A 72,089-nucleotide genomic window follows, 5' to 3' on the forward strand; every position below is an offset into this window, starting at 1 on the left:
AACCTGCTGTCCACGCAAGACATCCAAATTGTTCTATTGACGAACTAGTGTGATGTTTAGTATTCTAATGATCTAACACAACTACAGGTTGAAGGACAACATGTCATTTTTTCCCCCTTCATTGGCGTGACAATCAGACAAAGAAAACTTAGGTCTCCTTCATTACATGGGTGTCTCCTGTCTGGTCTGGATTGTCCCCTCCTACTGAGGGTGTCATGCTGAAATTTTGGATGATGTTGTAAGTGAGGAATCTCAAAATATGTTCTCCACATTGAATTGTTGGAAAAGAGTCCAGATCTTTGAAGATCTGGACTCTAGAATGGGAGCCGTACAACACTCTTGGAGGACTTTCTGGAGCTTGGCCAGATAGATGACCTACAAACTAGAACTAAATTGTCCATCCTGAGGAGGCAAGATCTCCCAAACTTGATCTTCTGTAATGGGCTTCACAATGATGTTTTGTTAATTGGGAAAAAGAGACACTTGGTTGGACTGTGGTTGCATTTCTACCAAGTCCCCAATCTTACCTTTTGGGTCAAGACAAAAAGCAATATGACTATCATTAAGTGTTGTACCTTACGATTCTTGATGAACGTATCTTTCCTTTTATGTACACTGAGAGCGTATGCACCAAAGACAAATTCCTTGTGTGTCCTATCACATTTGGCCAATAAAGAATTCTATTTTATTCTATTCCACCACAAGGTCACATTTTTCATAAAGAAATCCAAAGATCAGTCCAGTGGATATCTCAGGGGGTTCCATATTCAGCAAGGCTGTCTCATTTATGTATAAAGCGAATGAATCAGCCTACCATCTAAAGAGTAAGGATGGATGGCCATCACAAGATAGCTCTCCCTACATATTGGTGGGATGGGAAGGTCTTAACTTTGAGTGACCTCAGAAATCTAAGCAGGTGTGAACTTGGTTTGAGTTTAGCAGTGTCCCTCACAAGGAGTGAAGGTCCTACATTTCCTCCCATCAGACCTTAGAGTGGATGTTTCTCCTGAGCAGGGGTTAGCTAAAGTCTGTGTAGACTTTCTGTGACCTACAAGAATACGATGATGCAGTCTTGGCGGGTGAAGAATTAGGAGACAGAATACAGAACAACAGAACTCGAAGGGACCTTGGAGGTCTTCTAGTCCAACTCCCTGCCTAGGCAGGAAACCTTACACCACTTCAGACAAATGGTTATCCAATATCTTCTTAAAGACGGGACTGGAATACTTATTTTGTCCAGTTTTGGTCACCACATTACAAAAAGAGACAAAAGAGATGTTGAGATGTTGATGTTGAGACTTTGGGAAAAAAATGCAGAGAAGAGCAACGAAGACGATTAAAGTCCTGGAGACAAAAAAAAAAAAATAATGATTGCAGGAATTGGGATTTGGCCAGTCTAGAGAAAAGAAGGAATGTGTGTGTGTGTGTGTGTGTGTGTGTGTGTGTGTGTGTGTGTGTGTGGAGGGCGGGACATGATAGCAGTCTTCCAGTATTTGAGGGGCTGCCCCAAAGAAGAAGGGGCCAACCTATTCTCCAAGGCCCCAGAAGTTATAACAAGAAGCAATGGATGGAAACTAATCAAGGAGAGAACCTACCTTGAATTAAGGAGAATAATAGTGAGAACAATTGGCCTTCGGAAGTTGTAGGTGCTCCATCACTGGAAGTTTTTAAGAAAAGTCTGGACGGCCACTTGTCCGAAATGCTATAGGGTCTCCTGTTTGAGCAGGGGGCTGGACTAGAAGACCTCCAAGGTCCCTTCCAACTCTCTTTCTGATTCAGAGCTTTGTGTATTGCAGCACGCAACTCAGGGCCTTTCCTGTTGTTGGTTCTCTCGCTTACGCAGCATGGCCTGAGCCCAGAATTCTATCATGTCATCTTTAACTCAAGGATCATGTAAAACACAGATAAGAATTCTGAAGAAAGGGAGTAGGCTTTCAGGACAGAAAAATATCAAAGGCAAAAGGCGGCGGTTGTGATTAGCCCTGGGGAAAATAACCTATAATTGCTACTCGCTGATCAAGCAGTTACACCCGGATTACTCCATTCCGGCTTCCTTCTCCAATCAGCCAGATTTCAACTCTGCGTTGAAAGTTACGAAGCCGTCACCAGACAAACAATTGTAAGCGAAGGACTGCTCGTAGACCCCAACCTGGCTGAGTTGGAACCACAGAAAAGATTTTGTAGATTGCCCCATGGGAGAAAACCTCATCCGACATTAAATTTCGGGCATAAAACGGTTGCAACGGGGAGAGGTTTGAAACCTGGGCAAATGGGGAGAGGTTTGAAACCTGGGCTGTTGGTTTGAGCTACAAGCTTGGCAATTTGGTTGCAAATATGTCGTCACCATTCGAGGAGACATTGTCAGTGTGCTTTGAATTGTGCTTGAGCACGGACGGCATCTCCTCGAACGGTGATGACACGTTTGCAACCAAGTTGCTAAGCTCGGAGCTCAAACCGACAGCTCGACAGCCAACCCGCGCTACTAATATTCAAATATATTTCAGTCTGAAACCTAAACTAGAAAAAGTTGATTGATTCTCTCTCTCTGTCAATCCTCAGATTGAATTGGAATAGAGTAACCCAGGAAATAGACCATTATTCTTGTAGGATGCCCGGAGTCACCGAGAGTGAGTTTCGTGGTTAAAAACATCTTCATCAATCAATCCATCAATAAATGTCAACAGCTGGAGAAAAACAGATCAAAGGTATCTCCTTTTTGATGTGTAAGGACATTAAAACCCCGAGGGTTTGTTTAGCTAGGCCTGGACCAGCTGAGCATCCGTTGCCCAATGCTTAGGGACAAGAAGCATCTTGCCTCCAGTTGCCTACGAAAAACCTACTTCACTGTCCAAATAATATTACAGAAACCAGAATGAAAGCAGATTGCCAACCTGAAGGCTGCCGCTGGGATTTGGGATTGCCAACTTCAGCGGGAATGAAAGCTCGAGATCTCGAGAGGCACGCGGTGGATTTGAGAGCCAGCCAATCTCCCTATTTCTTTGGCATTTTCGAGTGCTGAGATTTGCAGCACCTGCAAGACCAAAAAATAAAATCATGAGAAAATCCAAGAAGTCCATTTTTTTTTTTTTTTGCGGAGCAGGAAGCGGAAAAATGGCAAAGACGCCGGTGGGACCTCGGGAGAAAGTTTCTTAAAAATGAGAAATTTAGGCAGCAGGACCAATGCCAAAGGGCCTTTGAGCCAGGGGTGGGCTTCAAAAATTCAAAAAATTTTTAGCAAGGGGTTCTCTGCCTGTTGCTGGGTGGGCATGGCCTAATTGCCTTCCTGCACCATGGCTGGGGGAGGGCTCCTCGAGCCTCCAGGAGGGTGAAAACGGCCTCCCCAGGTTCTGGAGGCCCTCTGGAGGCTGGAAACAGGCCCATTTCCGGCCTTCCTGAACTTTCAGTAGGTCTGTTTTTTGCCCTCCCCAAGCCTCCACATGCCCCCTGCACTTATCTGCATCCAAAATGGGGCACGTGGGAACTCCTGGGTGGGGTAGGATGGGGTGGGTGGGGCCAGCCAGGAATGGGATTTGGGGGTTCTCTGAACTCCACAAAATCTTAGCTAGAAGTTCTCCTGAACTCCTGCGAACCCCCAGCAGTCCACCCCTGCTTTGAACCGAACTGGGATTGTACACATGAGGACTAGAAACCCATTTCAAATTAAAGCAGCAGTTTTTTTTCATCCAACTTGGTGTTATTTCCCTAGTATATGTATCGTTCTTGTTATTATTCAGTGTTTTTAGTCCAGTGTTTATTGCAAAATGTGGGAAATCGTAGCGTAATTACAGGGAAGGCACATACAATGCACACGCGTGCACACTGACACACGGCATGCTTAAAAGGGCAGATCCCCAGAAGTATAACTCCAGCAAAAAAAAAGATTTATTCTCAATTCGTTCAGTAAATCCTAATTCTTTTCATCTGTATCTCAAATGCTCAGGGCAAGCATTTTCTCCAAAACCTTAAATATCCTAAGGACTAGGCACTTTAGTTTAAAAGTATCTCCTTGTCTGCTGCTGCCCACTAGTGGTGTTTGCCAAGTATCACACATCTGCGACACACCCTTAAAATAATCGGAAATAAATCTGGAAATACGAAGAGAATCCACCAGAGGTCAGGCTGATGCTTCACTATAATATCCCAGATGTTATACTTAGATGATAGGTTAGATGGATAGGTGTAAAATATATAGGAAAAAAATAGGTATTACTAAGAGCATTTAAACAGAGATTTCTAGTTTTTATTGATTGTATTGATTTTGGATGGAAAGAGCTTGAACCCCACGGTGAATTTGCATTTTAGAGCATGATAAGGACAAGAATTTTAAGAATTCTGCCTGCTTTTTTCTTCTTCCCTCCCTGCGCCTTGCTTTTCTTCTCAGAGTTAAAAAACACACCGAAAGTCAGGATTAAGTGTACAATTTATGAGTCACAAAAAATGGGCACCTGAGCACATGCAGAGTGAGGTTTCTTTGCAAGAGGGGAAGGGGAGATTTGATCAGTGCAAACATTTTGCAAACCAGGTTGGGAAGATTTCAGGATTGGGAAGAGGCTGGCTCAAAAGCATTTTTCCCCCTCTAAATAAAATGCTAAAGACTGTGTTTTATTTAATTCTGCCCAAGCTGTATCGATTCGACCCCCAATTTAGAATAGAATAGAATAGAATAGAATAGAATAGAATAGAATAGAACAGAACAGAACAGAACAGAACAGAATAGAATAGAATAGAATAGAATAGAATAGAATAGAATAGAATAGAATAGAATAGAATAGAATATGGAATGGAAGTAGAGTAGAGTAGAGTAGAGTAGGGTAGGGTAGGGTAGAGTAGAGTAGAGTAGAGTAGAGTAGGGTAGGGTAGAGTAGAGTAGAGTAGAGTAGAAGAGAAGAGAAGAGAAGAGAAGAGAAGAGAAGAGAAGAGAAGAGAAGAGAAGAGAATATGAAATGGAAGTAGAGTAGAGTAGAGTAGGGTAGGATAGGGTAGGGTAGGGTAGGGTAGAGTAGGGTAGGGTAGGGTAAAGTAGAGTAGAGTAGAATAGAATAGAATAGAATAGAATAGAATAGAATAGAATAGAATAGAATAGAATAGAATAGAATAGAATAGAATTCTTTATTGGCCAAGTGTGATAGGACACACAAGGAATTTGTCTTGGGTACATACGCTCTCAGTGTACATAAAAGAAAAGATACGTTCGTCAGGAATCATAAGGTACAACACTTAATGATAATCATAGGGAAGAAATAAGCAATCAGGAAACAATATCAATATAAATCGTAAGGATACCAGCAACAAAATTACAGTCATACAGTCATAAATGGAAGGAGATGGGTGGTGGGAACGATGAGAAGATTAATAGTAGTGCAGACTTAGTAAATAGTTTGACAGTGTTGTGGGAATTAGTTGTTTAGCAGAGTGATGGCACTCGGGAAAAAAACTGTTCTTGTGTCTAGTTGTTCTGGTGTGCAGTGCTTTATAGCGTCGTTTTGAGGGTAGGAGTTGAAACAGTTTATGTCCAGGATGTGAGGGGTCTGTAGATAATTTCCCAGCCCTCTTTTTGACTTGTACAGGATACAGGTCATCCATGGAAGGCAGGTTGGTAGCCATTGTTTTTTCTGCATTCTAATGATCCGTTGAAGTCTGTGTCTTTCTTGTTGGGTTGCAGAGCCAAACCAGACAGTTATGGAGGTGCAGATGACAGACTCAATAATTTCTCTGTAGAACTGGATCAGCAGCTCCTTGGGCAGTTTGAACTTTCTGAGTTGGCGCAGAAAGAAAATTGAGATGAACAAATTGCAAGTGGTACCATTTGGACATGAGTCCTGTCCTTAAGGTCCATCCAAAACTTGAAGGACAACATTTTTTTGGCCAAGGGCTGTAGTTAGCCTTAAAACGGTGCCCTCTGAAAGGGACCTGGGTCCAGTACCAAAGCCTCAACTTAATTTCATTTATCGAATTAATCCTAAATGCAAATGATGGATCCCCTCTATATTTCATCATCTTCCTATTCCATCACATGGAAAAATTGAGGGTGGAGAATCCAGAGGTTACATTCTATTCTGCACGGACCCATCTCCTCCATCAGTTTCTTGGTGACCCTCCAATGGGACAGGACTTTGGGGAGAAACCTACATAAGATCACCTTGTCTGTATGAAGAGGCAGTCAACCTATTCTCCAAAGCAACTAAAGGCAGAAGAAGAAGCAATGGATGGAAACTATTGTATTTTTCGGAGTATAAGACACACCTTTTTCCCCCAAAAAAGAGATTGAAAATCTGGGTGCGTTTTATACTCCGAATGTAGCCCTGCCCAGCTTCTCAAACGGAGGTTTCAGAGGCTGAAAAAAGCATCAGAAATGAAGCTTCAGGAAAGAAGCCCCCAAAAAGAGCTTCAGAAAAAAAGCCCCCCAAACAGAGCTTCAGAAAAAAAATCCCCAGAGCTTCAGAAAAAAAGCCACCAAACAGAGCTTCAGAAAAAAAGCCACCAAACAGAGCTTCGGAAAAAAGGCCACCAAACAGAGTTTGAGAAAAGAAGCCCCCAAACAGAGCTTCAGAAAAAAAAAACCCAAACAGAGCTTCAGAAATAAAACCTCCAAACAGAGCTTCAGAAAAAAAGCCTCCAAACAGAGCTTCGGAAAAAAAGCCACCAAACAGAGCTTGAGAAAAGAAGCCCCCAAACAGAGCTTCAGAAAAAAAGCCACCAAACAGAGCTTGAGAAAAAAAGCCACCAAACAGAGCTTCAGAAAAGAAGCCACCAAACAGAGCTTCGGAAAAAAAGCCACCAAACAGAGCTTCAGAGGCTTTTTTTCTGAAGCTCTGTTTCGGAGGCTTTCAGAGGCAGAAAAAAAAATGTTTTTTTTTCTGAAACAGAGTTTCAGAAGTTTCAGAGGCAGAAAAAAAAGGGGGGAGGGAATCAAGGCACAGAGCTCACAACCAAGGAACCTGTTGCTAAAATTCACCTCTGGGAACAGCTGATTGGGGGTATTCCAGGAGGCCGATCCACCAGCCAATCAGCTTTTTTCTTATTTTCCTCCCCAAAAACTAAGGTGCGCCTTATACTCCGATGCATCTTATACTCCGAAAAATACGATAACTAAGGAGAGAACCAACCTAGAACTAAGGAGAAATTTCCTGACAGTGAGAACAACTAACCAGTGGAACGGATTCCTTCCAGAAGTTGTAGGTACCTCAACACTGGAGGTTTTTAAGAAGAGCCATTTGTCTGAAAAGTTACAGGGCTTTCTGCTTGAGCAGGGATTAGACTAGAAGACCTCTGGAGTTCCTTCCAAGTCTGTTATTCTGTTACTTTCACTCTGGAGTGAGAATCAGTGGTGGGATTCAGCCGGTTCTGTCCGGTTCGGGCGAATCGTTAGTGGTGATTGCGGGAGACTCCGCCCACCCACCCGGATGTAATGTGTGAGTAAAGAGCAGGCGCGGAAGGTTGTGTGCATCCGCAGAGGAGCTCACATTTGCGAACCGGAAGGGAAGGGAATCCCACCTCTGGCGAGAACCTGATAGTAAACTTGGATCACATCACAAAACGCAAAGAAGACCAAAACTGTCATGCAAAGCAAGCTTTATTTTATGCCCCGTCATAAAATTCATTCAGGAGCAGAAATAACAAATAAGCATCAAGACGGATTTTTGCGGACCGGGTTGTGCCATCAAAGGAGAGATGATACATTTTTCACACGCGCCCTTAGAGGTGGGTCAGCAAAGTCCTTGAAGGATGGACATCGGGAGAAGAACGTCATAGAAAATAGAAAAAACAACAACAACAAAAAAGGCAGATGACGAGGTAGCTTTCAAGAAGAGCCAAGACGTCGTACGTACGTCGTTCGGGAGGTTCTGAAGACTTGGCCGTTTGGAAAACCACCTTTGGAGAGCTTCTCGTGTCACGCAGCAAATCTTCATCGATTCTTCAGGGGTTAGCAGGGCCAGCAGAAGCTGCCACGCCTGGACCCGTATTGATACCTAGGATACCCATAACACGGGTCGTAGCAGATGGATTGACGACGGCCGTAGAGCCCACCACCATATTTACATCCGTAGTCGTAACCTCCGGAACCGTAGCCCCCGTAGCACACAGGTGGGCAGTATTTGCTGCCGTAACGGTAACCATAACCGCAGTCGTAACCTATAGGCTGGTAGCAGATACCTCCATAGGCTGGCCTTTGATAACCACCGTATCCGTAACCACAAGTGGGGAAGTAACGGACACCCCGGCCGTAACTACCATAGCAGCTTCCGCTACTCCAGCGAGTTCTAAGCTTGGACCCGCTGAGGCTGCTTCCAGATGAGAAACGCCTGGGACGGCATGGATCATAACAGGACTGGTTTGGATAGCAGGACATCTTGCTTCAAAGAAGATGGGTAGGTCTGAAACGAGACAATGAAGACAATGAAAGGACATCACGTTCAGCTCAGAAGAACCTTTGTTGACTTGAGGAAGGATCTCAGAAAGAAGAAACATGTCCTCATTCATTCCTCTAAGACAGGGGTCCTCAAACTATGGCCCGTGGGCCGGATACGGCCCACCAAAGCCATTAATCCGGCCCACACGGGACCATGAGGCTGCTACACCCACATCACCCCACCTACCCGCCGGCCCCCACCTACCTTCTGGAGGCTGAGGAGGCCAAAAACGGGATGCACGGAGGCCCCAGGAGGCCAAAAACGGGCCCTGTTTTTGGCCTCCCCGGCCTCCAGAGAGAGAGAGAGAGAGAGAGGGAGGGAAAGAGAGGGAGAGACACACACACACAAACAGAAGCCCCTCACACACACCCCAAGGCAGCCACATCCCTTCACTAACCTGATTTCCACCCCCAGGAGCATAACAAATTAAAGTTTAATTTGTGTGTATTGTTTAATGGACTGCTAAATTGGCAGTCCAAGCACCTAGCCACACCCATCCAGCAGGTCCGCCCCCCCCCAAAAAAATCTGAGGGACCATGAATTGGCCCCCTGTTTTAAAAGTTTGAGGACCCCTGCTCTAAGATAACATTCCTACTTTCCCGAAAGAGTGGACTCCAACTCCCCAAATTCCTCAGCCCCCATCAGATGATTTAGAAGGGGTCCGATCCAATACCCTGGTTGAAATTCAGACCTTCCATCTTCAGAAGGCAACCCAATTTCTCAAGAGGGACAACCCTAGGTTGTTCGTTTTGAGATGTTCCACCAAGAGACCCAAGAGGAGATATTTTAAAGAAGGACAGTTGAGAATTGAGGCGATTCTCTAAGCCAAGAAGAGCGTAAGAGGACAGGTGAAGTCTCAGTAAAGAAGACTCCTTACAAGAACTTACTTGGATATCCGTCAGAAGATTGGAAAGCCCAAGTGAAGCTGATGAAGCTCTCCTGTCTGTCCTCTCCTTTTATACTTCTCTGATCACGAGGCAGCTCTAGCACGCTAGATTTTTCTAATCTCAATTAATTATAAATCTTGATATGTTAAGCAGGCAACGTCCTAATTGCTTTAATTGTTTGTTTTTTTTCTCCTTCTTTGAAGGCATTAGATTATCAAAGGCATCTTGCTGTAAAGTCAGCATGATGCTAGCTAACACCCTCAACTGCCTTTCACATGATTGAGTTTATGACTGGACTTAATTTCACAGCTGTTTGGAAGTTCCATCCCACACCAAACTCGGTGGACCTAACGCTGGAAGAGAATATGGAATAATAGAGTTGGAAGGGATCTTGGAGGTCTTCTAGTCCTCAAGCAGGAGACACCTAGTCCATTCCAGTCAAATGGCTGTCCAGTCTCTTCTCCATCTCCTCCAGTGATGGAGCACTCACAACTTCTGGAGGCGACTTCTGTTCCCCTGGTTGAAGATCAACTGAAGTCCAACATATTGTTGAAGGTCCATCTAGTCCAATATTTCTTATGGCGGCCACCAAGAGGCCATCACTATGGGATTGAATACAATCTCTCTGGTGGCTCTCCAGAGTTTTAATTTCGCTGATATGGTGGCCTTGTTGACATAACATGCTTTATTTGAGTTTGGAATCGTGCATTGCATGACCTGTGGCTCATAAACCATGGTTTGTACCACACTTTCTATGAAAACACTTCGTTGTGCTTCGGTCAATAAATTGTTATAATTATTAAATTAGATTATTAGAAGGGAATGAACTAACCTGATTTTATCCAAACCATCATTTCAGTTGGGGTTGCTAAAGGGAATCCCCATGGATTATATGACCAACTCATTTAGCTCCATCTGATTGGACAAGAAAGCCATCTCGAGATCCAACGCACAACTTTGTGAGCTCACTCCAAGGTATGAAGGATTGGGGGAATTATTTTGCAAACCTATTAACAGCAATGAATGGATAGGATACCTATAATTTATTTTTAACTCATTTCTCATTAACATTAATTTCAGCTAAATCCCGTAATAGTGCCCTTTTGACTCATTCATTTTTTTTTTTTTTACTTAATCTGGTAATAATTTGGCATCCAGACAGGACAGCAGGTTGCTCAGTTTTAAAGAGAATTTACACACTAGCATTGCTTCACCTGCAACTGAATTTAAAATGAATCACAAATCCTATGAAGTCACAATGTAAAGTCAGAACGATGAAGCAAATGTGTTATTCCCCATTTAGGGTGGAGGATTGGATCTTTTTCCCTTTATGACATCAAGTTATTCCTACCAGGTCTTTGGTTTCCGCCCAATTTTTAATCGTCCCCCTGTTTAATTTTTTTTTTAAAAAAAAAAAATTAAGGTCTAAAAATTAATTTAGCTAATCCAGGAGAGGGACAACTAACTCAATTCAATGTAGGAAATTATTATAATTATTATTACACTTTATTGTCAAGGCACAACATATGTACAGTGAGATTGTTCATAGAGGCATATCAATCATCCAGGCCAAAGCTGTCTAAAGGTTGAATTATGGCAACTGGACCAAACTTTGGGCCAGGGTTATGACCGATGCCCTAATTAAATCATGAGCCTCAAGCCAAGCTTCAAAAGAAATCCAGTTATTTATCAGGACCTTCATGTTGGCACGTTCCAAGTGAAGCCAACTTTCAACCGATGGAACAGAAGTTGTGGGAGCTTCATCACTTGAGACTTTCAAGAGAAGATTGGACTGTCAGAAATGGTGTAGGGTTTCCTGCTTAGAAGGGGGGTTGGACTAAATGACCTATAAGGCCCCTTCCAACCCTGTTAATATGTGCATCCATAGTCATAATTACTGGGTTGACCCATAACCTTAAACCATATCGGACTACATTTGAAAAGGTAGCAAGTTCTCCCTTTGTAGAAGTCTTCAAGAAGCAGTTGGTAGGCTCCTATCCCAGGCAGCCTTTCTCCAAATCTCTTATGTTTTGCAGGTGTGCACAAATACTTCCCAATCCACCTCCCTGTTCTAAGGACTACAACATCATAAATCAGTCCGGAGACCAATTAATGTTACATTCTGCTGTTCTCGTTCAGTTTATTGCGTCTGTTCTTTCCACTTTGTTATATTGTGATTCAGATTCATTTTCCTTCTCTACACTTGCCTCTCCCTTCTGAGACCATTATAAATATAATTAGCGTGGTCTGTTTCCACTTGCAAACAAAATACTGCCTTTGCAATAAAACCAGTTTCTCCCAATATATTTGGGATCAAATCTGCTTCTGTTTCTTCTTTGAATCAGGTAGGTAGTTCCAAGATGCTCTCCTCAAGTCAGTCCTGGAAGCCATCTTTTACTTTGGATCTTCTGGGCTGCCACATTTAGTGCTGTGGCCATAATAACATTCTTTTCTCTGAGAGTCAAGGACATCCTGCCCTGCACCTGGAGTAGTGTAACTGGGAGGCATCTCCAGTTGGGACAGTGCATTGATTGGTCCATGTGATGGACATATGGGTGCAGGGGAAGGGATTTGGACTTCCTTGGGTGAGGAAAACCTTGAAACTTTCAGATTCGGGTTTTCCCAGATGTGCCAATATTATGTCTTTAATAAAATGGAACTTTGAGAAACTTCTAGCCTCTGAGTCTTCTTTCGTTGGGGGTGTTACTTGGAACCCCGACATTAACCCGAATTAACCCGACATTAAATTCCATCAGCTTGGAGACTTGCCAACAGTTAATGTCTATACCACCAAAAAATCTGTGCTAAGAAGGGGGAAAAAAGCATTTGATAGAGTAGAAATTAGATAAAGCGGAGATTATGGCTTAGCTTTTTGGCCAGCAAACTTGGACAGTTGAGGTTTGTTCAAGAAACAGCAGTTTGGCTAACCGTGCTTTAATCCATGGTGTGAACCTAGCTAGGTATTTGAATTTTGATAGGCCTGGTCCAGAAGTGATTTTTCCTTTTCGCCGCTCTCACGCTTGCAATCTGTGTAGCTTCCTTCCAACGAATTTCAGTATCCAATATGGATTTCTTTTCCAAGGCAGATGCTTAGAAGCGTCTTCTAACATGCTGAAAAGTGAAGACAAAGCAATTGAGAGGTTGTATCCAAGGAAGGGATAACAAAGGATGTTGGTTAAACACATCAATCCAAGCAAAGAAAGGAGATCATTGCTTCGGTCAACCTTTGCTCAGGATGGAGTGAATAAAACCTAATAATGAAAGAACATCATCCTTTGTCTGTTAGGATAAATCTGTATTATTTATCCTAACTGACAGGATAAACAATACAGACGTCCCCTACCCCCAATTTTTTTCCTGCATTGAGTTTGTTTGTTTTCTCGCTGTGAAGGAGGAAGTTTGGCACAAGGTGGATGGATGGATGGATGGATGAAAAGAGGGAGGGAGGGTGGGAGAAAGGAAGGAAGGAAGATTGCAATAGGAGATGATATCAGTAAGTCGGGGTTGAACTGTGGAGTGCTGTCTGAGCTTGGTTGGAGGGAGTGTGGGGTTTGCTCTCTGTTTATCTACAGTAGCTTATTCTGCTAGGGTTGATGGAGATATGGTGTTTTCTCTTGGTAGTTCCTTGATCAGGGTATTGTTTTCTGCTTGTTTGACTGGTATTAATCCCTGCTTATCAGGGTGTTGCCTGCTGGAGAGGATATGTTTTGGTCTTTTTGTTTTCTTCTTAGTTTTTTTTTTTAAAAAAAATCTCTTTCGAACGGTATGTAAGTGTAGTTTATCTCTGTGAGTCTATTGATGGCTGGTTTTTTCTGAATGAAAAAGAATCCCCTTGAATTTTTGGATTTAGTTTGGTCGAGGATGAAAGATAGTCTATCCAAGTCTCTGAGAGCTTCGGTACCTCAAATCAAGATGGAATTGAACGATACTTTCCTATGATTGGGGCGTTATAGTAGTTGCCGTTGAAAACTATCAGGCAATCTCATTCTTTGCAAATGACAATCGTGGCAGATAAGCCAGATGAGTCAAAAGATAAAAAGAGTTCTTGATGGACATGTTCTGTGACTGGTTGACATTTGAATGTGGAAAGATGCCTGGCTTGTGAGCAACTTCCTTTCGATGTCAAGACAAATCTGATATCTGGGGTGTATGCCCAGGAATATCTCCCAGACGCTATCTTTTGAGAGATACACCATCTCCACACCAACCAGGTAATCCATTTATGGTGAGAAGGTGGAGGGAAGCAGATCAGGAGACCTCAAATACAGAGGCTTCCATATTTCCTTTTTCTTCCAGGCCTTCTCCTTCTTCTCCTCTTTCCTTTTCTTTCCTTTTCTTTTCTTTTTTCCTCCTTCTCCTCCTCCTCCTCCTCCTCCTTCTCTTTCTCCTCCTTCTCCTTCTCCTTCTCCTTCTCCTTCTCCTTCTCCTTCTCCTTCTCCTTCTCTTCTTCTTCCTTTCCCTTCCTTTCCTTTCCTTCCTTCCTTCCTTCCTTCCTTTCTTCTTCTCCTCCTCCTCCTCCCTCTCCTTCTCCTTCTCCTTCTATTCTATTTCTTCTTCCCTTCTTTTCCTTTCCTTCCTTTTTTCTTCCTCCTCCTCTTCTTCTCCCCCCTCCTTTCTATTTCTGCTATTTCTTCTTCCCTTTCCTTCCCTCCTTTCTTTCTTTCTTTTTCTTTCTTTCTTTCTTTCTTTCTTTCTTTCTTTCTTCTTTCTTCTTCTTTTCCTTTTCCCTCTCCTTCTCCTTCTCCTTGTCCTTCTCCCTCTCCCTCTCCCTCTCCTTCTCTTTCTCTTTTATCACTTTGGGTGTCAAGAGATTTTTTCTGGGTGCCAAACCATAAATCTCCAACACAATGGTCTACTAGGATGGGATGGAAATAACCCTAGTTACCAATGTTTGAAAAATATGAGCAGTGGGTTTATTTTTGTATCTATTTCTGACTGTGATTTATATATATATTATTTCTGAGCTGCTTAGGGGAAATACAGAAATAAAAAGAAGAGGATTCCTTATCAATCTCATTTGTAGTTGTGAAAATAACTCCATCTCACAGATCTCCAAAAAGATTTCTCTTTTTTGTCGACATGATAGTGATCAGCGATGACCATTGCAACTTTCTTTGCAACTTCTTTCCCTGGGAAAATTTGGAAAGATTCATCTCCCACACCCTTTCAAATTTTGTTCAGAGAACTTGCTTTGGCTCCTCCAAAAATAACAAAACACGTCAGCTTGTAAATCAGGTTTAGTAGCTTCCTCAGCTAATGAGTTTTTCACCGAATTCTAGGGAACTCCAATATTTTCATCCTTTCGAGTGGGATGGAGAATTAACTCTCACCATCATGTAGCTTCTCTGTTTTGTTTTGTTTTTCTAAAGAGCTCTTTCTTGTTTAAAAAGCTGCTTAGAAAAAAAAAGATGGTTAAAAAAAGATAATACAAGTGAAAAGAAAAATAGAAAGTGCCAAAAAGGAAAAAAAAAATAGAAAGGATGTAGGATGTAGTAAAGAAAATTAAAAAAAAAATACTTTTGTTTTGTATGTCCAGTATTATATCTTTTTCCATTGTCATTTTGTAATGTCTCATTTTTAAATTAAGTCTCAGTTTTGTCAGATAATACTTAACAGAATAATAGAGTTGGAAGGGACAATGGTCAAGTAGGAGAGCCTTGTTCTTGTTCCATAACCTCTTTTAAACACAATCTATTTATAGTAGCAGATACTGTTAAAATTAACTTCTGGGTCCACTGTACAAAAATATTCTTCCATATCTTTCAAAGTTCAAATATTTTCCTTCCTTCATTCTGTGTTTTACATTCAAAGGATGAAAGATTAAAAACGCGAACAGGATTTTTAAGAACATCAGCAGTTAAAATTATCAACCATTATCTAATTAAATCACATGCAACTTTTCTGCACGTACTTTTTCCCCCTCTGGAGTAGAAAAGAAGTTCTTGCGATTCAGACATCGCATTTTAAACTTAACTTCCTTTATTCATTTGTTTCATCCGAGCCTAATTATCTACACTAATGCATCTTAATGAGGTATCTTCTGAAAACGCTCCAGAAATTATAGGAGTAACAATACGCTTCTTTCATTGCTACTTATTGCTAAAAAAAGTTTCTTTTTCTTTTTTCCCCCCTTTTTACTTAATCGTTTGCCTTTTTATTTATTTTTTTTGCCATCAATTTTTCCTGGGGGTGATGGAGAAGTTGGCAAATCAGCTCTTCATTTTAAACTCCAGAGGAAAATAATTGCAATAGTTTATCAAGTTAACACGGAACTTTTAGTGGTTGCCAGATAATTAAATAACAAAGGATGTTTCATATTTCTCCCTTAGGCTCCCAAGGAAGACATATAAAGACGCTAAACATTTTTTGCTAAAAAAAAATTCCTTCTCTCTGCGCTGAAGCCGGTAAGTCTGTTTGATTCATTTCTTTAGCAAAAATATATATATATATCTGTTTTTATTGGGCTTCTACTCTTCATCTTTTTCTTGTGTATCTGTTCAGACAACTTTTTTTTACAAGTTTTTCCCAGAAATGAGTTCAATCTTGGGGGTGGGGAGCAAAGCATATTTATTAAGCAAGTATTGATTGTCTTCCTCCCTTCTCTATTTCACGGCTTTCTCCCTCTCCAGGAACTTCCAATTTGGGGCAATACTTTTCTGCATCTTTGCAAAATAAAAATGTCTGGAGATTTTTGCTTCCCTTCATCGTTAGGACAGGTTCACTGCATCTTGGTTTAAATATTTCTTTTTCAGAAGCCAGATCCTTTAATTCACCCAAGCTGCTCTTCGAGGTAGGTACGGTTAAAGATCATAGCTCCAAAATAAATCCACTCCGTGAGAAGTAAAACTCTTTGATTTTTAAGAGGAAAGTAATTCACGGATAAATAAAGCTGCATTGGCAAACCCAGCCCTGTAGAGGGCAGCACCAAACAATTCTCAAATAAAACATGGAATCATAGGGAAGGAAGGGACCTCAGTGGAACATCCGATCTGGAGACCACCAGGAGATCCAAACTGGGAATTAATTTCAATTTTAATTGTAAGTTAAAAGGAAAACAAGACAAAAGGACATTTTCTGGCAAGAAAAATGGATGGTTGTGTCTGTGAGATGAGAAATCAAATGCAGCTCTGCTTGATTTCCTTAGAATAGTTTAGAGTCCTGTAGGATCGTTATGTCCCTTTTAAATATTATCTTTGAACATTAATCCAAAAGGAAACTTTTGAACATGGGGGTTTGAAGGATACGGACAATAGGAAGGACACAGACAATAGCTGGAGAACAGCTTGGTAAATAATGGTTTTAACTAAAATAAATCGGTAAACTGTGTTTGAACAAATGATGTAAAGACTAACTTTAAAAAAAAATGTTCAATATTCAGAAGGTAAATATACAACCATTAGCCTGATTTGTAAAGAAGTAGGTTCATATCACCGTGTGTGTGTGTGTGTGTGTGTGTGTGTGTGTGTGTGTGTGAGAGAGAGAGAGAGAGAGAGAGAGAGAGAGAGAGAGAGAGAGAGAGAGAGAGAGAGAGAGAGAGAGAGAGAGGTGGGGGAGGGAGGGAGGGAGGGAGGGAGGGAGAGAGGTGAAATCCAAATATTTTTACTACCGGTTCTGTGGGCGTGGCTTGGTGGGTGTCGCAGGGGAAGGATACTGCAAAATCTCCATTCCCAGCCCACTCCAGGGGAAGGATACTGCAAAATCCCCATTCCCTCCCCACTCCTGGGGCAAGGCAGAGGTGGTATTTGCCGGTTCTCCGAACTATTCAAAATTTCCGCTACCGGTTCGCCAGAACCTGTCAGAACCTGCTGGATTTCACCCCAGGTGTGTGTGTATGTATATATGTATATGTATGTATGTATGTATGTGTGTGTGTGTGTGTGTGTGTGTGTGTATGTATATATATATATATACACACATATAATATATATGTGTATATATTATATTTCGCTGATAAAGAAATAAAGGGAGACTAGTATAGATCTATTTCAAGCTATTTAGTTCTCATCAGCTAGCCATACCCTTACTTGGATTCGAACTTGTATGGCTAGCTGATGAGAGCTAAATAGCTTGAAATAGATCTATACTAGTCTCCCTTTATTTCTTTATCAGCGAAATATAAATTTGGTATAAAATGGTTTGTCATGAATGCTTGGGGGCTCCTGGATTGGAGCTGAAAGGCGAAAGGGATGCAGTATGCTCCCGCCCATATGTTAGGGTAGACCAGGTGCCTCGATAGAAAAAAAAGTCTCAGACTTCCTAGGAGGTTGATTGTCATAATTGTCCACATTTTCTACGTGACTTTTGAAGGCTTGATGTTTGGAAACTGGTTTGGGTTGTTTTCCAACATCTGGTTAGTTGGCAACATTTTTTTTAAAAAAAATGCTCCTCAATTAGAATTACCCCTCCCTTCCTTCAAGGATTTCATGAAAACACAAGTGGTTTCCAAAAAGTCATATGCCTTTCTGGAATTGTTGCCGAGAACATGTTCAACTTGCTCAGCCTATGAATTCTTGGGCTGCAAAATGAAACATTAAACATTTTAATTAAATTAAACATTTGCTCCCTCTAGTCAATTTAGGAGCACCAAGTTCCAAGTCCTTGTTTTGCCTACTTGGTCCTCCAAGACACAAAGTTGGAAAGGAAGAGCGACCAGTAGAGCAAAGATCTCTACGGCAACAAAACGCCCCAAAGTGATTGAGCGCAATAACCAAGCCAGGAATATGGCTTCCTCTCTAGCCAAGAAGGAGACCAGAGAGCTACAAAAGAAAAAGAAAAAATCCTGACAGTTAGAACAATTAATCAGTGGAACAACTGACCTCCAGAAGTTGTGAATCCCCCAATACTGGTTTTAAGAAGAGATTAGACAACCATTTGTCTGAAGTGGTGTAGGGTTTCCTGTCTGAGCAGGGGGTTGGACTAGAAGACCTCCAAGGTCCCTTCCAACTATTCTATTCTATTCTATTCTATTCTATTCTATTCTATTCTATTCTATTCTATTCTATTCTATTCTATTCTATTCTATTCTATTCTATTCTACTCTACTCTACTCTACTCTATTCTACTCTATTCTTCACTCCAATATTTATTCTATTCTATTCTATTCTATTCTATTCTATTCTATTCTATTCTATTCTATTCTATTCTATTCCATTCCATTCCATTCCATATTTTCTATTCTATTCTATTCTATTCTATTCTATTCTATTCCATTCCATTCCATTCCATTCCATATTTTCTATTCTATTCTATTCTATTCTATTCTATTCTATTCTATTCTATTCTATTCCATTCCATTCCATATTTTCTATTCTATTCTATTCTATTCTATTCTATTCTATTCTATTCTATTCTATTCTATTCTATTCTATTCCATTCCATTCCATATTTTCTATTCTATTCTATTCTATTCTATTCTATTCTATCCTATCCTATCCTATCCTATCCTATCCTATCCTATCCTATTCTATAATATTCTACTCTACTCTACTCTACTCTTCATTCCAATATTTATTCTATTCTATTCTATTCTATTCTATTCTATTCTATTCTATTCTATTCTATTCTATTCTATTCTATTCTACTCTACTCTACTCTACTCTTCATTCCAATATTTATTCTATTCTATTCTATTCTATTCTATTCTATTCTATTCTATTCTATTCTACTCTACTCTACTCTATTCTACTCTATTTTTCATTCCAATATTTATTCTATTCTATTCTATTCTATTCTATTCTATTCTATTCTATTCTATTCTATTCTATTCTATTCTATTCTATTCTACTCTACTCTACTCTACTCTACTCTACTCTACTCTACTCTACTCTTCATTCCAATATTCTATTCTATTCTATTCTATTCTATTCTATTCTATTCTATTCTATTCTATTCTATTCTATCCTACTCTACTCTACTCTACTCTACTCTACTCTATTCTTCATTCCAATATTTATTCTATTCTATTCTATTCTATTCTATTCTATTCTATTCTATTCTATTCTATTCTATTCTATTCTATTCTATTCTATTCTATTCTATTCTATTCTTCTATTCTATTCTATAGATCTGCCTGAGTTTTGCCAGTGACCTCCTAGTGCAGAATTCGTGAGATACCACTATTTCTTGGAAAAAGTGATAGGCACCGACATATTTCTCAAAGGGCAACTTTTAAATCTTGTAGGTGAGATTGGGAGCATGCAGTAAGGAGATCTGACCAGGTCAAATTAAGGTTGTTGATGATGAGATCCATCAGCTACATTTGCATAAGTAATCTGTTTATTGAATGAACTGCACCTGGCTTGACTTGACACAACTATACACTCATGCTCTTGACAGCTCTGGGTCGCCCACAAAACGCATACCTGAACAGAGAGGTGGCCTCTGTTTCCTTATGCTAAGTCACGGGAGAGATTAAGTCAGCGGATCTCAACCTTTCATCTCCAACACCCCCTTTAAAGACATTTTGTGACCACGGATCATGGCCACGGATCCCCCCAAGTCGTAAGATTTAGATCGTAACATTTCTTCATGCCTTTGAGAACCCCTTGTGATGACAACATGGCCCGCTAAATGTCTGTGGAACACAGGTTGAGAACCTCTAAGTCAGTGTTTCTCAACCTTGGAAGCTTGAAGATGGGTGAAGTCCCCCCATCTTCAAGCTACCAAGGTTGAGAAATACTGCTCTAAGTCATGGGAGATACCTCTTGAAGATGAGGTTGGTCTATAGTTCTCATCAGCCATGGTCTCCAGTTGGTTTTTCTCCTTCAGGATCTGAGCAGGCTCCATTCCCCGTCCTTTCATCTCTTTGATCCAAAGGGGTTGTGGGTGGTGTCCAGAAAGATATTGATGAAAAATATGAAGCTCACTTGATATGAAATCCTGTCTTTTCAGATCTACCTCTGCTTCCAGGATCATGAACTTCTACACTCAACCAGAATGCATTGAGTCTTATCTACCATACTATCTCTCGTGTTATCCGCCATGTTATGCTCCTTGCTATCCCCAGTATGGTTATGGCAGTGGGACCAGCTACCGTGACCCGAGTGATGGCTACAACCCTGGCTATCAACCGTATGGCTACGGTTCAGGGGGTTTAAACACATGTTCCACATCACCTTGTAGTTATGGTTACCGATACACCACCAGAGGAAGCTGCTACGAACCTTGGAGCTACCGGATGGGCTATGGAGCCAGGCGCAACTTCCCATCCAGGAGATACCGTAGCCCCAACCCCTGGTAAACTCCAGGTAGACCTTCCAGAAGATTGAAGATTCAGCAACCATCGCTAGTGGCCACAGAGGACCTGGTGTTTTTGAAAAGCTGAAGATGAGCAGCTCCCTTGTCCCTCTTTAGATGTTGAAATGTGGCTTCTCCAACTTGGGGAGAATGGGTTGTGAGTTAACCATGATGGGAATTGTAGTACGGTTATATCTAGAAGTCATCAAACTTGGAAACGCTTAGTCTTTCTGATTGCCAGTTCTTTCCCAGGATGAAAGCTGACCCAATCCGCAACCCATTTTCGTCCATCTCTGTGGCCACCACCTGTTTTCAAGACCATATCTTTTCAAGAGAAGAACCTAGCTTGGAGGAACATATCACATTTCACACCACCTTCTTAACCATGTCTAACCAGCTTAGAGAAGAACTTGCTGTAATCTTCTCCTGCAATAAAACTCTCCCTACAATATCAAACCATCTCCTCTATTATCCAATTTATTGTGCATTGTTTTCATCCCAATACTCTGGTGGGGATGTGGGTTGGCGGGAAAAACATTCGTTGGAGCCCCTCCCACCGACCTATGTGTCAGACCTGGAAGCCATCTTTTACATTTGGGCCTTCAGGCCTGCCACATTTACTGCTGTGGGAAACTGGGAAGGGGGATTGTATGGAGCAAGGGTGATACGTAGTCATAATAACATTCCTTTCTCAGAGAGTCAAGGACATCTTGCCCTGCGCCTGGGAGGCTGGACCTGGGAGGCATCTCCAGTTGGGACGGTGCTTTGATTGGATCATGTGATGGATTTTTTTGGGGGGGGGCAGGGGAAGGGACTTGGATTTTCCTTTGGGTGGGGGGCAAAACCTGGAAACTTTCAGATTTGGGTTTTCCCAGATGTGCCAATATGACATCTCTAATGAAATGGAACTTTGAGAAAACTCAAGTTTTTCTTTGGGGGTGTTACTTCGAACCAATTGTCCTTTAGAAAGGTGTGAAAAACCTGGTTTCTACCTTGGCTTCTGAACGGTCTGGAGTTTCTCCTGGAGAAGAAGAGAAATGACAAATCCCAGAAGCCTCTTCAAGTTTTCCTACTCCATCTTAATGGGATCTATTTATCTTGTCTTGGTTTTTCGGCTTATTGTAAGCCACTGGGAGTGCAGGGTTGAAGTGGGGTGGCCGTATGACTTTAACAAATAAATAAATAAAGGGAGGGGAAATGACTTTGTAGGGGCTTATAGAATAGAATAACAGAGCCGGAAGGGACCTTGGAGGTCTTCTAGTCCAACCCCCTCCTTAGGCAGGAAGCCCTACACCACTTCAGACAAATGGTTATCCAATCTCTTCTTAAAAACTTCCAGTCTTTGGGCTGGTATGGATCTTTGTTCAGACTGCCTTAAATCTACATATCTTTTACTTTGCTTTTATTAATTTGTCAAATTTAAGGACTGCCCCCATCTCTCGCAGAGCAACTCTGGATGCTTCTTCAATTTAGCGCCCTCTAGGGAAAAATGGACAGTATGACGCATGTATATGTATGAATAAATATACATACAGTACACAAACACAGAGAGAGAGAGAGAGAGAGAGGGAGAGAGAGAGGGAGGGAGGGAGAGAGAGAGAAAGAGAGAGAAAGAGAGAGGGAGAGAAAGAAAGAGAGAGAAAGAGAGAGGAAGGGAGAGAGAGAGAGAGAGAGAGAGAAAGAAAGAGAGGGAGAGACTGACAAAAGACTGTTTTAAATTATGGACCAAATTTCATTTAATTAGTTTTAATAATTATTTTAACTTTTGTGTACAAATGTTTTTATTTTGGCTGTTCACCGCCCTGAGTCCGAAAGGAGAAGGGCGGTATACAAATTTAAATAATAAATAAATAATAAAATAAATAAAAAGGTTTTGGGGTACAATGTGGCTTTGTAGAACATTTCTGTGCCAGTCAGGCAACTGGTCCATCCTTCCCACTTGATTTTTTCACACTTAATCATTAGTCACAATTGTCACAGCAATGACAATTGTCTTAGGTTTTTGCTTTACTTTATTATAGTCCGGTCCCATAAACTTTCCTCTCTGGATACTATATTGTGTACATCAGGAATGTCTATCTTCTTCTCTATCGCGTCTATCGCGTCTATTGTTTTGCCTAACAAACAATCCTCATTTGGTGAGTGAGGTAAGTATTACAGGCAATAAAAAAAACCATGATTAACCTTCAGTATATGACTCTGAAAATTAGGTTATCGTCTATAAAAAATTAAAGGTAAAGGTTCCCCTCACACATATGTGCTAGTCGTTCCCAACTCTAGGGGACGGTGCTCATCCCCGTTTCAAAGCCGAAGAGCCAGCGCCGTCCGAAGATGTCTCCGTGGTCATGTGGCCGGCATGACTCAACGCCAAAGGCGCAGGGAACGCTGTTCCCTTCCCACCAAAGGTGGTCCCTATTTTTCTACTTGCATTTTTTTTACGTGCTTTCGAACTGCTAGGTTGGCAGAAGCTGGGACAAGTCACGGGAGCTCACCCCGTTACGTGGCACTCAGGATTCGAACCGCTGAACTGCCGACCTTTCGATCAACAAGCTCCTATACTTGGGGATGAAGTGAGAATTTTAGATTCCAAAATCAAAATCAATCAAAATTTGATTTATCCACCAATGGTTTAATCTGCAAATATATACAATAATGTTTTTATAAAGATATTCAAATATCCAGCACATCTGTGGATAAGATGAACCTTGAATTTTTAAACCAGAAAAGAGCCATCTGCAAACTAGCCGATTGTAAAAAATGAAAACACGCTCTACAAAAATGGCATCGGTTTATCCATGCACGATACAATTTTTAGTGGCATTTTGGCCTAAAAACAATCAGCTTAAGGAGTAAATTAAAAAAGAGTTTTAAGGGATCTGGTGAGGCAGAACTCTACAAGGACGTCATGAAAATATTATGAGGTACTCATGACCAATGAAAACCGAATCAAAATATTTTCCCACTAAGGTTGAATCAGTAATTAATTAACCATGTGGAAAAGGCACTCCCAAAATACTAACAGGCGTAATTGCAAATCACAGGCATAATTTGGATTGAATGGATCCAATCCTTCTACAGTTGTATTGTCAAGATCGTGTTGAACATTGGAGGTGTTCAAGAAGAAGAGAGAAGTTATCCAGTCCCACTTGACTCCATTCTGCAGGTTCCTTTCCTTGTAATCTGCAAAACACACCTCATATCTGCCAAGAACCACCTGTACGGAGCGCTCAAGGTGTAATTACACATCCTACTTTACTCTGACTCACATCAATCGTGACAAAAAGCCAACGTGTTAGGTGGAAACATACGGTAGTCAGCTGCCCATGAGACAAACTCATGACAATCCCGAAATTAACAACTGTGTAGGCTGGTTGAGTGGCAGAAGAGCAGGGAGATAGGATCCTGCCTGCTTTTGATCTCGTCTAATCTGGTTCTATCTCAAGCGTCAGGAAAAAGCATCTCCCATTTTCCATTGGGGATGCCAAAGCGCTGAACCTCAAGCCTTCTGTACATCATGAATAATCTCTGCAGCTGAACTGTGAAATTGCAACCAGATCAAAAAAAAACAACAACAAGATAGCTGATGTGTCATTCGGTTAATTAACATCACAGACCTATTTACTTTAATGTAACAGGATCTACAAGAATCTGCATATTGTGTAGGAGATAAGTAGCACAAGATTGGTCATGAGCCTCTTCTTATTTTAAAGGAAGGCAAGCTGGACCCAAACAGAAGTTGAAGGTCATATAATAACTTCTGCCTACCTCCAAAAGTGTGGATGGATGATCTCGAATTCTCCCTGCTCTGATTCATCAACCCCATAATTCACATCCCAGCCCCTCAGGATCTAGACAATGGTGCAGCTTGGTGATTTATGGTCCTCATTTGATATCAAAGTGTCCACCAGAAGGATGGTGAAGATGGAAATGTGTCCTGTTGCATCCAGAACCACTCCCTGAGTTGAGTCACAGTGTCCTTCGTTGCCTTCTGAAAAAAGAAGCCCATTTTTTTGACTCAGCGTAAACACTCTGTAAATGAAGAGCAGGTGTTTGTGGAGAACAGAGATGGTTCAAATCCTGCCAATGGAAGGTGTAAGAATGAACACCAGAGGGAAAAAATGGACGTAGTACAAGGAAAATACCTTCTTGAACTACAGAAGTTGAAACCATTGGAGATCAAGAGTTTTCATGTTGGTTTCATGCAGGGGTGAAATCCAGCAGGTTCTGACAGGTTCTGGAGAACCGGTAGCAGAAATTTTGAGTAGTTTGGAGAACCGGCAAATGCCACCTCTGGCTGGCCCCAGAGTGGGGAGGGAATGGAGATTTTGCAATATCCTTCCCCCAGGAGTGGGGAGGGAATGGAGATTTTTCAGTATCCTTCCCTTGCCATGCCCACCAAGCCACGCCCACCAAACCATGCCCACAGAACCGGTAGTAAAAAATTTTGGATTTCACCACTGGTTTCATGCAATATGCCGAGCTTCCATGTGTGTCTAGATTGAGTTTCATGTGTCCTGCAAAATCAGCCACTTATAAACCAAGATCAAGAAAAAAATCTTGGTTTCAATGTGTGAACTGTTGATTCTGAAGCTGGCCATGATAAGAAGCCTGGTGCTAATTTAGGTGGCTGATGAAGTTTAGTTTTTGGTCTATACAGATTTTTTTCTTGCCTACATTCCTATTTGGCATTGGAGAAATATGTTTAGTTTAATTGAGTTTACTTTATTATGATTGCACCTCGTACAACGAAATTAAATGCCATCTTCAGTGTACATTATAACTATAAAAATAAACCACAAACACACATCCTTCACAGTCTATCTATACAATTGAATTGCAAACCCCCGATTTTGCATTTATGTTGCATGATAGAAGCTATTTTTCAGTCTGTTTATCCTTGTTTTTATTGTCCTGTACAGTCTGCCAGATGGTAACAGTTCAAAAAAAAAGGGGATGCCCAGGATGAGATGGATCTTTAAGAATGTTTTGAACTTTCTTAAGGCAGCGGGAGCTATGAAGCTCTTCCAAAGAGGGGAGAGGGCAACCAAATGATCCTCTGGGCAATGATGTTCACCATCTGGAGCAGGGGTCTCCAACCTTGGCAACTTTACGACTTGTGGACTTCAACTCCCAGAATTCCTCAGCCAGCATGGGAGTTGAAGTCCACAAGTCGTAAAGTTGGCAAGGTCAGAGATCCTTGTTCTGGAGCGCTGTCCTATCTGCCAACTGTGCAATTGGCAAACCATACACAGATGTGGTAAGTTAAAATACTCTCTACAGTGCAGTGGTAGAAGGTCACCAGCAGTTTCTCAAGATGGAAGAAATGTTCTCCAACTCCAAATATGGATGCCAACCCACAGATTAAAAAAAAACAAAAGGCAACCACACAGCACGGAATTCAGTGCAGAAGAAACTTTATTGAAGGACAGAGAAATGGAGATACAGAAAAATTAGTTTAGGCTAAAGTTGAGTTATACAAGATAGTTGTAGATTTTTAAGCAAGGATATAGCTTGCCATGCTGGAAGAGACCTCAAAGAATCTTCTAATACGCTGTTTCCTACACGGTCCAGCCATATCCCTTCTGGAGAAACATACAAGAAGGGTGTTATGATACATACCTCCCCTTAGTTAGTTCTCCAGGAACTTCTATTGATCAAAGCAAGACATCCTGCTATTGACATAGAGGTAGAATTCTTAGCACGGTATCCATAATTATATGTCAACTAGTTTCCAGTTAATGGACATTCTTGGAAATTGTGACACCTTTCTGAGTTTGGAAAGCAGCGGTTTTCAACATTTCTTTTGGTGGTTGGGCAAACGAAAGAGAAGAAGATGGGTTCTTCTCATTTTTGCATAGGGATGAAGCTGGACATAGATTTTAGGACATTAGATGGCCACTGAATCTGTCCTAGTCTGCTCCTCTCTCTTTGAAGCAAAACTTGATGTCTCCAAACCCATCTCCTTTCTTTGATCTGGCCCCAAAACTGGTCCCAGCTTATTACTCTAAAGTCAGGTGGGACTTTTGATCCTGTAAAATTTATGTTCTTTGCTTTAGGGTAATTTTCACAGGTGCTGGCTTACTTAGAAGCCCTACCACTTTCCTTCTAGCGACCTTGGGATCCTTTACAATGCAGTCTGAAAACCACAGTACAAAACGTTCTGTTATCTTTCTTTGTGGTTTGTTTGTTTTCCTCAGTTTTATGATCAAAACCAAAAATTGACACAATCTCCCTTTTTTTTAAAAAAAAAAAAATAGTATCAACAGCAGTGGGGAGCCTGTAGCTCTCCAGATGTTCTTCAACTATCATGGGAGCTTCCTGGTGGAATTTCTATGACAAAAACACTTGGGGAGGAATAGGTTCCCCATCAACAAGATAAAGGAAGATGAGACAGGACTGAAAAGTGACACTTGGTCAAAGATGCAATGAGTAGAGCCTGAGTTTCAGAGGTACTTAGCATCAGATGGAGTATTTTGTTGAACACGAGCAATCCAATATCTTTGAAAGCCAGGTCCAATCATTTGACCTTGAATGTTGCATTGGGTCTGGGTCTTCTTGTTTTGTTTTGTTTTGTTTTCTTGTTGCATCCTGTTGAGATTCCAAAGCACCATCTCAGAAGCTGCTGCTGTATCTTAAGGTTCTTCATGAAGGGCAACCATAGAAAAACAAAACCAGGAGACCAATAATCAGTCTTGGAGTTGTATAGCAAGAAGAGACATGGCAGGAACCCTGGAAAGGAGACAATAGCTGGAGCCAGGAGATCAACAAATGGGGTTGTAGCAAGGATCACAATATATGAAAGGGCAGCATCTGGATCTAGAATCTGGATGTCCCCACTTGTTCATGGAGGGAGGAAACCAACTGAAAGGAGGACAAGAGGAACTAGATCCCCAGATTCCCCTGGAGGGAGGAGGACATCTTAGACTTCTGCATCGGGGTTTACAGATAGGGCTGTAGCCGGGATTGCAAGAACCACATCTGGACCAAGGAGGGGAGTGTCTGGCATCTTGAGATCCTCGCCTGGACATGGATGGAGAACTCCAAGGGCAGCAAGGAGCAAAGGGACTACAAGAACTACTACGTCTGAACCATGGAGGAGAGCAAGGAGAGCAGGGATTAAGAGAGCCACGTCTGGACCAGGGAGGACAGCAGCTGGAGGTGGGATTTTTAGGTCCCCACCTGTTCATGAAGGGAGGAGACCAGCTTCCACTTCTGGACAACGGAGGACAGCAGCAGCGAGATCCCCAGCTGCTCATGGAGGGAGAAGGAGATCTTTGACTTTTAGATCGAGGCCTACAGATGGGGCTATAACCGGGGTTACAGGAACCACATGGGGCCCAAGGAGGAGAGCGGGAGCTGCGGTCTTGGGATCCCTGTCTGGACCTGGATGGAAAACTCCAATGGCAGGGAGGACAGGAGGGATTACAAGGGTCATATCTGGGTGAAGGAGGAAAATATCTGCAGGAGCTGCGGTCTTGGGATCTCTGTCTGGACCTGTCTGGAGAAGCCCAATGGCAGCAAGGAGCGCAGGGATTACAAGGGTCATATCTGGGTGAAGGAGGAAAATATCTGCAGGAGGAGCTGGAATCTTGAGATCCTCGTCTGGATATGGGTGAAGGACCCCAACGGCAGCAAGGAGCGCAGGGATCACAAGGGTCATATCTGGGTGAAGGAGGAAAATATCTGCAGGAGCTGCGGTCTTGGGATCTCTGTCTGGACCTGTCTGGAGAAGCCCAACGGCAGCAAGGAGCGCAGGGATTACAAGGATCATATCTGGGTGAAGGAGGAAAATATCTGCAGGAGGAGCTGGAATCTTGAGATCCCCGTCTGGACCTGGATGGAGAACCCCAATGGCAGCAAGGAGCACAGGGATCACAAGGGCCACATCTGGACCAAGGAGGACAATAGCTGGATCTAGAACATTGAGGTCCCCAGCTGCGTGTGGAGGGAGGACAAGATCTTGACCGACCAGGCTGGGACCTACAGAGGGGGCTGCAACAGGGATTACAGGGAGGCCAACATCTGGGTCGTGACCCACTGCTGGCACTTATGCGAGGACCACAGTGGTCAGTGCTACAGCTGTAGGAAGGAGAATAACGTCTGGATTCATTATCTAAGGCGAAGCTCATGAGATTATCATCATAGAAATATTCAGAGGGGAAATTGTAGTCAGTTTCATAGTTGATATCCCAGCTGTCTAGGTCCAAGTATTGCTGAGGTGTGTAGAAGATCATCTCAAGAGGATCAAGGTAGGTCTGAAAAGAAGGACACTGAATGAGGGGAAGCCCAGAGTCAAAAAATCACCATAAGCTTACTCAGAGGTGGATACGCCATTAAGAGTACAGCTCTCCAGAGAAATCAAAGAAGACTTACCTGGACCATAGACAACAGACAGTATGAAGGAATCTCTGGAACCTCTCCGGATTTCACTGACCTTTTATAGAATTCCTGGATGCTGGCAGGGAGCCTGGACAACTCATAAGTCGGAAGCCCAACATTACCACTGATTTATTTCAAGGAGCTTTAATTCCCTTGGTACCTTCAAAAAGTAATTTTGGGCTCATCTGAACACACCACACCCTCGCGCTGTCTAATTGTTGGGAATTAAGAGTGGCAGCTGGTCTGAGGGTTCTCATGTGAGCCTTATGCGGTGGTGGATGAGGGGAACGAAGAGTTGACTCAAAGCCATAGGATGACCTACAGAATGACAAGATGCTATTGATGGTAGGAAATGCATACCTAGAGATACCACTCCAATCCACGTGTGTTCACCCAGAAGTTTGCAATGGTCTCCTAAGAAGACTCTGGAGAGATTTGGGACAGAGTGATCCGATTCCTACTCCACAGGGTAGAAGAGGTCTCCATAGCATCTTCCAAGGCAAAGATGGGATATAAATATAATGAAATAATAATACATATAACGTCCAAAGACGTTTTTATACCAGGTTAAGTTTTGCCTTGAGTCCACCTGTCTCAGAATTCTCCCCACTACCTTCAATGCTCCCACCAACCTCAAGGACAGCAGATCATCTCCATCTCTTCCTAGAACCCTTTTATAAACACAACGTTTGGACCATAGTTGAAACATGAATAATATAATATAAATAATGTTGGGTGAAACTCTTCTTCAACTCAAGCATCCATACAACATCTAACTGGACCTCATGGAAAGTCCACCAGCTTGATCAGATGACTCTTGGCTCAGTCCCCAAACATCTCATCTCCCAAGAGGCGTGTTGAGGTGCATTGCAGAAGAAGAAGAAATGGATGGAAACTAACCATGGAGAGAAGCAACCTAGAACTAAGGAGAAATTTCCTGACAGTGAGAACAATTAACCAGTGGAACAACTTGCCACCAGAAGTTGTGGGTGCTCCAACACTGGAGATTTTAAAGAAAAGAATGGACAATAATTTTTCTGGAATGGTATAGGTCTGTGGTGGTGAACCTATAGCATGCGTGCCACAGGTGGCACGCATAGCCTTATCAGTGGGCACGCGAGCTCAGCTCTGCTGATTTTCAGGTCTTCTGGGCCCACCAGAAGTAGGAAAACAGGCTGGGGGGGAGCCCATTTTTTTCTCACCTGACTCCAGGGCCTCTCTAGGAGTCTGGGGAGGGTGAAAACAGCCTTCCCCACCCCAACCACCCGAGGTCCTCCAGAGACCGAAAACGGTTCCACCAGAAGTTGTCAAACGGGGCATTTTTGGCCTCCGGAGGTCCTCCGGGGGGTGGGGAGGCCGTTTTTGCCCTCCCCAGACGCCTAGAGAGGCCCTGGAGGCTGAGGACAGCAAAAAACGGGCCTTGCGGTCCCACCAGGAGTTGTTAAATGGGCCATTTTTGGCCTCCGGAGGCTCTCCGGGGAAGTGGGGAAGGCTGTTTTTGCCCTCCCCAGACTCCTAGAGAGGCCCTGGAGCCAGGTGAGAAAGAAAAACAGGCCTACCGGTCTATCGCATGCCAGGAGTGGGGGGAGGGGAGTTGCATGCGCACGTGCGGGGGCAGGGCACATAGAATTATGGGGGCGGGGACGGGTACACTGGTATAGGTTCTCCTGCTTGAGTAGAGGGTTGGACCAGAAGACGTCTAAGGACCCTTCCAACTCTGTTATTCGCTGTACACGGATCCTGTTAACAACTGCTGAACATTTGATCTTCTGACATTTTCTGGGCACGTTCAGAGCGATGTCATCCAAACTTGTGGTCTTGACAATGTTGGATTGTGATCAGCCTGAAGAAAAGTTGTTTTCCTTGGCTTGGGGCTTCCTCCTTCTCTAATGAGCCTCATTTCTACATCAGCGTAGAGCAAAACGAAGGTTTCACCAAAGGAAGAATTTTGCAAAGGGCAAAACAATTGTCCATTTTCCCAACTTGCCCATTCCTTACGAACAATTTTCCTGACGTAATCAAGTTCATTTATTATTATTATTATTATTATTATTATTATTATTATTATTATTATTATTATTATTATTATTACTACTACTACTACTACTACTACTACTACTACTACTACTACTACTACTACGAAGGTCGTTTTTCTTTCTCCATTCACTTTCCTCCCCCGATAATATTTTGCAACTGGATCACTGCCTTTCCCGCTTTTGAAAGAGCAGAAATATTGTAGCTTAGTTACATTTAATTAAGCAATTAGTTTACTCATTAAAACTGAACCAGCCTGATTTCTTCCCAAATCTCAGAACTTGGGTGGAAGGCCTCTTCTGCTTTATTTTTATTTATCTTTATTATATCTTTATTTGCTAATTTGTTAGACAAAAGGCTCTGATTTGCCTGCCAGTGGAAGTTTATATTTTATATCCTAAGCTTATGATTAGAACAATCCAAACAACTATTTATAGTCACAGAACCTAACTCTCCCCATTATAATTTTCTGGAGCGGAAAAAAAGTCACATTCTCTCCTAAATATTACCCATCTCCCGTCTTCAGAAAATATGTCGGCCAGGTGTCCTGCGCATGGTGGATTTTGCAGTTTTTCAAAAACCAAAACTGGGTACCCATTTCCTGACTTTTCTTTCACTACGCAAAGTCCCTTTTTGGCAGTGGTGAAATCTGAACTGGTTTGTTGCCAGTTCGCTGGCCGCATATGCGCAGTGCACACCTAAAAGAAGGTTTGGGAAGGTTAGTAGAAGAACGAGGGGGGGGAAACAGCTTTGCCGCGTGATTTAACTTCTCTAGGATGCAGGATTTCCCGCTTTCTAGCAAAATCAAACTATGTGGCACAGCTGATCATCAGAAATACCGATTCAGAGAAACTGGTAGCTTTTTTAAACTACCGGTTTGAACGAACCGGTAGCTTTTTTTAAACTACCAGTTTGAAACCGAACTGGTAGCTTTTTTTTTTTTTTACTACCGCTTCGCCTGAACCAGTGCGAACCGGTAGCATTTCACCCCTGCTTTTTGGTGTCCATTGACTTATTTGGATCACCCAAAAACATCTCAAGATGTTTTACCACGGATGTTCCTCTTGGGAAAAACAGGACCTTCTCTTCCTTCTGCCTGTATCTGTTTTTTTGGTTGTTGTTGTTTAGGAAAAGCACAACCCATGCCATAAAAAAAGATATATGCAAAGAATAAGCCATTCTTTAATTAACCAACACCCCGGGGGGTTTTTTTTCCAGGCCTAAAAGCAAGACCTACAATGCTGTGATAAACCCAGATTTAATTACAGTTTGTAACGCTTTCTGCTTTGTTGGAAAAAGACAGGTGACATCTCTTTCTAAAGAGAAGGGCCAAGTGGTTGGCTTCTTCTTTGAAGGACATCAAGGGTTTGATTCTCAATTTATTTACTTATTTTTATCCAGGCGGGGTGTTGACTAATTGCCATTTCTCAAAGGCATGCCTTTGACTTAATCATGCTCTGTAAGTGATCACAGCTCTGGCCCCAAAGACTGTATTATTTCTTTAATCATTGGGTTGTTGGTTTGGAACATTCCTGTTGGATTACGCTGTAGACAAATACGTCTTGTCCAAATCATGCATGGATCAGGTTTAGAAGAGTGTCAGGCCTTCTTGATGATTTTCTGAAGAATATAGAATAGAATAGAATTTTATTGGCCAAGTGTGATTGGACACACAAGGAATTGGACTTGCAATCAGAAGGAAAGTTGGAGAAGAAATACACCGGGCCCCTCAGGATTCTTCCGTGTTGGGCAAGGCTACACATTACACTGAAAGTCGGACCAAGTCCACGATATCAAATAGTTCTCAATTCCCACTTTTCATTTCACGATAGATGGTAGAATATTGCGTGCAACCCAAAGGCTGCTCAGCCTTCAGTCCCATCCTCTGCCTCAGTTTTCTCATTTGCTCAAGATGCGTCCGCTGGGATCCCAAAATACATTAGCTCGGATAGAATAGTGCAGACCAAAGAGTCAATGCCATGTGAAAAGTGGGTCCAATGTGGAGTTTGAAATCCGTATTCTTGAAATCAAATTTTTGAAGACGGATGGAAGGAAGGAAGGAAGGAAGGAAGGAAGGAAGGAAGGAAGGGAGGAAGGGAGGGAGGAAGGGGGGAGGGAGGGAGGGAAAGGGAAGGAAGGAATGGAAAGGGAGGGAAGGGAGGGAGGGAGGGAAAGAAGGAAGGGAAAGGGAAGGAAGGAAGGGAGGGGGGAGGGAGGGAGGGAGGGAAAGGGAAGGAAGGAATGGAAAGGGAGGGAAGGGAGGGAGGGAAGGAAAGGAAAGGAAAGGAAAGGAAAGGAAAGGAAAGGAAAGGAAAGGAAAGGAAAGGAAAGGAAAGGAAAGGAAAGGAAGGGAGGGAGGGAGGGAGGAGAAGGAGAAGGAGAAGGAGACGGAGAAGGGAGAAGGGAGAAGGGAGAAGGGAGAAGGGAGAAGGAGAAGGATTGAGAATCTCTTCAAACATTGAGAATCTCTTCAACGTTCACCCTGTGAAGAAAACATGGTGTGTCCCTAGGATCATATCATGGCTGCAGTCTCTAAACTATGCAGATCCAGGGCATCAATTAATATAATAAAAAGCTGCTTGCACATCACCTTTTGTCCCCCGTCTTTAAAATTAGAAGGGTGTAAGAAAGTCCAATATACCTGAGCTAAAAGTTGAAAATTACACGGAAGAGGAAAACGATATACAGACTGCCGACTAGCAACCCGCTATCAAAGTAATTAAACTTGCTTGTAGCAGGAGGACAACATCTGGAGTTGGCATATAATTAGGTTCTCCCCTTTAAAGTTTGAAGTCTTCTGGCTACGGGTGAAGGTGTATATATACAGAGAAAAAGGGAAGTCTTGCTTTGAACCCTCTTTCAAATTTGGCCTCTCTATCCAGATCTCTAGGTAGGTACAACGTGTCTCGTTCGGTTTGGCAAAAATGACTCATTGGGGGAGACTTTCAGCTGACGGTGGGGGCGCAGCAGACCTTAAAACGTTTTTTTTTTTAAAGGGGGGTGGGTGGGTGGGTGGGCGGGTGGAAGAATCTGTGAATTTCAGCCTCGTGTTTGTAGGAAAGTGTTCAGCGGAATAGCTATTTCTATCCGACTTTAAGTCCTGTGTTTTAAATGGCATGTATGAGAGAGAGATGATGAGATAGATAGGTAGATAGATAGATAGATAGATAGATAGATAGATAGATAGATAGATAGATGATAGATGGAGGGAGGGAGGGAGGGAGGGAGGGATGATAGACAAACAGACAGACAGACAGATGGATGGATGACAGACAGACAGACAGACAGATAGAAAGATGGAAAAAGAAAGAAAGAGAAAGAAAGAGAAAGAAAGAAAAAGAAAGAAGAAGGAAGGAAGGAAGAAGGAGGGAGGGAGGGAGGGAAGAAGGAAGGGAAGAAGGAAGAGGAAGGGAGGGAAGAATGAAGGAAGAAAGGAAGAGGGAGGGAGGAAAGAAGGAAGGGAGAAAGAAGAGGGAGGGGAAAAAGGAAGGAAGGAAGGAAGAGGGAGGGAAGCAGGAAGGAAGGAAGAAGTGGGAGGGAGGGAGGGAAGAAGGAGGGAAGAAGGAGGGAGGGAAGGAAGGAAGGAAGGAAGGCTTTTTTTGTTGCTAATGAAATCTATTGACAATAATTTGCTTTCTCAACAACTTAAATGTTTTTTAAAATCCACATCTTTTCCAAAGGATGTGCTTGGCCTCAAAACCTGGTTTCCATAAGTGGACCTACAATAAAGCTCACCTCATCGATGATCTGAGGGTGATTAGGAGAACCAAACTGTCCTGTATCTCCAAGACCTGACGTATAGTTGGTAGAGACCACCAGATGTGAGGATGGGCTGTAGACATCCGTGTTCTTGAACTTGGGGACCATTTTATGGTGGTTTTAGAGTTTTACTGGTTTGACTGTGGTTGTGAGATGCCCAGATGTTGTTTAAGGTGGGCGGCCAGATGAAGCTTTTAAATAAACAAACAAACAAACAAACAAACAAACAAACATACCACTTGTGGGGTGAAAAGGGACCTTCTCTCATCCTCATCTTACCTTGTGTTTTGAATTCCAGATGTCCTTCAGTCCAAATATGATCGGCATTACCATCCTGAGCAGCGATCCTTCTGGTGGCACCAAAGCTCTCTATTGCCCACCAACCATCTACAAGCCAACAGGCTCCAATCCCAGCATCTGCCCACCCTACAGCTCCTTAGCTGGCACTGCGGCCAGGTGCTACATACCACGTAGATACCGTAACCTGTATGGCCTTAGCCCCAGTTTCTTTCTTTCTGACCCGTCCACGGCCCGCATCTATAGTTCCTCACCCAGTTATTGGAGAAGTGGCTATCAGCCATGTAATTATGAGTACCTCTACAACAGCAATCAAGGATACTTTGATCCGTGCACTTATGGGTACCTCTCTAGGGGTGTCCAAAGAAGCTCTGATCCATACGGATTGGCATACCTCTACAGCTATCGTGGAAGATACTGTGATCCATGTGACTATAGCTATTCTCCAACCTATGGTAGAATATGCTATGAGCCATGTGTTTATAACTATCCCTCCAACTATGGCAGAAGCTATTATCCCTCCCGTGGCTATACCTATCGTTGTGGGTACAGCAGCGATCCGTGCGGCTACAGCTCTGCTCCTAGTTCCTATCAGCCACGCTATGCAAACCGCCGACGCTACAGCTGTCGACCCGTTTCTTGTGACCCTTCCAGATTCTCTTCCGAATCGCACAACTCTTCAGGATATCGGAGACGCAGCTCTGGCTATTGCAATGATTGTGGCCTTTATTAACTCGCTCTTGCCAGGCCCCCTCCAAGCTAAGCTAAAGGCATGCAGAGTTACTACTATGCAGCTTCCTTTATTGTCTGTAGACAGAATCTTGCCAAACTGAAGTAACTGCAGGCATCAATAGAGATATGCGCTGAAATTCTCTAGGGAGGAGCCACCTTAACACTCTTCCTTCCAACTAAACTGTCACTGTTTCTTGGTCCTCTGGAATGCACCTGCTCCTTTCTGGGAATCCAGACCACATTCCACCACACTGTAGAAGAAACATCCAGAACATCCAAGATCCACCTTCTCAAACATGCTCACAAAAACTCTCCTCTCTTCAGTGCAATTGAACTGATATGGGTGGGTTATCCAAGAGATTTTTGGAGACCACAAAGGACTGGTTTTCACAAATTTATACCAACTTTTGCTAGCTCCACTCTACATGCCATTGTCCTTCATTCCGTAACTCATCTCGCCTAGAGAAATCTGCACTTTGCGTTGGGTGTTGTCACATTCTTTATTTTCACGCCAAATAAAGCTTGTTCTAAATTGCTGATAGTTGTTTGCGTTCTCTCTTAAATCCTTTCAAGTTGACTGGTGGCGGGAGAAATATTTATTTACAAATTGCTAATAAATAAATAAAACTTGGAGCCCTCTCATATAAGTGTGGTAATGGGATATGATCAAGGGTGAAATCCAGCAGGTTCTGACAGGTTCTGGAGAACTGGTAGCAGAAATTTTGAGTAGTTCGGAGAACCGGCAAATACCACCTCTGGCTGGACCCAGAGTGGGGAGGGAATGGGGATTTTGCAGTATCCTTCCCCTGCCACGCCAACCAAGCCATGTCCACCAAGCCACGCCCACAGAACAGGTAGTAAAAAAATTTGGATTTCACCACTGGATACAACTCAGTTTGAATATTTGAGTTCCTTTGGAAGATCTAAACATTCACCCCAACTCAGCAAATCAGTTCGATTTAAGTAAGATCTCCAAATCAGACCGATTCAGACTAATTAAATTTCTAATTGGAATCAAATTGATCCAATGCTGGAAATCTGTTCCCGTGAGTTCATACACATAGAAAGATCAAATCAGATTCTTTTCCCTGGGAAAACCAAACCATGCTGAGCCTTAAATAAACCACTATAGCCTTCATACTAAGTACTGACTCCTAACGCAAACTTGTCCAACCAAATAAATAAACATCATGGTTTAGAGTGAGTTATGAAGGTGTAGTTTATTAGAATGTAGTAACATTATTATCTGATTTAAATAATAATTTAACAATAATATGAAAGCCGGTGTGGTGAAGTGATTAAGGTGATGAATGAAGTTTACAGAGATCCAGAGCGTCAACGATGGATATTCCTTTGATGACTTTGGGCCAGTCCTTCTCTCTTGGCAAGGCGAGAAGTTTTGAGGTCCTTCATACCTTCCTTGTGAGAAATTTTTGTTTGGTCCACCAAGGGACGGAAGAGAACCAGAGAGGCCTTTAGCCTATCTAACCCAACCTCAACTCTTCCTCCTGTTCAGAGGTGGGCTTCAAAAGTTTTAGTAAGGGGTCCTATGCCCAATTGCTGAGTGGGCATGGCCATGGTGAGCGTGGCCTAGTTGGCCTCCTGCACTACGGCGGAAGGGGGGCGTTTTTGCCCTTCCCAGGCTCCGTAGGCTTCCCTCAAGCCTCTGGGAGGGCAAAAATGGCCTCCCCAGGCTCTGGAGGCCCTCTGGAGGCCAGGAATGGGCCTGTTTCTGGCCTTCCTGAACTTCCAGTAGGCCCATTTTTCGCCGTCCCCGAGCCTCCGTGTGTGCCCTGCACTTACCTGCATCCAAAATGGGCCACGTGGGGACTCCTGGGAGGGGTGGGATGGGGTGGGCGGGGCGGGGCCAGCCAGGAGTGGGATTTGGGGGGTTCTCCGAACTGCACAGAATCTTAGCTAGAGATTCTCCCGAATCTCATGTCCTCTTACTCTCATGTCTTCCTGTTCTCTTACTCTCATGTCCCCCATGGCTTTCCATCAGGATAAGCTTTGAACTACGAAATCCAATCTCACCCACAAGATGATAATTAACCTCAACCTATTTCTCATGTTTGCAGCAATTAGTTGGGATCACAATCTTGTCTTACGAGGAGGTGCAGGGTTACACCCTGCCTTTAATCTTATATGTTTTTGAGAAGGCTAGGAGGAACAAAATGAGTTCCTCCTGGACTTGTTCTCCACACAGCAAAACTTCCAGGTGTCTCTAAGTGAGACGCCCTCTTTTTCTCAGTGATGTGGTTGGATATCGGTGTGGCCACCTCAGCAATGTTCTCCAAACATCTTGACTTTAGGCTGAGTTTACCTTTGGTCAACAACACCTATTTGTTCCATTAACAAATTATTATTATTATTATTTATTGGATTTATATGCCGCCCTCTCTCCGAAGGTCTCAGGGCGGCTCATATCAACGAAACAGTCCCAATAAATACAAATTAAAACAGACTAAAAACAGACTAAAAACCAATTTAAATTGTGTACTGACAGACACAAAACAGACCAGGACTTCAAATTCATATTGTGTGAATGCATCAACTCAGCCAGTACATCGTTTGTTGATGGAAGAAATAGATGTTGATCAAAGGTAAACTCAACTTAATGGCTTTGGTCAACATCTATTTGTTCCATCAACAAATGGTGCTCTGGCTTTCCTTCATACATGTTGAGCCATGCCTGGTAAAGACTGGTCTCTTTTGTGTCTCTGCACACGTGTGAGTGGCTTACCAGGGATGGCACTCCAGCCTTTTGGGGTTAAGTTATGATCCAGAATGGTGTGTGAATTCAGATACTGTGGTGGTCAGACACACTAATCACATCCAATATGCTGTGATAATGCATACATTTCTAATTATGGTCAAATATTCCTCCTTTTAAACTTCCTTTTGAAGGCCCCATCTCCAAAGTGTGTAGTTCTTCTTGTGGATTTGTCCACTCGGTCTGGACTGCCTTGTAGGACTGTTACCAGTGGACCGCAAAAGTCTAGTTTTGGTCTTCTTGAGAAGTCTTCTTCTCAAAAGACCAAAAGAAAGTAAGAACAGCTACATCTCGGACCAGAGATGGTCCCATCTAGTCCCACATGACATAATATATGGCAGGGGTCTCCAACCTTGGCAACTTTAAGACTTGTGGACTTCAACTCCCAGAATTCCTCAGCTGAGGAATTCTGGGAGTTGAAGTGCACAAGTCTTAAAGTTGCCAAGGTTGGAGACCCCTGATATATGGTGACTAGTTTCAACTATCAAGGCATTTAGACTTACTGGTTTGACATGGTTTTCATATTTCTTTTCAGAAGCCATTTCTGGTGACAAAAAAATCTGAGGTGGACGCTGGGACAGAAACCCCAAATATAGTTGTTTTAGGCTTCCTTTCTCCAATGATCAGGTTCCTAGCTCTTGAACCTTACCAGGTCTTGCTCAGAATTGGGAACAAGGCTCTTTGACGTCAATCTCATTTTTTGACATTAGAAACCAGAGGGGCAGATGTGTCATTTTTCTTTGCCCTCTTCATGCCTTATCCTCAGGTGCCACCACCATTTTTCAAAATGGCCACCTCAGAGTGAGGCCAACCTTAAGTGGATTTGTCTCTCTTGGCAATCTCTGGGCGTCGTAGGGATGTTTTGAAGTAAACAAGCTTTTTGGGAATGACGTGTGAACAAATACCACGATCGTGAAAAGAAATTAAGGGTCCGAAAAGAGCTAACCTCACTTCCTTGGTGTAAACATCATTAGGCTCAATGGGATTTGCTCTTCCCATTGAGGATGTGACTGGGAGGTTTCAACCGATTGCTTCATTTTGGAAACCCAAGCAAAGTGATTGGCCTCTGGCTCTGAATAAGCCAAATGCGTTCATCTAATTAAAAGTGGAAACCCCATGCCTTGATGTTCTCTTTTGAAAGGCCTCGGTGGATCCAGCAGAACATTGCTCGTCCCCAAAATTGGGTGTTTCCAGGATACCCCTTCAGCAGAAACGTCTCGGCCTGAATTCACACCCGCCCTTGTCTCTGGAGCTTCTCCTATTTTCCCCTGAAGTGTGGCAATTATGCTCATTAAGAACTCCTGTTTCTTCCACGGTTCCTGTCATCTTCTTCCAACTTAAGCTGCACGGAGTTTAGCAGTTCTCAATCATTAGGACCGACCTGGAGAACCAGCTCTGAGTCAGAAATAACACGGGAGAGCCAACCGGTCATGGTTTGTTCAGGTTTAGCCCCGTCCCACCGAGACTGGAGAACTGAAATGTGATAAGGTCTCCTTGCTTCAGCAGAGGGTTGATCTCCAAGGTCCCTTCCGATTCTCTTAGAATGAAGGAGGAATTTCCTGACGTTGAGAACAATTAACCAGGGGAACAAGAAGTTGCCTCCAGAAGTTGTAAATGCTCCCAACGCTTTTGAAGAAGAGACTGGGCAGTCTGAAATGCTATAGGACCATGATGGCCAGAGGTGGCACGTAGAGTCCTTTCCGTGGGCATGTGCACTCTCACCAGCTGCTCTTCAGGTTTCTGGTGTGGACATGCGCACTGGGCAGCTGGTCTTCATGGGCACCGGAGCACCAGAAAATGGCCAAAAAAACAGCCCAAAACCAGACTGTTTTTCAGGCCGTTTTCTGGGCCGTTTCCAGGCCTTTTTTGGGCCATTTTTGGTCTACCACTGCTTAAGACCAACATCTAGGTCCCAAGGAGCTTCTCCGTCATCCAGGTCATGGCTGTCTCAAAGATGGCTTTTCAAAGACAACAGGACTTCCTTGGTTTCCGTTTTTTTCCTTGAAGACATTTCGCTTCTCATCCAAGAAGCTTCTTCAGTTCTGGCTGAACGGGGCGGAATGGAAGGATTTATATCCTTGGTAGTCATCTGGTCATTAGTACTCCCTCTGAGAATCACTGGGGGTTTATCTGTGTCCTCAGGGTCACCTGAATAGTGCAACTGGATGTGGGACCTCCTTGGAACTGCTCAAAAGACGGTGCTGAGGGGAGGGGATAGCTAGTGCTGTGTCCCTCCCTCTCTGTCGAGGGAGGGCGGTTCAATCTCAGTACAGATGGCCTCTTTGACCCCCTCTTTGAAAACCTGGTTCGAAAGTTCAGCTGCCTTTCGAAAAGCAACTTTGGAACATCTGAGTTCCCCCCCCATCCAGTGGTGGGATTCAAATAATTTAACAACCGGTTCTCTGCCCTAATGATTTCTTCCAACAACCGGTTCGCCAAACTGCTCAGAAAGTTAACAACCGGTTCTCCCGAAGTGGTGCGAACCGGCTGAATCCCACCACTACCCCCATCCCATTAAGTTGTGGTTTGCTCAGCTGCAGCCTTCTGCACAAGCTACAACTGTAGACCCTGTCTAAACCCAACGACAGAGAGTCACCATGTGTGAATCAGGCCTCTTCACGGATGACAACCACGACGGCTCGATTTTGTACTTAACACAAAGTCACAAATGAGCCCGGAAGCAGCTGAAACATACCTCTGAATACTCCTGACTGCCCTTATGTCCTCATAGAACATAGAATATCAGAGTTGGACGGGGCCTTAGAAGTCTTCTAGTCCAACCTCTTGGTCAAGCAGGAAACCCTATATCATTTCAGACAAATGGAGGTCCAGTCTCCTCTTGAAAATCTCCAGTGATGGAGAAGGAAGGGAGGAAGGGAGGGAGGGAGGGAGGGAGGGAGGGAGGAAGGAAGGAAGGAAGGAAGGAAGGAAGGAAGGAAGGAAGGAAGGAAGGAAGGAAGGCAGAAGAACAGAGTTGGAAGGGACCTTGGAGGTCTTCTACTCCAACCCCTTGGTCAAGCAGGAAACCCTAGGACCATTTCAGAGAAATGGAGGTCCAGTCTCTTCTTGAAAATCTCCAGTGATGGAGAAAGAAGGAAGGAAGGAAGGAAGGAAGGAAGGAAGGAAGGAAGGAAGGAAGGAAGGAAGGAAGGAAGGAAGGAAGGAAGGAAAGCAGAAGAACAGAAGAACAGAGTTGGAAGGGATCTTGGAGGTCTTCTAGTCTAATTCTTTACTCAAGCATGAGATCTTATACCATTTCAGGCAAGTGGCTGTCCAGTCTCTTCTTAAAAATCTCCAGTGATGAAGCATCCACAACTTCTGGTGGCAAGTTGTTCCACTGGTTTAATTTTTAAGGAAATTTGTCTTTAGTTCTAGGTTGCTTCTCTCCTTGGTTAGTTTCCATCCATTGTTTCTCGACTTGCCTTTTGGTGCTTTCGAAAATAGTTTCACACACACACACACACACACACACACACACACACACACACACACACACGTCTTTGTAGGAGCTCCTCAAATATTGGAATACTGCTACCAGGTCTCTCCTAATCCTTCTTTTCATTAGACTAGAGAGATATAAACTATATATATATTTTCCCCCTCCCTTTGTCTGGCTTCTTGTCCAACTTCAACCTCATATGGTTATGACTCTAGGGCCGAGAGCCATGGAGATGGTTCTTCCATAGAACAAAGATCTCCAAAAAAATATTCATTAAAGTTTTATTAATGCAAAGCAGCTTATTACACAAGCTGCCACACCTTTTTGCTGGAGCCGACAGTCATATCATGTCACTCAGTCATCTCCTCCCACCTATGACTGCATGACTGTAACTTCGTTGCTTGTATCCTTACGATTGATATGGATATGGATTGTTTCGTAGTATGATTTGATTGCTTATTTGGACCCTATGACCAGGGGTGAAATCCAGCAGGTTCTGACAGGTTCTGGAGAACCTTTTTGAGTAGTTCGGAGAACCAGTAGCAGAAATTTTGAGCAGTTCGGAGAACCGGTAGCGGAAATTTTGAGCAGTTCGAAGAACCGGTAGCGGAAATTTTGAGCAGTTCGGAGAACCAGTAGCAGAAATTTTGAGCAGTTCGGAGAACCGGTAGCGGAAATTTTGAGCAGTTCACAGAACCAGTAGCGGAAAATTTGAGTAGTTCACAGAACCGGTAGCGGAAATTTTGAGCAGTTCACAGAACCAGTAGCGGAAATTTTGAGCAGTTCACAGAACCAGTAGCGGAAAATTTGAGTAGTTCACAGAACCGGTAGCGGAAATTTTGAGCAGTTCACAGAACCAGTAGCGGAAATTTTGAGCAGTTCACAGAACCAGTAGCGGAAATTTTGAGCAGTTCACAGAACCAGTAGCGGAAAATTTGAGTAGTTCACAGAACCGGTAGCGGAAATTTTGAGCAGTTCACAGAACCAGTAGCGGAAATTTTGAGCAGTTCACAGAACCGGTAGCGGAAATTTTGAGCAGTTCGGAGAACCGGTAGCGGAAATTTTGAGCAGTTCACAGAACCGGTAGCAGAAATTTTGAGCAGTTCAGAGAACCGGTAGCGGAAATTTTGAGCAGTTCACAGAACCAGTAGCGGAAAATTTGAGTAGTTCGGAGAACCAGCAAATACCACCTCTGGCTGGCCCTAGAGTGGGGTGGGAATGGAGATTTTGCAATATCCTTCCCCCAGGAGTGTGGAGGGAATAGGGATTTTGCAGTATCCTTCCCCTGCCATGCCCACCAAGCCACACCACGCCCACCAAGCCATGCTCACAGAACCGGTAGTAAAAAAAATTAGATTTGCCCACTGCCGATGACTATCATTAAGTGTTGTACCTTATGACTCTCGACAACTGTATCTTGTCTTTTTATGTACACTGAGAGCGTATGCACCAGAGACAAATTCCTTGTGTGTCCAATCACACGTGGCCAATAAAGAATTCTATTCGATTCTACTTCACAAGGCACTATTCTGGAACCACCGGGCGGGGAGGGAGGAAGCATCTGGGCACGTAAAGAGTTCAAAACGAAGCCTTGTTGATCGAGAAGAGGCATCAAAAATTTTCACACACATTTTTTGTCGAGCAAAGCATATCATTGTCGTAAGGTGTCCGTCAGCTTGCAGTAACAGAAGTCATATCGTTTTACATGCTCCTGAGCGTTGTGAGTTTTGAGTACAACCGCAAAGTGTTAAAACTGAGTCATGGTTATGTTTTGTTTTTTTTAATAGCTGCTGACACAGCCTGGAACAGTCATCATGTACTCAGTGCTCGGTCAAACATGGTTGACGGCTTTTAACACCACGATGGCAAGCTTGCAAAAACACTTCAAAAAAAAAAAATTCCTCAGTTTTTTTTTCTCACCTGTTTTTTCCCTCCTTGTAACCACAAGATGTAATTATCCTGATTTTTACATTGAAGAAAGTTGGGGGAAGGGGGGGGCATTCCCTCCCACCGGCCAGGAAATGCACAAACACACAAAAGAGAGTCCTGTATTTGCTGATTTTTCCCCGTGACACTTTGTGAAGTCGAGTTTCTTTTTTAAAAAAATTGTACTTGGCTTTTGGTCACCATCACCATCCAATATTCTTACCACTGGTTCGCCCCCCCTCTCCCCCCGCCCTCTGCATATCCGCCCAGCCTCCACGCATGTGCTTTGCTTACTGGGGTGCCTCCCTCGCATGGCGTCGGACTCGAAAATCGTGCCTAAATAGGACATCATAGAGTCCGGGCAGATGGCTGGGCCCACTCACGATCTCCGCTACCGGTTTTCCCAAATTGGTACGAACCGGCTGAATCCCACCTCTGATCACCATCGATGACAATGTCCCCTCCTTTCAGTTAGCAGCTCTAGAGAAGTGCTTTGATCGTGCCTTTCTTGCCCTCTCTCTCTCTCTCTCTCTCTCTCTCTCTCTCCCCCCCCTCTCTCTCTCTCTCTCTCTTTTAAATTCCAGACTCACCTAAAAAGATCTGAATTCTCCTTTTGAATCTCCTGAGACCAGGTTTTAACAAACTTTAACCAGGTTTAGCTTTCTGAGATTAGCCAAGGTTGCATATGAAATAATCTGGATTCATTCTAAAAAGTTAGGTTGTTCTAAAAGTTCTACAGGAATAGTTTTTTTTAAAAAAAAACAGCAACATTTTCTTGGAATGACTGGAGATTTTCAAGAAGAGATTAGACAACCTTTATCTGAAATGGCATAGGGTTTCCTGCCTGAGCAGGGGGTTGGACTAGAAGACCTCCAAGGTCCCTTCCAACTCTATTATTTGGTTATTCTACTATTCTGAATTTACAGCGATTTCACCCTACCACAAAAACAGTAAATTAAAATACGGAGCGAAAAAGCTTCTATAGGCCCAATTTTACACAAGGAAGGAAGGATTTGCAAAACTGGTTTTTAAAATAACTGATGAACTACTGCCCTCTTGTGGAGAATGTTAGTACTGCATGAAATACTAGTACTTTCTGCCATCTATTGGAGACTTTGGGAAAATATTGAAAGTGTCAGTTTGATTCCACAATTTGTACAGTGTCTCATGGTTTATTCAGATTGATCCTGACGTTTTTCACCCCTGCATATATATATTTATATTTATATATATATATTAATTTTAAATGTTTGCTAAGGGTCTGAAGCAATTTTAAGAGAATCAGATTCAAAGATTTAGGTCTATATGGATTTGAACAAATCAAAATAGGATTCTTCTTCCCCTTTTTCAAAGAAAAATTAATTGTTACAGTCTCATCCAATATAATTGTCTTTTTTCCTGGATCAATTGCAAATATTCAATATTCTGAACATCTGCATTGAGATTCAGTTACACACCTTAGTTTGCCCATCCCAATTCACCCCAGAGTAACTTTAGGATCCCAAGAATGGACTCTTCAGACCATGCCTGAAGTTTCCAAAACTTTGGTGCTAACAAAATAAAGAAAAAAAACAAGTTTAAAATAACCGCATGCAGTATTTTCAACATATAATATGAACGAGGCAATATCAAGCAGGAGAATGTGTCCCTCTAGTGGGAGAACTGAGTATTGCAAGCCCCTCAAACAGATTTACCAGTCATTTGAAATCTGAGCGTGAGAAATTAGCTTATTGGGTCATTTCATTCAGTAATTTAAAGCAGTGGATTAAATTCTGGGGTGGCAAAGAGGAGAAAAGCATATCCAGAACTGTGCTAAAAAAAGAAAAAGGAAAAGGAAAAGGAAATTGGGAAACGGTGACAAATAAACCCCAATTTGTGATCTGCATTTGCTGACAACTGAACTATTTCTTAGCAATTTGAACCCCATCATTCCTTCGATCAACTGAATCTTGAATTCTTAGATGAGTTTGATGCGTTGCATTGGGCCTCTGTCTTGATCCCAATATCCGAAGGACAATTATACAGACACAGACGTGCCTCTGGGGATACAAATTCCAAATTGTGGTTCAACCCAATGAGTTGTATTGAATTCCCACCTTAGTTCCATTATTGGCATTTTTTAGAAGTCCCACTTCCCTTCTCCACCAATAAATTGAATTGAATTGAATGAAAAACAGTCTTTCCTTCTTGGTTTCTCCCTTCTTTGAAGTGGATTTAATATTTGAGGTACCTATATGACCGCAGTGGTGGGTCCCTTTGGAGACTGTATGAGGTTCTTAGATGTTTCAACGGTCGGGATTTTGACAAGTAAGCACGTTCTCTTATCTTCTGCCTGGAAAATCCTTGGATCCTTTGAGCCGTAGAAGGAGTTTCGCTTGGGGTACAAACCAGCTCTCGGTGCGGATTAGGTATGTTAATTTGGGAAACGAACATGCAGAGACACGACGGTTTGGCATGGAAGCATGGACGTGTCGAAGAACAGGACACACAAGTGCAGAAGTTGTACGAGGTCATCACGACGAAGGAAAAAGACGTCGCCCTGTAAATTTTTTCTTGGAGAAAAATAAGCATAGGTTGACCTGGTGTAAATCAGAAGTCTGTTTACTTACTTTGTTTAGCTGGTCTGTTTTGTTTTGTTTTTTAAATATAGAAAGAATCACATCTTACCTGCTGATGGAAGATCAGCGTAGGAATTTCAACCAAACAAACTTAGCTGAGGAATTGGTGGTATATTTATATACTTGCTCCAAGGTCTTCTGAATAACTAGAACTCTGACCTATGCAGAACCTCCAAATTGCTCAAAATTACTGTTTTCCTCCACTTAATCATAGTGAAGTCCTGTTCTCCACCCCAATCTCTTCACCCCTTGGCACCAAGACATCATCTAACTTGAAATGCAAACTATGTATGACCCAGAGCTAAATCTCAAATATGTGAAGGAGAACAGGCAGATGGTTTTAATAAGTCTCCCCCAGATTTTTATAAGTGTAATTATCTGGCCTTGTTTCCAAAATCGTAGCCAGATTATCAAGTTCATCCTTGTAGAAGGAGATCCTCTATTTTCTAAATTTGGAAGGAACTAGAAGAGATCCACCAAAACTTGAAGTGAATTGTGGACCTCATATCTGGCCAGTTCATATGTATTGAGTCCAAGAATTCATGTGTTCACCTAAACTTTTGGTGTTTTCAAGGAAGTAGTGCAAGTTCAGAAGATGTTGATAGACCTGGCCCATGGAATTAGATATGACTGAATGGATAACATCATCATGATAATAGAACAACAGAATAATAGAGTTGGAAGGGACCTTGGAGGTCTTCTAGTCCAACCTCCTGCTCAGGCAGAAGACCCTGTACCATTCTGGACAAATAGCTATCCAATCTCTTCTTGCAAATCTCTAATGATGGAGCACCTACAACTTTTGGAGGTAGCCATCATGATCTGGAGCTTTTGACTTTGACCCTAGGAGAAGAAATACCCAATCTAGTGTCTAATTCAACGTTCCTCAACCATGGCTACTTTAAGATGTGTGGACTTCAACTCCCAAAATTCTCCAGCCAGTCCTTCACACTGGTCTAATTCTACCACAAATGACTATGTCTTCTCTTCTGATAAACCCTAACCTCAAGAGAACTCATCTGAAGGCCAGGTGTGACTCAGAATGCCATTTGTGTCCTACCGAAATTGATACTTACACTGTTGGTTTCCCCACCTCTCTTGGGGTTGTTTGCAGGAGATATAATCCTACATTTGTCGACAAGCATCTGACAGATTACAGGTCTTTCCAAAACCAACAGGTGAAGCTGAAATTATAAAGTTATGGACTTGCCCACAGGTCTTCTTTTCAACAAGGAAGTGTGACACTTTTCCAGATTATATGAAGACCTAAGTATACAATCGCCTCTCCTTCCTCCAATTTTGGAGACAGTGTTCAGGGATGTTGTTTTTTGCTTTGATCTCCTCCTTTCTTGATATTTCTGGAAGGGAATAATGCCGAACAAGGACTCTGCTCCAAGCTCTTCTCTGTAGCTTCTCTTCAGAAGATACCATCCCTGACTGACAGGGTCAAGGATTTTTCTAGAAGGAAAGAGACCAGGCACTTTAGAAATTGCCTTCTGTTGCCTGAAGGACTGTAGTTAATGAAAAGTTGAGATGGATGAATTTAACAGATTAGGGTTTAGGAAGTTGAGTTTGGGAATTGTAGACGGGAACTCTTAACATCTTGAATTAAACGATGTAAAAATGATTTATTTGGGAGCCAAATGTGTGAATTAAATTACAGAATAACTGAGTTGGAAGGGACCTCGGAGGTCTTCTAGTCCAACCCCCTGCTCAGAATACAGAATTACAGAGTTGGAAGGGACCTTGGAGGTCTTCTAATCTGACCCCCTTGTTCAAGCAGGAGAGACCATTTCAGAAAAAGGGTTGTCATGCAATTTGCAAGCCCAGTGTCAGGTTTCGAGCACTTCAAGCTGCATTTACTCTAGTGCTGACACCCGGTTTGTAATCCCTTTGCAAAAAAACCACAGTCATCTACTAGAGTTTCCACAGAAGCGCTTACTAACTAAGCCTAGCCATGTTCCCAAATTATCCTGATTGTTTATCTCTTCTTTATGACAAACCTCTTGGCTCACCCATCTTCTGTAAACATTTCCCAGGCGTTGCTCCAGCGGACAGCTTTTGTAAAACAAAAATCATTAAAGGATTGACAACCATGGTTGCTCTCCCCTGCTCTGCTGAATGAAACTGGATTCTTCTGGGTTTTTTTTTTTAAAGAACTTTTGAGTCCTTGGGAAACTAGGACAGGAGATCAGGCCTAGGGGTCACTGGGATTATTCAGGGGGTTGAAGTCCTCATGCATCTTCAATGGCCAAGATGGAGAAACACAGATTCGGAGGGTGGAGGGTGGGTAGTTTTCAAGAAATGGTTGAAGGGATGAAAGAATTTTCAAAGAGGGAGGAAGAACAATAAGAATGTAATTATCGGTGGGAAAGAAGGTTGAAAGGAGGAGGAGGAGGAAGAGGAAGAGGAAGAAGAGGAGGAGGAGGAGGAAGAGGAAGGAGGAAAAGGAAGAGGAGGAGGAAGAGGAGGAGGTGGTGGAAGAGGAAGGCAAAGAAGAAGAGGAGGAGGAGGAGGAGAAGCAGAAGCAGAAGAAGAAGAAGGAGAAGAAGGAGAAGAAACAGAAGAAAAAGGAGGAGGAGGAGGAGGAAGAAGAGGAGGAGGAAGAAGAAGAGGAGGAGGAGGAAGAGAAGGAAGAGAAGGAGGAAGAGGAAGAGGAGGAGGAGGGAGGAAAAGGAAGAGGAGGAGGAGGAGGAGGGAGGAAAAGGAAGAGGAGGAGGAGGAGGTGGAGGAAGAAGAAGAAGAAGAAGAAGAAGAAGAAGAAGAAGAAGAAGAAGAAGAAGAAGAAGAAGAAGAAGAAGAAGAAGAAGAAGAAGAAGAAGAAGAAGAAGAAGAAGAAGAAGATCATCAAGATTGGTCACTGGAGTGATGCAACTCTTCCCAAATTGGTCAACAGAAGCTGGATATATTTCTTTCCTTCCCTTTTTTGCAAGGAGCCATTTATGCAACACATTTTATCAGAAGATGCATCTAAGTCTCACCACCCTATTTCCCCATCTCAAAACGTTGGGATCGTCATGCTTCTTTGATATGTGAGCTGCTTTAAGATCCAGTTCTGGACTCTGGATGGTTGGTGGACTCAAAAGGCTTGGTTTCCCAAGGACAGTCGACCTCAGGCATTGTTGAATTCCAGTCACACTTTTTGCAACTTCTACAATGAGTCCGCACCATTGAATTTAGACGGCGATACGCTGCACGGGGTGGCAACCACGGTCAAATTTGAGTTGACCTTCACTGCAGCTTTGCAACCCCTCTTTATACTGCTTGAACAACTCAACCAATTCTTCTCAAGCTGTTGGGCTCCGAGAAGGAAGGATCAATTTTAGTCCCCCGAGCTGTTTCCTGCTCCACTTCCTTTTCCTATTTCTTTTCCACCAACTCAGAATCAAACAGAAATAAGTACACTGGTGCTGATGTGACCCACATTGAGAGGGCCCTTCCCTAAATCCCCATGACATTTCTCCTTCTTTTTGGCCAGAGCATAAAAACAAGGACGGTCATAAAGACAGAAGACCTAGAGAGGCGTCATTTTTGTGGGGCCTCTCTAGGACTTTGGATCAATCTTGGGCAAGCAAGTTGACTTCATAGTCTCCATTTCAGGGATGGGATTCAGCTGGTTCAGACTGGTTTGAGTGAACTGGATGCTAATTTTGCATCTGGTTTGTTAGGTTCAGCTTGTAGCTTACTCCTAACTTGTTGGTCAGGCAATATATCTGTTTCTTTAAGAAACAATTGAGCCACGTAATCAGGGTTTACTGATTATTGGACTATGCTGGACTGTTTTACTTACACCGAGACTGCTTATTATCTTGTATATAAAGTATTTTTCTCACACGAGCTGCACGTTTATCTCCTTCCCTGTGTGTTTCTGCTCTGCTCGTTGCACAAGCAACAAATACTTTTTACACGCACCCTAACATGGTTCGCTGAACTGGTACCGCGCCCCTCCCCTCCCAGGAGTCTCCACATGGCCCGTTTTGGATGCCAGGTAAGTGCAGGGCCCGTGTGGACGCTCTGGGAGGGCACAAAACGGGACTCCCTAAAGTTCCAGAAGTCCAGAAACAGACCCATTTCCAGCCTCCAGAGGCCTCCGGAACTCGGGGAGGCTGTTTTCACCCTCCCGGAGGCTCAAGGAAAACCTCTGGAGCCTGGGGAGGCTGAAAAAAACAGGCCTACCGGAAGTACCAGAAGTCCGGAAACGGGCTTGTTTCCAGCCTCCGGAGGGCCTCTGGAGCCCGGGAAAGGCCGTTTTCACCCTCCCAGAGGCTCTACAAAAGCCTCTGGAGCCTGGGGAGGGCAAAAATGCCCCCTCCCTGCCATGGTGCAGGAGGCCGAATAGGCCATGCCCCTATGGCTATGCCCACCCAGCAACTGGGCAGAGAACCAGTAGCTAAAAGTTTTCAATCCAACCCCTGCTCCATTTCCTACAAGATGGCAGCCCGGGTGAAGTTAGGTTAACTCTAAGTAGCACTGGATCCATTTAAAGTAGGTCATTCAGAGCTCGTTGGCAAAGTTAACCGATTCATTCTTGTTGTCGCAACAACTCACTGAGTCAGTTAAGAGGAAGCAGGGTTGCAAAGATTGAAGATATGTCGGAGAGGCGATTCTTTTAAAATCCAAATTCTTTGCAATTTTTCAGCATTTATTTGGAAAAAAACAAACAAACAATGATGAAATGAAAGATTTATCTACTGGTCCCCCTTCTAAGATTCTTGGTTTCCAAAGATCTATCTCCTTGGAAGTCTTATCAGAACGGTCGTTTTTGAGATTCACCAGCGCAAACAAACAACAGATGGGTTTTTAATCGTGTGAAAATCTTCGGGGCAGGGATCAGACTGAGCCATGTAGGAGTTTCACCAGGGCGGGTCTATCTTCCTCTGAAATGCCAGGCAGCACAATTCAGAAGCCCAACTCCATTTACATACATGCAAATGCCTCCTCTTGCTATTCGTTCTGCTGATGACGAGGCAACATTCCTGATTTTTGGGAAGAGGTGAAGAAGAAGAGGGGGGGGGGTTGCCAAGATGTTTTGGATTAAGGAAAAGACAAACAAGAAATGGTTTGTCATGACATGATAGTAGTCTTCTGGTATTTGAGGGGCTGCCCCAAAGAAGAGGGAGTCAAGCTATTCTCCAAAGCACCTGAGGGCAGGACAAGAAAGAATGGATGGAAACTAATCAAGGAGAAAAGCAACCTAGAACTAAGGAGAAATTTCCTGACAGTGAGAACAATTAATCAGTGGAACAACTTGCCTCCAGAAGTTCTAATAAGAAAGCAGAATAACAGAGTTGGAAGGGACCTTGGAGGTCTTCTAGTCCAGCCCTCTGCTCAAGCAGGAGACCCTCTACCATTTCAGACAAACGGCTGTCCAATCTCTTCTTAACAACCTCCAGTGATGGACAGGGGTGGGCTGTTGGGGGTTCGCAAGGGTTCAGGAGAACCTCTAGCTAAGATTCTGTGCAGTTAGGAGAACCCCCAAATCTCACTCCTGGCTGGCCCCTCCCATACCACCCCTCCCCTCCCAGGAGTCCCCACACGGCCCGTTTTGGATGCAGATAAGTTCAGAGCACGTGCGGAGGCTCAGGAAGGGCAAAAAACAGGCCTACTGGAAGTTTGGGAAAGCCGTGCCCGCTTCTGGCCTCCAGAGGGCCTCTGGCGCCTGGGGAGTCTGTTTTCGCCCTCCCGGAGGCTCAAGGAAAGTCTCTGGAGCCTGGGGAGGGCAAAAACACCTCCCCCCCTCTGGTACAGGAGGCCGACTAGGCCCCGCCCACCATGGCCATGCCCACCCAGCAACTGGGCAGAGAACCCCTTGTTAAAATTTTTGAAGCCCACTCCTGGTGATGGAGCACCCACGATTTCCGGAGGCAAGCTGTTCCATTGATTAATTGTTCTAACTGTCAGGAAGTTTCTCCTTAGTTCTAGGTTGCTTTTCTCCTTGATCATTTTCCAGCCAGCGTCCTTAGGTCTTCCCTATCTCCAAGCAATGTTTCCATACATCTGTTTGCTTTGCGAAACTCCCAAAGTTGTTTCAACTGGGCCGTTCCCCAGATGATTTTTTGGGGGGAGGAAGATGGAAGCCCAGCAATTTTCAAAGGAGGATCTCTCCTTGTGTGGTGAAATACAAGGAAGGTTCAAGAAGAACAGAAAGATAGAAAGTCATTCCTTGAAAAAACGTGGGTGTGACACCAGGAAAAAAATATTGTTCTTAGCGATTAAATTAGGAGTTTCCGAAAAAAACCAAACGTATCACCCACTGAGCCATGGAAAGGAGGTATAAAAGGCTAAGAAGTCCTGGAGCAGAGGACCTTGAAGATCAGATCACACTGCTGTGATTAAACTGCAGAACCTGGTAAGTTTGGCAGATGTTCTTGAGAACTTGGGCCAACCTTCTTAGCTATTACATAGGGTTCTAAGGACATTTGGGATGGGTGGGTGGATCCATCCTGCTTCATACTATCAGACAACCAAGAATATTGTATGACTTGCATCACAATTTGATGTTCTTCCTTGAACCTTCCTTCTTTAGGCCTTCCTTCTTTACCATCATTAGCTAAAATTCTTGTTGCTACTTGCAACGTGGCTTCTGAGGTTCCTGGTTGATGATACACGTTCGGGTTTCATCTGCAATTAGCTTGATTTCTTGTTGAAAAGCCATAAAGACAAAATTACAAAAATAACCTGCAGAGGATTGTTTCAATGCTGGTTGGCCTTCCAAATTCTGTCTCGGTTGGGATTGCCAGACTTCAGCACCTGAAGATGGGATGGGATAGTCAATAAAATCTTCAAAAGTGGAGGAAAGTTTAACTCTTGGATGGTTGAACCTTAGGAAAAGGGTTGAGTAGAATACTTTAGATGTCTTGGTCAGTGGTGGGTTTCAAAAAAATTTACTACCAGCTCTGTGGATGTGACCTGGTGGGCAGGGCATGGCTTGGTGGGCGTGGCAGGGGAAGAATACTATAAAATCTCCGTTCCCACCCCTCTCCAGGGGAAGGTTACTGCAAAATCCCCACTTCCTCCCGATCAGCCTGGCAAAGAATAGATGGGGGCGAGGCCAGTCAGAATTTTTACTACCGGTTCTCTGAACTACTCAAAATTTCCACTACCGGTTCTCCAGAACTGGTCAGAACCAGCTGAAACCTACCTCTTGTCTGGGTACATTAAAAGCTAAAAAAAAATGGAAAATCGAATATGTTTAACTGATTTATGAATTTATGAAGTGTCTTTTCTCTTAGCTCAACACAATGCACGCAGGACATACGTACCCCGAATGGGACCACTGCTATCCCAACTGTACTCCAATGACTATGATGGTTCACCCACCTCCTTTGACCCTCAGCATCATGTCACCAGGTCATTATTCTCCAGGCCATCCTGCCTGTATCAAGCCACACGACCCTTGTGCTCCAGCTCACTGTTTTGATGGAAGAAGCCATTATGGCCACTACCATGGCCTGGCCCATGGTGCAGCTCCCTGTTCTACCTCTACTTCTCAAAAGTGCTTGCCTAGACGCAAGATTGTCCCTTGTAATATCTACTGAGCCCAAGAACCATTGACGGCAGACTGAGAAGGACCCACAACTTCCATAACATCAAGGAACGTTTGAAACCAATGAGACAATGGAGCTGTGATCCAACCATGTACGGTCAAGGAGGACAGCTCCTCAATTTGTCCTTGTCTGTTGGGTATCCATCCTCAAAGGCATGTCTAGGCCACCCAAGTGAAGAGCCCATGGATCTCCTAGAAATGGCTGAAGCTCAATTCCCAGATGGTTTGGTCCGCGGTGGTGGAGGCTGGGTGTGGTACTTCAACAACTTCTGGAGATCTATTGGATGCTCCCTCCAACCCAAAAAGACTTCATCTGCTTTAGTGTTTCCACTGAGAAGGGGTCTCAGAATAAGCCCGATGGCTGAGTTCCCACCATATGATTAACCAGATCAGCTGAAGACCTAACGCATGTACTAGCACAATATACTGAACTGAGTTGTTTCTCTTTTTGGGGGTTGTGTTGGGACTCACAGTGTTGGGCCAATCCAGTATGGATTCTGCAGACCTAGGAAATGGGTTGATTTAATAACCAGGTTAAGCATTTTGTGGGAATGCAGCCGAGACTAGGCTTATATTATTGAAAGACCTTTCAAAGCAAGCTTCGGGCACCATGAATTGTCCTGCTTCATCCTCTTGTGGGTCCATCTTTTCTGCATTTGACTAAACAGCCCTGTCATTTTGTGTCCTCTGTCCTGCTTGTAAACTTGAGCTCATTAATAAAATCATCTCCTGCATCAGACCTGTATGTTTCTCCTTCATTAGTTCCAATATATTTACCATTTTCACAGTTCTGTGATGAAGCATAACAGTTTCAAAGTGTCCTTGGGTCAACACTCCATGAAGGCTGGATTTTCATATTACAACAATAGTTATGAATGTCAGGGTTCCAATGGATGCCATAATTAAATCATGAGCCTCGAGCCAAGCTTCAAAAGAAATCCAGTTATTTATTAGGAGCTTCATGTCAGTACATTCCCAAATGAAGCCAGCTCTGACCCCACATAATTTACGGCCCCAATCATGACCCTGTTTCCCCCCTCCGCCCAGGATGTGTCATCAATCACATTCGCCAACGGAGCAGTTTCACAGGTTGTAGAAGTCACTCCCCTTTGGCCACTGTAAGTAACTTTGGGATACAGCCTTGAGAGAGATAAATCTGGAATGTGCCTCTGTCAGGAAGGTTCAGCAGATTGAAAAGAAAGCAGTTGTCCTGATTTGGTCTGGAAAAAGGTAGAAAACTTTCTTGGGAGCTGAGCCTCACGATATGCTGGAGAAGAACCCTGACTTTCATGGAGGACATCTCAATTATTATTGGCATTGCATCCACCTGAGAAGCTCTTAGAATGAATTCAGTTAACATGTTTGCACATGGGAACATGGGATATGTTTGCCAGACCTGACGAGAGCTGCTTGGCCTTCTCTTCAGTGCTTTAGTGAAGAAAACAAGGTCATTTTGAACATATAGAACATATTGGAAGGGAGCTTGGAGGTCTTCAGGACCAACCCCCTGCCCATGGCAGGAGATCCTATGCCATTCTAGATGAAAGGGCTACAGGAGACATCGCATGGGTCTTCCCTTGAAGACTATCTCATGGTTGAATCAGAAAACAAGGAGATTTTGAACTTCTAGGCTAAAGGGCTGCAGGAGACATTACATGGGTCTTCCCTTGAAGACTATCTCATGGTTGAATTTTTAAGGGGAATTATTCAACAATGGACGCTGCAGAGGTATTTACGAGAGAGACTTAACGAACTTTGGAAATGAGAGGCATGTCAGCACTTCAAGCTGCATTTACTCTAATGCTGACATAAGAAGGAGAAGCGGAGGCGTCTGGAAAGGGACGTTTGACTTTTCACCTACTTATTTTCCCTGGAGATAATATCCCCTAGGAGATGGGATGGGAGGGGGAAATTCCTTTGAGCTGGAGCAGTAGATTAGGGATAGAGTGACTTGGAAGATGGCCAATGAGTGCAGGGCAGTGGGGAACAGAAAGGGAGGGTTTTGGGTCTGGAAGTCAATGTTGGCAGCGATGGAGTCGGATTTAGAATGTTGTGCTTAATAAATGGGAGTTTTTTTCATCGAAGACTTTGTTTGAAATGCAAATCCAGCTGCCTGCAATTACTGCAGGTTCGAATCTCGCCAGGCTCAAGGTTGACTCAGCCTTCCATCCTTTCTAAGGTAGGTAAATTGAGGACCCAGTTGTGGGGGCAATAAGCTGACTTTGTATAAATATACAAAAAGGATGAAGGCTATTGCTTAGCGCATTGTAAGCCGCCCTGAGTCTCCGGAGAAGGGCGGCATATAAATCATTTTTTTAAAAAAAAAAAATATTTGAGACGACCTCGAAACCTGACAAAGCAATTGTTTAGAAAGTTCTCAATTAAAATCCTAAGGAAAGGTTTTATTATTATGAGCCAAATGAGGGCATTCGATGATGGACAGAAGAGAAATAACGATTGGGGTAATTTGTGATAAATAGGAAACCATTGTAGACTTTCTATGAGTAGATTACAATAACAGATTGTTAACAGAAGGCCTTGAATTTTACGTTTGCTGTTGTTTAACATGTTAACAATTTTTTTTTTCTTCATACGGTAGTGGCCCAAATTGTGGAAACCTTTTGGGAAAAGTGTATTTTTGAGGTTTAATGGCTAATAACACCACTTTTCGGGGGGCAGTTTCAAGATAATCCTATTCCACTGCTGGAATGGCCTGGGAACAGCCCAGACCTTCACCCAATTGAAAATCGATTGGAGCCGACTAAAGAAACTTGTTAGTTAGAAGCAACCCAGCAACAAAACCCAGTCTGTTTTCTGACTTCCGGTGGGCCTGGAGGGCCCGAAAATCAGCTGGCCGGCGTGCATATGGGCGCCGGAGCTCAGCTAGAGCGATACTCATGTGCCCACTGATATGGCTCTGCGTACCGTAGGTGTAGAGGTGTCATGGGTGTAGAGTTTCCTGCTTAAGCAGGGGGTTGGACTAAAAGACCTCCAAGGTCCTTTCCACCTCTGTTCTTCTGCTATCCTTCTCCCTTCCTTCTCCATCACTAGAGGTTTTCAAGAAGAGACTGGACCTCCGTTTGTCTGAAATGGTATAAGATTTCCTGCTTGAGACGGAGGTTGGACTAGAAGACCTCCAAGGTCCCTTCCAACTCTGACCTTCTGTTATCCTTCCTTCCTTCCTTCCTTCCTTCCTTCCTTCCTTCCTTCCTTCCTTTCCTCCCTCCCTCCCTTCTCCTTCCTTCCTTCCTTCCTCCCTCCCTCCCCTCCCTCCCTTCTCCTTCCTTTCTTCCTTTCTTCCCTCCCTCCCTCCCTTCTCCTTCCTTCCTTCCTTCTTTCCTTCCTTCCTTCCTTCCTTCCTTCCCTCCCTCCTTCTTCATCACTGGAGATTTTCAAGAAGAGACTGGACCTCCATTTGTCTGAAATGGTATAAGGTTTCCTGTGTAAGACAGAGGTTGGACTAGAAGACCTCCAAGTTCCCTTTCAATTCTGACCTTCTGTTATTCTTCCTTCCTCCCTTCCTTCCTTCTTTCCTTGCTTCCTTCCTTTTCTCCCTCCCTCCCTCCCTTCTCCTTCCTTCCTTCCTTCCTTCCTTCCTTCCTTCCTTCCTTCCTTCCCTCCCTCCTTCCCTCCTTCTCCATCACTGGAGGTTTTCAAGATGGAACTGGACTTCCATTTGTCTAAAATGGTATAAGGTTTCCTGCTTGACCAGGGGGTTCGACTAGAAGACTCCCAAGGTCCTTCCCAACTCTGTTTTTCTCACCGTTGTTTTTCACTGACCCAACCTGAATTGAAGGGGGCATTTTATCTTGGAGAACCATCAAGAAACGGGGAGATTCAGACAATCACGAGCAAGAGACAGGAAATTTGAATGCCATAAAGATTTTATTGGAAGGGGAGAAAAAAAAAAAAGCTACTATTCCAGATATCAATGTTAAAGCAGACAAAGCAGTAGCAAACAAACAAAGGTCAGATTCAACAGAAGCCATGCAAGCATGAAACCAAATTCCCTCCAGGGTGAGTGAAGAATCTTCGGAAAGTCCAAATGGAGATACATCCCAGCTCTAAAGGGTTGGAATTCCCCAATTATGGTACAACTTGAAGTCCCTCGGAAAATCTAACAAATTCCATGGTTTGGGGCAGAGCAATTTTGGAGGGTAGCATTTGGGGTTCTGATCTTCCTGTGGATATTTTCAGCCGTCAAGAAGATCTGGGTTGGTTTGGTGATCTGGTTCTTCTCGTAAGGTGGTCCATCCTTCATCTCCTTCCTGGGGTGTAGGAGAACATCAATGCTTAGAAACGTCGCTGAAATTGCTGCTGCTGTTGTTGCTGCTGTTGCTGTTGCTGGGACCTCTGGGAATAAACGCTGGCTGCACTGCTTGATGGGAGGGCTAAACTTCCACGATAAGGAAGAGTAACACAGGGGTTGCATTGCTCAATGCAGAGAGGCTGGTCTGGACAATGGATAGAAGGTCCTGGAATGCTGAGGGTGAAGGGAGGTGGCTGGATGGTCACGGTGGTGGGTGGGCAGTTGAAGGAGCAGGGATCCCATCCGGAGGCCATCTTTGTTCAAAGGAGCGGGTGGATCTACAGGCAAGAATCAAGAGAAGAAGGACGGTGCAAAGCTTAGTAACATTTGAGCTACCCAAGTCTTTGCGGATTATTTTCCAACAATTGTTTTAAGAATCTCTGATGCAGGGAACATTTTGAGCAAAGGATGAAACACAGACTGTATAGACCTTAGTAAAGTCATGGTAGGAATCCATAAAAACGTGATTGGAAGGGACCTTGAAGGTCTTCTGTTTCAATTCCCTGCCCAGATAGGGTTCCTCAGACCATCTGAGACTTTGATTGAATATTCACAAGTCCAAGAAGAAGACCGCTCTACTCCTGAATAGCTCTAGGACAGGAGTCTCCAACCTTGGCAATTTTAGGACTGGTGGACTTCAATTCCAAGAATTCTTCAGCCAGCAGTGCTGAATTCTGGGAGTTGAAGTCCATAAGTCTTCAAGTTGCCAAAGTTGGAGAACCCTGCTCTAGCAAATCCTTGAGTTTGGATCACCCTCTGAGAAGCTTCCACTTGCTGGAAGGGTTTTTGAGGAAACGTCCACACCCCTGTGAAAGTTTAACATATGTTTAATTAAACAATACTTGTTTAATTAATTAAAATATATAAATATTCATGGCATTGAAGATCTTGGATAATTCATTTCTTCTCACCCTTATGCTCTCTCTGATACAAACAGTTGGTGCAATAATACAAGACTTCCTAGACATCATAAAATCACCCCTGGCAGATATTGGAAGGTTGGGTGCTAAATCTAAGAGGAACCTCTATTGAGACACGCTTTGAACCCTCCCAGTCATCTCAAGTTTGGTACGAAAAGATGGGGAGATCTCCTTTTCGTTTTGCTGGGCTTTAACCCATCATCATCATCATCAAACAAAAATAATAATCAAGATCTAAAGCTAAGAAATTCTAACTCCTTTCTTCAGGATCCTTTTTGCAAGAAGTAGTAAACCACTCGGACGCCTGTGCCAAGGAAGATCAAAGCAAGATCGCCCAGCAGCTTCCCACAAGTTAAAACATCTCACTGCCTTACTTACCGGGTTATGCGGTGGAAGCGGCTCGGAGTGAGTTCTCTCAGTACTGAAGGAATCTGATGCTCGACCGTGAATCTCCTGTGCCTTTTATACAGTTGCAGAAGGGGTGATGCCTTTGACTTTTTCAAGGTGCTAATTAATTGCTCACCACGTTCTTTTACTCCTGGTTGTAACACTCAAGGTGTTTCAGCGGTGATTTCACTCTTCTTAAGCCTCCTTCCTCATTGTTGACGCTTCAGCCCATAGGTGGGGTCCCTCTAGACAGACACTGAGGTGGGGTGAGGTTTTCCAGGCAACTATTAGACATTCGTGATTGAGATGGCTCATGGATCTCACCAGAAACAAGTTGGTAGAAGAAGGTCACAGAAGAAACATAGAAGAATAGAGTTGGAAGGGACCTTGGAGGTCTTCTAGTCCAGCACACAGGTTGAGCAGGAGACCCTATACCAGTGATGGCTAACCCTTTTGCCATCTGGTGCCAAAAGCGGGGGGAACATGGGGGGGAATTACACGTGCATTTGCCCACACCCATAATTCAATGGCCCCGGTGCCCTGCCCGCTACGAATCTGAGCAAGAACCCCCTGCACTCCCCCCACTTTTGGCACATGACATCAAAAAGGTTACCGATGGGCCCGGTAGGCCTGTTTTTTGCCCTCCCCAGGCTCCAGATGCTTTCTTGGAGCCTGGGGAGAGTGAAAACAGTCTCCCCCCCAAGGCTCTCCGGTGGGCCCCGAAGGCCCAAAAATCAGCTGGCCAGCGTGCACATGTGTGCTGCAGCTGAGCTAGGGCAAGGCTCATATGCCCACAGATATGGCTCCACGTGCCCCCTTTGAAAGCCTCCAGTGATGGAGGCCCCACAACTTCTGAAGGAAAGCTACTCCATTGATTGCTCTCAACATTAGGAAGTTTCTCCTTAGTTCTAGGTTGCTTCTCTCCTTGGTTAGTTTCCATCCATTTCTTACATTTTGTGAACACAGCAGAATTCACTTCACACATAGTTTTTTTTTCCTCTAAGTGTGAAGTATATAAAAAAAATACTGATGGATATTGCCAAAACTTCCAGAACATACATGCTCATATTTTTTTTACAAGTAATTGGCCGCACAGTTGGCCTTCCACACCAATGTGACTTAAACAAAGCAGTCATTATTTAAATAGTGAGAAATGTGTTAAATATTCCCAGCAAATTAGGAATCGAACTGATTCAATGAATGAATGGATTGAATTTTTTTTTTTTATTTGATTTATATGCCGCCCTTCTCCGAAGACTCAGGGCGGCTTACAATGTGCTCAGCAATAGCCTTCATCCTTTTGTATATTTATACAAAGTCAGCTTATTGCCCCCACAAACTGGGTCCTCATTTCACCTACCTTAGAAAGGATGGAAGGCTGAGTCAACCTTGAGCCTTGGCGAGATTCGAACCCTGCAATAATTGCAGGCAGCTGGTCTTAATAAGCTTAATAACAGGGTGCCTTAAACCCCTGTACTACCAAGGCTCTTTTAACTTAACTTAATTAATTAAGTTGCTTTAACAAAACTGTCAACTGGATTTTTTTCTTATTTTTTTTTTAAGAAAAGGAACATTTTAAAATGCTGATTATGAAAACAAATGTAATAAGACCACTTTGAAAGTTTTCTCTTCTTATTTCTGGAAATTCCATGAGGGAAGATTAGAAAACGCACTTTCTACCTTTAAATGCTTTTTTGTAATGATCATTTAACAATAGAAATACGGAATTATAAGCATTTAAACTTGGAAAGAAAAGAGTTTCTATTTGAACAGGGCAGGAATTTTACTTAGCCAGGTATCCCATCAAGAGATTCAAATTAGTGCTGACCCACTTTTTACGGCTCCAAGATGAAAAATTTAGGAAGTCTGGAGATTGTCTCATGAACATGTGAATTTTGTAACTCCTTTCTGTCAAACATCACAATTAAATTGCACCCCACATGGGTTGTTATTCCAAGTAAATATCAGCAAATTATACTCCACATCTGAAAATCCATCCGCAACCGGATAGCAATATTATTTTTGAGTCTGACTTTTTTTAACAACCAAAAATTATTTTGGGAACATTCCAGACAACTTTGGAAAAAAGGAGGTCTAAGGACAGACAGTTGCAAGGAGCAAAAAATCATTCCTTGGAAAAACATAGGTGTGACACCGGGAAAAACTGTTGCTGTTAATTAAAAGCACAATAGCTCTTAGAATCACTGAAAGAATTGTATAAAAACCTTGGGATTTGGGACAAATAGCATCCAACATCCAGACGCTCCAACTGAATCCACTTCTCTACAAAAGCTGGTAAGTTTTACAGAGAGATTTTTCAATTGGGCTGAAGTCCTTCAGCCAACTTTTCCCTGAAATGTCATCTTGATTCTTGTTCTTGAGGTCTATCCTTGGTTAATTGGTTGTCTTGCATGCCGGAACAAGAGATCTTAAAAAAATGACCATTTGAAACCAATTTGCTTGAAATGGAAAAATGGACCATTACTTCATTATGGTCCTTTTCTCTTCATGATCTCCAGGTTTCTCCTTATAAATTCAAGTCCTACTTCTTGAAGAAGCATCACCCATTTTAAAAATGCATGATGTCCTCTTCCCCAATATTTAGCGTCGAGGCAACCCTGGTGGAGAATTACTTCCCCAGGGTCAAAAGCTTTCTGGTTTGATCCCCATTTTGGAAGCTACTGAGATGTCCTTCTTGATCCATGTTGGTTGGGTGGAGCCTAGATGTGGTTCAGGTTCGGGAAGAAAAGTGACATATGATGGAGAGGATGAGGACACAGGTGTATCAAAAACAGCTCAGCTGGATTTTCAGAAATTAACCAAGTCCTCCGTTGGAGTCCTCCCATCGCTACTTTCTTAGGAATCCCATGCAAATATATTGGGTGCTATCTCTGCTCAATCACATCCTTGTGTTTTAATTCCAAACTGCTTCTTAACAGCTCCTTGTTGTTTAGCAATCCCAGATGCCCTGCAGGTAGAAATCCAGAATGTTAATTCGAAGCAATCAAATTCCATTAATGTATGTATGCATGTATGTATGATGTTATCTCTCAGCACGCCCCACTGTTCTCTTCCTGTAGATCCACACCTCTTCCCATCAACCATGTCTTACGGATGGAACCAGTGTTACCCCAACTGCACCCCTGTGACCGTCACTCTGCAGCCACCTCCATTCCGCATGAACATCCCCAGCACTTCACTCTGCTGCCCCGACCAGTATGCCTGTGTTGATCCCTGCACACCCTGCTCTCCCACCGTCTGTTCTCCTGTGGTCTGCCCTCCCACTGTGTGTGGTCCTTCCATGTGTGCTCCTAGGGTCTGTCATTCTGCACCATGTGGTCCCGTATCATGTGGTCCCGTATCATGTGGTCCCGTATCATGTAGTCCTGTATCGTGTGCTCCGGTGATGTGTGGTCCAGGACTCAGTCACAGCAAATACAGCTCCGGTTACAGTTCCTGCAGCCTTCCTTCTCGGAAATGCCTTCCCAGAGTCCAGGCCATCTGTGATCCTTGCACCAGATATTAAGATGGGACAGGACGGGGTACAATGAGGAGCCTGCTCTTCAGGTCAACTACCCTTACGGATCTCAGTTCTCATCATCTTCGTCTCTCGAGTCAACATCTCTATCTTTTTTGCAAGCTTGTGCTTTGTTTCTTGGTTGGGGGTTTAACTCTTTGTGGCCTTTGAGCCCTCTGTACTTGCTGAAATCAAACTGCAGGGAAAAAATATGCTTTGCTTCTCATTCCAAATAAAATCTCAATGGTATTGAAAAAAAATCATGGTTTCTTGTTCTGATGGTTTTGTGGTATTAACTTTCCTCTGAATTGAATTGGACAATGATGAAATGGTAGAGGGGCACAAAGAAAAGACGGAGAGTAGGGGAAAGAAAGGAGGGAGGAAGGGAGGGAGAGAAGGGGAGGAGCAGGAAGAAACAGAGTGTGGGAGAGAAAAAGGGAAGAGGGCGGGAGGGAGAGAGAGAGAGACAAATCCAAAATCTTATTTTAGAAAAAAAGCACTCTGTGTGCGACAACTAGATATCAATAAGTAAACACTAAAATTTCACTAATCAAGTAGTTGAGACATGTGGATCATGTTCCCCTTCTACGCTGACTGGATTACATCCAGATCTGGTTGCTACAATGCAAAATGTGTGGCGAGGAACATCACTGGAGGCTTTCAAGCAAAGGTTGAAGAACTGGACTGGAAATGACCTGAGGATTCTTTAGCAAGGTATTTGACAAAGTAGACCACAACCTATTTCTTGGTAAGCTAGAAAAATGTGGGATAGACAGCATCACCACCAGATGAATTTGTAAGTGGCTGACAAGCCATACTCAACAAGGAGTCCTTAATGGTACTACATCTACATGGAGGGAAGTAAGCAGTGGGGTACCACAAGGTTCCATCTAAGACCCAGTACTCTTCAATATCTTCATAAATGACTTAGATGAGGGAATAGAAGGGGAACTTACCAAATTTGCGGATTTCTGTTATTCTGACTGTTGTTTTTCACTGACCAAACCTGATTTGAAAGGGGGCATTTTATTTAGGAGAACCATCAAGAAACGGGGAGATTCAGACAACCATGAGCAAGAGACAGGAATTTTGAATGCAATAAAGATTTTATTGGAAGGGGGGGAAAAGAGAAGCTAATATTCGAGATGTCAACGTTATAGTAGACGAAGTAGTAAGAAACAAACAAAGGTCGAATTCAGCAGAAACCACGCAAACCAAATTCCCTCCAGGGTGAGTGAAGAAACTTCGGAAAGCCCAAATGCAGAAACGTCCCAGCTCTAAAGGTTGGCATGCCCCAATTATGGTACAACTTGAAGTCCCTCGGAAAATTTAACAAATTCCATGGTTTGGGGCAGAACAATTTTGGAGGGTAGCATTTGGGGTTCTGATTTTCCTGTGGATATTTTCAGCCATCAAGAAGATCTGGGTTGGTTTGGTGTTCTGGTTTTTCTCGTAAGGTGGTCCATCCTTTATCTCCTTCCTGGGGTGTAGGAGAACATCAACGCTTAGAAACGTCGCTGAAATTGCTGTTGCTGTTGCTGTTGCTGGGACTTCTGGGAATAAATGCTGGCTCCACTGCTTGATGGGAGGGCTAAACTTTCACGATAAGGAAGAGGAACACAGGGGTTGCATTGCTCAATGCAGAGAGGCTGGTCTGGACAATGGAGAGAAGGTCCTGGAATGCTGAGGGTGAAGGGAGGTGGCTGGATGGTCACGGTGGTGGGTGGGCAGTTGAAGGAGCAGGGATCCCATCCGGAGGCCATCTTTGTTCAAAGGAGCGGGTGGATCTACAGGCAAGAATCAAGAGAAGAAGGACGGTGCAAAGCTTAGTAAAATTCGAGCTACCCCAAGTCTTTATGGTCTATTTTCCAACAATTGTTTTAAGAATCTCTGATGCAGGGAACATTTTGAGCAAAGGATGAAACACAGACTTTACAGACCTTAGTAAAGTCATGGCAGGAATCCATAAAAACATAGTTGGAAAGGACCTTGAAGGTCTTCTGTTTCAATTCCCTGCCCAGATAGGGTTCCTCTAGGACAGCTCTAGCTCTAGGACAGGAGTCTCCAACCTTGGCAACTTTAGGACTGGTGGACTTCAATTCCAAGAATTCTTCAGCCAGCAGTGCTGAATTCTGGGAGTTGAAGTCCATAAGTCTTCAAGTTGTCAAAGTTGGAAGACCCTGCTCTAGCAAATCCTTGAGTTTGGATCGCCCTCTGAGAAGCTTCCACTTGCTGGAAGGGTTTGTGAGGAAACGTCCACCCCCTCTTCCCTGTGAAAGCTTAACATATGTTTAATTAAACAATACTTGTTTAATTAATTAAAATATATAAATATTCATGGCATTGAAGATCTTGGATAATTCATTTCTTCTCACCCTTATGCTCTCTCTGATACAAACAGTTGGTGCAATAATACAAGACTTCCTAGACATCATAAAATCACCCCAGGCAGATATTGGAAGGTTGGGTGCTAAAGCTAAGAGGAACCTCTGTTGAGACACGCCTTGAACCCCCCCAGTCATCTCAAGTTTGGTACAAAAAGATGGGGAGATCTCCTTTTCGTTGTGCTGGGTTTTAACCCATCAGCAAGAAAAAATCAAGGCTTGAAGCTAAGAAATTCTAATTCTTTTCTTAAGGATTATATTTGCAAGAAGTAAACCACACGGACGCCTGTGCCAAGGAAGATCAAAGCAAGATCGCCCAGCAGCTTCCCACAAGTTAAAACATCTCACTGCCTTACTTACTGGGTTATGCAGTGGAAATGGCTCGGAGTGAATTCTCTCAACGCTGAAGGAATCTGATGCTCGACCATGAATCTCCTGTGCCTTTTATACAGTTGCAGAAGGGGTGATGCCTTTGACGTTTTCAAGGTGCTAATTAATTGCTCACCACTTTTTTTTCTCCTAGTTGTAACACCCAAGCCATTTCAGCTGTGATTTCACGTTTCTTAAGGCTCCTTCCTCATTGTTGATGCTTCAACCCATAGGTGGGGTCCCTCCAGACAGACACTGAGGTGGGGTGGGGTGAGGTTTTCCAAAGAGGTATTAGACATTTGTGATTGAGATTGCTCGTAGATTTCCCCACAAACAAGTCTGGAGAACATAGTTGGTGGAAGGTCACAGAAGAAACATAGAATAATAGAGTTGGAAGGGACCTTGGAGGTCTTCTACTCCAACCCACTGCTCGAGCAGGAAACCCTATACCATTACAGATAAGTGGTTTTCCAGTCTGCTTTTGGAAGCCTCGAGTGATGTAGCTCCCACAACTCTCTGTCTTCTTTTGATTTTCATTTTTTGTATCAATGAATTAAATTCCCATGAGGACATGGACTCTTGACTTCAAAGCCATGTCTGCCTTCAGACAAGCCAAAGAACTTAAGAAGAGCTCAGATGAACCAAGTCAAGGTCCTTCTTAATTCAACAGTTGGTTTCTACCAGAGGTCAACCATTATGGTGCTTGCAAATAGAGTGCTTTTTTTCTAAAATAAGATTTTGGATTTGTCTCGCTCCCTCCCTCCCTCCCTCTTCCCCTTTTCTCTTCCTCCCTCCCTCAGTTTCTTCCTGCCCCTCTCCTTCTCTCCCTCCCTTCACCTCTTCCTCTCTTCCTTCTTCCCTCCTTTCTTTCCCCCCACCCTCCATCTTTTCTATGTGCCCCATTTCATCATTGTCCAATTCAATTCAGAGGAAAGTTAATACCACGAAACCATCAAAACAAGAAACCATGATTTTTTTTCAATACCATCTAAGTTTTATTTGGAATGAGAAGCAAAGCATATTTTTTCCCCGCAGTTTGATTTCAGCAAGTACAGAAGGGCTCAAAGGCCACAAAGAGTTAAACCCCCAACCAAGAAACAAAGCACAAGCTTGCAAAAAAGATAGAGATGTTGACTCGAGAGATGAAGACGATGAGAACTGAGATCCGTAAGGGTAGTTGACCTGAAGAGCAGGCTCCTCATTGTACCCCGTCCTGTCCCATCTTAATATCTGGTGCAAGGATCACAGATGGTCTGGGCTCTGGGAAGGCATTTCCGAGAAGGAAGGCTGCAGGAACTGTAACCGGAGCTGTATTTGCTGTGGCTGAGTCCTGGACCGCACATCACAGGAGCACACGATACAGGACCACATGATACGGGACCACACGGTGCAGAATGACAGACCCTAGGAGCACACATGGAAGGACCACACACAGTGGGAGGGCAGACCACAGGAGAACAGACGGTTGGAGAACAGGGTGTGCAGGGATCAACACAGGTATACTGGTCGGGGCAGCAGAGTGAAGTGCTGGGGATGTTCAGGCGGAATGGAGGTGGCTGCAGAGTGACGGTCACAGGGGTGCAGTTGGGGTAACACTGGTTCCATCCGTAAGACATGGTTGATGGGAAGAGGTGTGGATCTACGGGAAGAGAACAGTGGGGCGTGCTGAGAGATAACATGACATATACATGCATACATACATAAATGGAATATGATTAGTTCGAATTAGCATTCTGGATTTCTACCTGCAGGGCATCTGGGATTGCTAAACAACAAGGAGCTGTTAAGAAGCAATTGGGAATTAAAACACAAGGATGTGATTGAGAGGGATAGCACCCAATATATTTGCATGGGATTCCTAAGAAAGTAGCGATGGGAGGACTCGAACGGAGGACTTGGTTAATTTCTGAAAATTCAGCTGAGCTGTTTTTGATACACCTGTGTCCTCATCGTCTCCATCATATGTCACTTTTCTTCCCGAACCTGAACCACATCTAGGCTCCACTCAACCAACATGGATCTTGAAGGACATCTCAGTAGCTTCCAAAACGGGGATCAAACCAGAAAATTTTTGACCTTGGGGAAGTAATTCTCTACCAGGATTGCCTTGACGCTAAATATTGGGGAAGAGGACATCATGCATTTGTAAAATGGCTGATGTTTCTTCAAGTCAAGTAGGCCTTGAATGTATCAGGAGGAACCTGGTTGTCTTGGGGAGAAAAGGACCACAAAGAAGCACTGGTCCATTTCTCAATTTCAAGCAAATCAGTTTCAAATGGTTACCCTTGTCATTTTTTTAATTATTATTATTATTATTTTTGGATCTCTGGGTCTGGCACTCAAGAACCAGGTTGGTCCTGAAGCTGACAACCGATTAACCAAGGATAGACCTATAGAACAAGAATCAAGATGACATTTTGGGGAAAAGTTGCCTGAAGGACTTCAGCCCAATTAAAAAATCTCTCTGTAAAACTTACCAGTTTCTGTAGAGAAGTGGATTCAGTTGGAGTGTCTGGATGTTGGATGCTATTTGTCCCAAATCCCAAGGTTTTTATACAATTCTTTCAGTGATTCTAAGAGCTGTAGTGCTTTTAATTAATTGCAACAGTTTTTCCCGGTGTCACACCTATGTTTTTCCAAGGAATGATTTTTTTGCTCCTTGCAACTGTCTGTCCTTAGACCTCCTTTTTTCCAAAGTTGTCTGGAATGTTCCCAAAATAATTTTTGGTTGTTAAAAAAAGTCAGACTCAAAAATAATATTGCTATCCGGTTGCGGATGGATTTTCAGATGTGGAGTATAATTTGCTGATATTTACTTGGAATAACAACCCGTGTGGGGTGCAATTTAATTGTGATGTTCGACGAAAAGGAGTTACAAAATTCACGTGTTCATGAGACAATCTCCAGACTTCCTAAATTTTTCATCTTGGAGCTGTAAAAAGTGGGTCAGCACTAATTTGAATCTCTTGATGGGATACCTGGCTAAGTAAAATTCCTGCCCTGTTCAAATTGAAACTATTTTCTTTCCAAGTTTAAATGCTTATAATTCCATATTTCTATTGTTAAATGATCATTACAAAAAAGCATTTAAAGGTAGAAAGTTCGTTTTCTAATCTTTCCTCGTGGAATTTCCAGAAATAAGAAGAGAAAAGTTTCAAAATGGTCTTATTACATTTTTTTTTCATAATCAGCATTTTAAAATGTTCCTTTTCTTAAAAAAAAAAAATCCAGTTGACAGATTTGTTAAAGTAAGTTAATTAATTCAATCCATTCATTCCTTGAATCAGTTTGATTCCTAATTTGCTGGGAATATTTAACACATTTCTCACTATTTAAATAATGACTGCTTTGTTTAAGTCACATTGGTATGGAAGGCCAACTGTGCAACCAATTACTTTTAAAAAAAATATGAGCATGTATATTCTTGAAGTTTTGGCAATATCCATCAGTATTTTTTTTTATATACTTCACACTTAGAGGGAAAAAAAACTATGTGTGAAGTGAATTCTGCTGTGTTCACAAAATGCAGGAAATGGATGGAAACTAACCAAGGAGAGAAGCAACCTTGAACTAAGGAGAAAATTCCTAATGTTGAGAGCAATCCATGGAGTAGCTTTCCTTCAGAAGTTGTGGGGCCTCCATCACTGGAGGCTTTCAAAAAGTGACTGAACATCCATTTATCTGTAATGGTATAAGGTCTCCTGTTCGAGCAGGTGGTTGGAGTTGAGGACCTCAAAAGTGCCTTCCAACGCTATTATTCTATCTTCTATTCTATTTTCTATGAAATCCATTTACAAGTAGCATTAAGGTTGACCTCTGGTAGAAACCAATTGTTGGATTAAGAAGGGCCTTGACTTGGTTCATCTAAGCTCTTCTTAAATTCTTTGGATTGTCTGATACATTCATTGAATTGTCAATACAATTCATTGATACAAAGGATGGAGATCAAAAGAAGTTAGAGAGTTGTGGGGGCTACATCACTGGAGGCTTTCAAAAGCAGACTGGAGAACCATTTATCTGTAGTGGTATAGGGTCTCCTGCTCGAGCACTAGAGGACTAGAAGACCTCCAAGGTCCCTTCCAACTCCACTGTACTATGTTTCTTCTGTGACCTTCTTCTACCAACTATGTTCTCCACACTTGTTTCTGGTGAGATCCATGAGCCATCTCAATCACGAATGTCTAATAATTGTCTGGAAAACCTCACCCCACCTCAGTGTCTGTCTAGAGGAACCCCACCTATGGGTTGAAGCATCAACAATGAGGAAGGAGGCTTAAGAAGAGTGAAATCACCGCTGAAACACCTTGAGTGTTACAACCAGGAGTAAAAGAACGTGGTGAGCAATTAATTAGCACCTTAAAAAAGTCAAATGCATCACCCCTTCTGCAACTGTATAAAAGGCACAGGAGATTCACAGACAAGCATCAGATTCCTTCAGCACTGAGAGAACTCACTCCAAGCCGCTTCCATCGCATAACCCGGTAAGTAAGGCAGTGAGATGTTTTAACTTGTGGGAAGCTGCTGAGCGATCTTGCTTTGATCTTCCTTGGCACAGGCATCCAAGCAGTTTACTACTTCTTGCAAAAAGGATCCTGAAGAAGGGAGTTAGAATTTTTTAGCTTCAAACCTTGATTTTTTCTTGCTGATGGGTTAAAGCCCAGCAAAACGAAAAGGAGATCTCCCCATCTTTTCGTACCAAACTTGAGATGACTTGGTGGGTTCAAAGCGTTTCCTCTTAGCTTTAGCACCCAACCTTCCAATATCTGCAGGGGTGATTTTATGATGTATAGGAAGGCTTGTATTATTGCACAAACTGTTTTCATCAGTGAGAGCATAAAGGGGAGAAGAAATGAATTATCCAAGATCTTCAGTGCCATGAATATTTATATATTTTAATTAATTAAACAAGTATTGTTTAATTAAACATATGTTAAGCTGTCAGAGGGAAGAGGGTATGGACGTTTCCTCAAAAACCCTTCCAACAAGTGGAAGCTTCTCAGAGGGCGATCCAAACTCAAGGATTTGCTAGAGCAGGGTCTTCCAACTTTGGCAACTTGAAGTCTTATGGACTTCAACTCCCAGAATTCAGCACTGCTGACTGAAGAATTCTTGGAATTGAAGTCCACCAGTCCTAAAGTTGCCAAGGTTGGAGACTCCTGTCCTAGAGCTATTCAGGAGTAGAACGGTCTTCTTCTTGGACTTGTGAATATTCAATCAAAGTCTGAGATGGTCTGAGGAACCCTATCTGGGCAGGGAATTGAAACAGAAGACCTTCAAGATCCCTTCCAACCACGTTTTTCTGGATTCCTACCATGGCTTTACTAAGGTCTGTAAAGTCTGTGTTTCATCTTTTGCTCAAAATGTTCTCTGCATCAGAGATTCTTAAAACAATTTTTGGAATGTTACTAAGCTTTGCACCATCCTTCTTCTCTTGATTCTTGCCTGTAGATCCACCCGCTCCTTTGAACAAAGATGGCCTCCGGATGGGATCTCTGCTCCTTCAACTGCCCACCCACCACCGTGACCATCCAGCCACCTCCCTTCACCCTCAGCATTCCAGGACCTTCTCTCCATTGTCCAGACCAGCCTCTCTGCATTGAGCAATGCAACCCCTGTGTTCCTCTTCCTTATCGTGGAAGTTTAGCCCTCCCATCAAGCAGTGCAGCCAGCCATTCCCAGAGGTCCCAGCAACAGCAACAGCAGCAACAGCAGCAACAACAGCAATTTCAGCGACGTTTCTAAGCATTGATGTTCTTCTGCACCCCAGGAAGGAGATGAAGGATGGACCACCTTACGAGAAGAACCAGATCACCAAACCAACCCAGATCTTCTTGACGGCTGAAAATATCCACAGGAAGATCAGAACCCCAAATGCTACCCTCCAAAATTCCTCTGCCCCAAACCATGGAATTTGTTAAATTTTCCGAGGGACTTCAAGTTGTACCATAATTGGGGAATTCCAACCCTTTAGAGCTGGGATGTATCTCCATTTGGGCTTTCCGAAGATTCTTCACTCACCCTGGAGGGAATTTGGTTTCATGCTTGCATGGCTTCTGTTGAATCTGACCTTTGTTTGTTTGCTACTGCTTTGTCTGCTTTAACATTGATATCTGGAATAGTAGCTTCTCTTTTTTTTCCTCCCCTTCCAATAAAATCTTTATGGCATT

The sequence above is a fragment of the Pituophis catenifer genome, unplaced genomic scaffold (assembly GCF_029215685.1).
Source record: "Pituophis catenifer annectens isolate HBS135680 unplaced genomic scaffold, rPitCat1.0.hap2 SCAF_10, whole genome shotgun sequence".
In the NCBI taxonomy this organism is placed as follows: domain Eukaryota; kingdom Metazoa; phylum Chordata; class Lepidosauria; order Squamata; family Colubridae; genus Pituophis; species Pituophis catenifer.